Below are 72,089 nucleotides of genomic sequence, written 5' to 3'. Positions count from 1 at the left end.
AATGTATGTACATATGTATATATAGTATAAATGATCAGCAGGACATGCTGACTCGATGTAACCATGTATATAGTCGCCCATATTTCGAGTTATCGACCTGAAATTTTGCATACTTCCTTTTCTCTCTAAGCTGCTGCTCATTTGCCGGAATTGTCGATATCGGATGCCTATAGCATATAGCTGCCTTATAAACTGAATTATCAAAATCTGGTTCTTATATCGGAAACTTTTTCATTTGAATAGATATCTTCAAGAAATTTGGTGTAAATCATTGCTCAAGGCAACACTATAATTTTTGAAGAAATTGTTCTGATTGGACCACTAGAGCATGTAGTTGCCATACAAGTTGATTGTTCAAAATCAGGTCCTTGTATGGAAAACCTTTGCAATTGACGAGATATCTTCACGAAATTTGGCATTATTTATAATCTAAAGCAGAAAGCATTGCTACGGAGAAATAGTTTTGATCGGATGGCTTTAGCATATACTACATATGTAGCTGCCATACAAACTGATAATTCAAAATCCAGTTCTTGTATGAAAAACTTTTTAATTTGACGAGGTATCTTCAAGAAATTCGGCATGTATTATTGCTTAAAGCAACCCTTTAATCTATAAAGAAAGTATTCAGATCGGATTACTATAACATATTGCTGCCAAAGATGTTGACTGTTCAAAAACAGGTCCTTGTAGAGAAAACTTTTTCACCGGACGAGATATCTTTACGAAATTTGGCTTGAAGTATTCTTTGAAACAACAGTACAATCTCCGTAGAAATTGTTCAGATCGGATCAGCATAGCATATAGCTGCCATACAAGTTGACCGTTCAAAAACAGGTCCCTGTATGGAAATCTTTTTTTATTATGAATATATTTTGACGAAATTTGGCTCGAAGCATTCTTTGGCACAACAGTACAATCTCCGTAGAAATTGTTCAGATCGGATCAGCATAGCATATAGCTGCCATACAAGTTGACCGTTCAAAAACAGGTCCCTGTATGGAAATCTTTTTTTATTATGAATATATTTTGACGAAATTTGGCTCGAAGCATTCTTTGGCACAACAGTACAATCTCCGTAGAAATTGTTCAGACCGGATCAGTATAGCATATAGCTGCCATACAAATTGAACCTTCAAACTCAAGTTTTATAAGGAATCTTTAGTATGTGTGAAGGGTATTCCTGCTTGGGAGCAACCGAAGTTAACGTTTTTTTTTTTTGTTTTGACTGCTCGCAACAAACACTCGACTTGAACAAATTTAAAATCAACATGATCTTCTCAAGACTTACATACAATGTACACACGCATAGCAATGTACATATATCAGTATACACCATACATTCGATTATGTATACATATGTATATTTGTACATTGACTTGTAGTGCTTATTCACTGTCCAGTTATCAGCGAGTAACTGCCTTCGCCTCCAATCCAATCCGACAACTCCTCAACACACGCCACTTCACGCGCGCCGCTGTCAGCTTTACCGCTACACACAGCTTAATCTGCTTTATCTCTCAACTAAGTAAATACGTCACTGATTAACTCTTGAATTCTATATTTGTAAATGTCGCGATGCTTGACTGATTTAACTGTCAGCCACTTGAGCTAATCGCAGAAGCGAATGAAAAGCGTTGTCGCCGTCATACTTACATACGCACGCACACATGCTTGCTTACAGGCTTGAAAAAAACATGTTAATAATGTAATCACAAAGTAAGCCCAACAATACACACACACAAACATACATACAAACAATTGCGCTTACAGCTGTAAGAAGCAGCATTGCTGCCCACGTAACGAACATAAAGCCATAAATAAGGCAATAAAATTCATGAAGGCGGCTTCAAAGCGAAATAAAAGCAAACAAACAACAAAAAGAAAAAAAGTGAAATATAACTGTAAGAAAGTAAAAAAAAATCAACTTTGTAAAATTAACAACAATTGACATAAAATGGTCAATGGACTCGTTAAGCTTTGAAGGCAGGGACAGGGTCCGTAAGCGACTGTGTTAAGTGCACCGTCTAAAGACGGTAAAGTGTAGCAGTGCAGTATATGTATGTGTGCATACCGCTCATTAAATATGTTGTGGAGCTGATTGCTGGTCTTCAAGCCTTAACGGCACTTCATGGTGGTAGAGTTTGTGTACCAATGATTGACACATACGCTTTTCGAAGAAAAGAAGTCAGTGTCAGTGCGAACGAAATTATCACTGTAAAGCGAAATATTGTTGATGAGCCAACCTTTTACTATATTTATAATTTATGGACTTAATAAATGTGCACAGTACTAAGTAAGGTCGCATTAACGACGCATTTTGGTACCACTGAACGTGTAAAATAGAAAGTTGGTGCATTTGGCTTCGCAAACTTCGTCTCTCGAGTCAATAAAAGCAGTGCTGCTGATCTATGGTCTGCTTGAAGACCTTCTAAAACTTAACCTACTAAGCTAACGATTGTCTGAAATATAATTGACCACAAGGCACAAACAGTTTTCATGATAGACTAGTATTTCAGCTTCTTCGGTTTGTTAAGATTTACATACATCTCTCTCTCTCTCTCTATTTTTCTTATTGATGAGCTCAGCTTGCTTTGAATTAAGCCACAGCATAGTTTTTGTCAAATGTCATGGCTTGCCAAGTCGTCGAGTCAAGTCCTGGTCTCAATTCGACGAATGCATTGGAGAGAATGATTCATTGGGGGAGAAGTGCCCTGTCTGGAACTTTCCATCAGCTCCAGTTTTAGGAATCCAGCGTCTTCTAAACAGAGGTTGTTATAAGGTAGGGAGAGTTGTTGGAGGAGTACCCGGTCAGAAACTTTCAATCAGCTCCACTTTTAAAATTCCTGTGTCTTCTAAACAGAGGTTGCCATAAGATTTAGGATTCCAGCATCTTCCAGGCGGAGGTTATCATAAGGTAGGGAGCGTTGGTGGAGTAGTACTTTCCATCAACTCCAGTTTTAGAATTCCAGCGTCTTTAAAGCGGAGGTTGTCATAAGGTAGCAGTATTCCTTTTTCCCCGAAGAGCAGCCTCCTTCAGACTCTGATGGTAGAGCAGCCTGAAAGGATGTCTAGACTTATTATCTTTAGCATCGAGTTATATTATACTAGGACTGGTGTTGGTGCCTGGCCACAGCGATCACAGGAAACTGTACGGCTGATGACTAATAACTGCGGAATCGGAATAGGTTGGTTCCGTTGGCACCCTACAATAGTTGTAGGAGTTCAGTTCAAATTAGTCACTCTTCGAGCCATGCTTGTGTCCGTATTATGACCTGATTAAGCTTTATTCGCGCTTCTTCTGTGTCTCTTGCTGTAATTACTGCTGCAATGTCGTCCGTCTAGCCAATTAAGTGCGGTTCGTCAGCATTTCGAGTTTTAATATAGCGTCATAACTGATGTTCCACAAGTTTGTGCGTTTAATGGATCCTTATGCTGCTCTTGACGGGACCGCTATCTGTCGCGAAGCATCTCTAGTTTGGTACATCAGTTTTCTGTTGCTAAGGTAGCTTCGCACTACAGCGCGGAGGTATCCACCTATCTAGCGCTGTTGAAGGCGTTTCGGACATGTAAAGTAGCCAGCAAAACTATTTACTACTTTATAACCGAGTCCCCAGGGGTTTTTGTTAATATCCTCTCGTAGTTCCTCCCCTTTTCTCTTTTTGCTATCGACGATGGCGTGTTTCAGCTCCTCTGAGTCTGGATCTCATGTAGGATCTGCGAAGGCGGAAACATGTGCCTCTGAGTTGCGCGATATGTTTGTTGTAGGAAACCTGACCGTTCAAAATCAAGTTCTTGTAAGGAAAAGTTTTTTATTTGACCAGACTTCTTCACGAAATTTGGCACAGATTATTATATTAAGCATCCCTACGATAACTGAAAAAATTGTGCAGATCGGATCACTATAGCATAGAGCTGTCATACAAACGGACCGGTCTAACTCCAGTCCTTGTATGAAAAACTTTTTTATTTGACGAGATATCATTACAGAATTTGGCATGAACTGTTTTCTATAACAATCATACAATCTGCGAAGAAATTTTTCAGATCGGACGACTATTGCATATGGCTGCCATATAAACTGACCATTTGATATCAAGAGAAATATTTTTAAATACCCTTTATGATATAATAAATGCACATGTGACGGTTATTGCAGCTATAGTCAATGGTTTTCCTAGTTTTCTAACTCTCGGTGCACTATTTCAGGTCCAGCACACTCTTTTCTGGTTACTCTTCACAACTCTCACTTTGCCGCAAAGAGATCAACCGGCTGCTGGCTACCCAAAAATTCGTCTAAATAAACAAAATTGATTTTCTTGTTTGTTGTTGTTGCAGCTGCTTTTACCAATTTCGTTATTTATTCCATCTAACTTGGCGCATACCACCGCAGCATGCAATTGAAAGCAAGAGAAGCAGCGCAAGCAGCTCCTACTACTGAGCATATGTCCAGGCAGCCTGCAATATACTGGTATTTATCTATTATTCCATAGATTCTATGCCAGCCACCTACGCAGCGCTTCACACTCGCTTGAGTAGCAACTGCTGCGGCTGCCTTGCGGCATGTTTTGTTACAGCTTTCGTCTCGCTACTGGTTTTCTTGCGTTACGGTATTCATATTTGCAATACATTTTAATGCAACACACACACACATACAAAGAGACTTCTGAAAATAAATAAAATAAGCGTTGCTTGGAAGCGTCAGCGTCCACAAGGAGTTGCGCTGAGTTGATATTTTCATTGCAACACATGTTTGGTGTTGGCGTGCGGCAGTGTTGTTGCATGCAACAAACATATGTAGATATAATTATGTAGCTGGCGTTGCACACATGCTTGTAAGTGTGAATATTTTGGTTTGCTATGGCATAAATACATATATTTTTGTCCATATACATACATACATATACATGTGTGTGTATGTGTGTCTGCTTGTTCAGCATAACTGTGCGCTATGAAAGCATGTAAAATTCATGAAGAGATGAAAATCATAACACAAAACTTGTGATGGCATTGCACTAACGCTAGTTTAGTGTTGGCCGTGCCAAAGATGCGGGCACATGCGGCGTGCGGCATGCCACAGCGCATAGTTGCCGCGTCAGTGGAGCGCTCTGCGGCCAAGAAATCCAGCAAAGAATTCATTTACATCTGCTTAGTGGGTGATTTGCGGCAAGATACCACAGAGCCAGGCTACATATGCAACAACAACAATAACATATAGCAAACAACAACAACAACACATTAACATATGAGGCATTGCACATACATAAATACACACATATGTATGTGGCTGCCGGTTTGCTTGCTTGTTTGTTTGTGGCTGTGTTTGCGCTTGCGAGTGCCAAAGCACTCATACGCTCCGTCGTACCCGGCGAGTTGATGATGTTGAAAGCGTGAAACTATAAATTTTCGTTGGATCGCCGGATAAGCGGCAAATAGCGGATGGGGCGAGTGCGATGTGGGCAGGCATGAATGGATATGCGAATGCATGAAATATATACATAACACACACAGAGACAAGGGAATTATTATCCGCGCGCTTATGTGTGTGTGTTTGTGTTTGCGGTTAAGACGATAGTGCCGCTTGATAGTGCTGCTCACGCCCACATCGCCACTCAGCAGCAACGCCAACTGCGGTGACTGCGGTTGTGTAAGTGCTCATACATGTGTTTGTGTGTGTGGGTGTGCATTTGCCGGCTTCCTGCCTGCCAGCGCCCGATTTGTTGCTGCATGTGAAATTATGCCAAAAAAGTGCGCTGATGCGGCTAAATTGCGGCGCTGCCAGGTAGCCAACCAACTCAACTGGCAAAGAAGGAAGTAGCACCGCATCCCCTCCCGCGCCGCCACGGCTGGTATTATGTGCCGACGATGGGGCAACTTTCATGCCATGTTATTATTATGGCCATAGATGTTTGGTATAGTCAGACACTTGCCATCATAGTTGTAGTCGTCAGCTGTTTGCTGTTATTATACCCAGCACAGGGTATATTAAGTTTGTCATGCAACTTGCAACAACCAAAAACAGACGAACTGGTCCCAGAGTTTTCGAGATATCGATCTGAAAAATTTCACTCGGTCATATAACACCAAGAAGCTGCTCATTTGTCGGAATTGTCCTTATTGGACTACTACTAGGTATAGCTGTCATACAAAGTGACCGATCAAACTCAAGTCCTTGTATAGAAATTTTTTTTATTTAACGAGATATCTTCACGAAAGTCGGCACAGATAATTAATCATTTCTATAATATCTGAAAAAATTTTTTGGATCAGTTAACTATAGCATATAGCTGCCATACAAACTGACCGATCAAACTCAAGTCCTTGTATAGAAATTTTTTTTATTTAACGAGATATCTTCACGAAAGTCGTCACAGGTAATTATTTTAGGCATTTCTATAATATCTGAAGACATTTTTTTTGATCAGTTAACTATAGCATATAGCTGCCATATAAACTGACCGATCAAAATCAAGTTCTTGTATGGAAAACTTTTTTATTTGGTAACTTACCGGCACAAAAATTGGTACTCACAATTATTTTTGGCATTCCTATAATCTCCTAAGAAATTGTATAGATCGGACCACCATAGCATATAGCTGCCATACAAACTGACTTTTCAAAATCAAGGTAAAAATCTTTCCATACACTTTTCTGCTATAAAAATCACAACTATGAAAGGTATTATAGTAACGGTGCAGCCGACCTCAACGGTTTTGCTTTTGTTTGCGTATGTCTTCACACGTTGGCATCGCTACTTGTTTGCTGTTTGCTGCTTCTTGAATCTACAGCTCCATTGGGGATCTGCATATGTTAGTGATTGTTGTTCAAAATTTTCCGTTTACTTTGCGCCAGCACTGTGAGCGGTCTTGGCGCTCCATTCAAACTAAAACCATACATATTAGATGCAAGCGCCTGCCACACACAAACACCCGAGCATATTCCCAGCTCACGCTGCTTGAAGTGGGTCGCTCGATTTCTTTGCCATGTTTGCGTCCGTGTGTGTGTCTGCGTGTGTGACATGTGCATGTCAAGTGATTCATTTTCCGTTATGCCTGAACCCCAGTGCGCCGCTGTGCTGCCTTGCTGCGGTGCTGTGGTGCTGTCGGTGTGCTGGCACTTTTCAAAGTTCAAACAGCATAAAAAATATTCTTTAAACAACATACAAATTCGTGCAACTTTTCGCATCACTTTGTGCTATTTATTTGGCTAGCTTGGTAGCCCTGAGCTTCTCGCTTTGAATGTGTGTGAGATTGTGGTGATGAAGCGCGCCTGCGGTGCTCGTCCTGACTGCTTTTTATGTTCAAAAATGAATCCATCGCATTGCAGCGGCAGCAACATAAAGAGTCTTACCAAATGATCGACTGTCTTAAGGACAAATAACTAAGTCGGCTTGATGGCTTAAGGCAAGTGTACACGGTGAAAAGCGGGCGATTTTAAAAACATATGTATGTACATATGTATTAATTTTCAGCAGCTACATAAGTTTGAAGTTTCTTAAGAAATGAAGTGTCCTGTTTTACTGTAAACTATATTTAAGCCCCGGACTCAGCCTTTGGAAATACAAGAATCGATATTTATGTCAATATTCAGTGCTCAACTTCAACTTCGGCTTTAGGCTTAGGCGCTGCATATGGCTACACCACCTCCACAACTTCACAGTTAGTATAGAGATGCCAGGTTTGCTTCTAATTTCAGCCTTAATCACCGAATGAAATCAAATTTCAGGCTTAACCTCGGCTGAGGTCCGTTTAAATCGCTTCTTATGTAAGTTTCCTTTCAACGGAGACCTGTTCTGTTTCCTTTTCTGTCGTATTCCTAGTTAAAACTCCAGTTTCTTAGTCTTAGACTCAGTCACTCTGTCCTCGTTAACCATGCCCTTAGTTCCTGTTCCAATATGAGTCTGAGTTCTTTCCTGGAGCAATGTCCATTCTCAGATCGTAATGTTGGGCTCTACCTTTGTCGCAATACCAGTCTTAGTCTCCGTCATGGTAGGTCTTACACCTGAGGCGTAAAGTCAGTCTTGACAAAAGTTTTTGTTTCGGCCTCCGCTTTCTCCTAAATCTTAGTATCAGTCTCATCATTAGCCATGTCTATAGCTTCTGTTTTTCCCGGAGCAATGTTCACGCTCAGACCAGATTATCAGGCTCTACCTGCATCGCAGCAGAAGCTTTAGTCTTAATCATAGTATAGTTCCAACTTAGTCTTGATTTTGATGACCGTCTTAGACTCATACTGATTTAGCCTCTTATAGTTTCTGTTTCAATATGAGTTTCAATTCTTTCCCGCAGCATTGTCCAGTCTCAGATCGGATTTTCAGGCTTCACCTCTTTAGGCATAAATTCAGTCCTGACCAAAGTTTGAGTTATCTACTCTTTCTCCTAAATCTTAGTCTCAGTGTTTTCATCAGCCATGTTCATAGTTTCTGTTACAATATGAGTTTTAGTTCTTTCCCGGAGCATTGTCCAGTCTCAAACCGGATTGTCAGGCTCTACTTCTTTAATCGTAATTCCGTCCTCACCAAAGTTTTGGTTTCAGTCTCTGCTTTCTCTTAAATCTTGGTCTCAATGTCATCATAAGCCATGTTCGTAGTTTATAGTCTATTATGTGGCTCCCAGTCGTTTCCTGGAGCGCAATGACGAGTCTCAGATCGTAACATCAGGCTTTACTTGCGTCGCAGCACTAGTCTAGTCTAGGGTTAATCATAGTACAGTTCAATCTTTGCCTCCATTTTGCTGATCACCTTAGGCTCATACCGATTCGGCTTCTATTCGTTTTAGACTCAAACTCAACTCTTATATACCAAGCTATACATTTGTTCCTTGGATATAGGTTCATTTCTGCCGCAGCTTTAATATTAATTTGTTTTCGTCATTCCGGGACGTAAGTCCACTTAGCTTTATATCCGAAGCCTTAGTAAATTGGCGCTGTGTATTCGTTCACATCTCCTTTTCTATTTCCTACTATTTTATTTTTAGAGCGCTTAGTTTATTTTCCACTTTTTTCGCTACTTTGTTGTTAGCATTAGTTTTTTTGCTCGCAGGACAACAATTCATCTTAATTCAAAATGCCCAACCCATGTAAAACTCCCACTACTCGCTATCGTGCGACAGCGTGCTCTCGTGTGTAGGTTACTTTAATCTCAGCGGCACTTTGTTGCTTTACGAGCTCTGGTACTTCTTTTACTGTTATTTTTTATTTATTTTTTGATAAAGTGACGCGCTGTCACTATCGCTGGCTGCCTCGGAGGATTTAAGTTTCCGCAATAGATACATATGTACATATGTGTGTAGGCATGAGTGTGCGCTGGCGGCGGTGTGGGTGACCGTTTAACCTTACCTACTCTGTCCGATTTTACGCTCATTTCGGCAGGAAAATGCCAAGCAGCCTATGGCGTCCCATGGGTGGAGCACGGTTCGACGGCGCGACTAAAAGCGCTTAGTTTTCCCTGCCTCGTCGTTGTTGTGTTCGTCCATTTTTCTGCTCATTCATTTGCGCACCAAAGGAGTTTTACAAACATGACGTTGCATGTCAAGCTGGTTACACCAATATCCTCGTACATGTCTTCTCAAGTGACTGCTACAACATTCTTCCGAGGCAGAGGCGAAGCGGCGTACGGAAAAGCTCGCGTGCTATAGGCTCGGTAGACGGCCATCCAGCGCCGCGCTGGATTTACACATGTCACAACTGATGTTGTTTGATGGCGTTGTTTGTTGCCTCGGACATTGTTTGCGCAGCAATTCGTGCGCTGTATGTTGTTGTCTCATGTTTTTAGCAAATTCGCGTGAAGTCTTTCTGCCTGCTGTTTTCTTATTCATGTTCTTTGTTGTGCTTCGTTTTGCTTTACTTCGTGCTGGTAATACCAAAAAAAAATCGCCATTTAACAATGTTGCAATATTTATTTTGCAATTTTTGTTGTTTTCCTTGAAATAATTGTTGTGTTGTTTTAATGTTTCGCTTTAGTGGTTCTCGCGTACGAGGACCCGCTGGTTTGCTGTGTTTCATATACTTTGTTGGAGTTCCAGCAGCGCTCATCAGGACATGGCTAGCAAAATGACGCCACTCATAGAAAGTGCTGGAGGAAAATAGAGCTTTTTCAAGCGAGATGGAAATTATAGAGTTTACAAGCGAAGAGCTTGGAGAGCCAACGATTTGCTTTGGAAAAGATTTTCTTAAAATGAGTTTGTAATTGGATAAATCTGGAATAAATTGAATATTTCTTGTAAGGCACTTGAATTGGAAGTATCTTGCAAATGAATATTGTGGAGAAAGATATCAAAAGCCTCTAGATATACTATTGCAATAACAGATGTTTATACCAGCATATACTATCGCTGAGGGTTCTATAACAGACACGACTATAACAGAGACTCTAAGGAAACAAAAGATAGTCAACTACCTGTGCGCAAGGTTAGACTACAGGCTTACCTACTGGGCAGAAAACTAACACGCTGCGAAAAAATGTTATTGACTGAAGCTTTTGATGTCGACCGCACTGAATGCCTTGCTTTATGGATCACAGTTATGGGCGGACCCATTGAGAAAAAATAAGAGACAGAAAGCTCTCGGATAAGCTGCTCACAAGGTAGTATCGGCATATCATACAGTTACAGGCGAATCTCTATCCTCCATCGACTTACTATTATTTGAACGGAAGATTATGTGGCGGTTGAAGAAACAGGGAACAACTATCACCACCACAAAATAAGAAACAAAGAACGATACCAATGAGAATTCGTTGGGAGCTGAGACGTCATAATATATTGACGGGGAGACTAATCGAAAATATGAAAGAGTGGTCCAATACAGATATTAACCAGTCACGGATATTTTAGGAAATATCTACATATATAAAATGAGGCAAGTCGAAGAGCCGTCATATATATAAAACACGCGATTTTCAAATGGAAACGTTGGCAAAAAGAGCGAAATAGGCTGCACACTTTGGTCAGCCCCCTGAATGCGGACCGCGCCATAACTGTCACGCTTGTCTTCGAGGAAAACTGAAAGAATATGGAGAATTAGATAGAAAACGTACTACGGTTAAAAAAGGGGACCTGGCCGCAGGTAATGATATGTATGTCTTAAGAGAAGAAATATGTAATGCCAACCTCAAGAAATGTCCTACGCTACCTGGTCATTCCCCCGGCGGGTACTGCGTCGAAAACTTTCAGAAGAATGGAGGAAGGCGCAGAAGTTCTCACGCAAGTGAGGAAAGTGCTCTGAGTGCCATTCACTTGGGAGTGGCCAGAAATGATCCTGTACATATGGCCTAAGCAGCTAACGACTTCTGGTCGTAGACCGAGTATCCTCTGGGTAGCCAGAGAACATCCGTTTGAACGCGGAGTGAAGTGAGAAGGCGAATCAACCCTCCCCAGGACTGTGCGCTGGATTTGGGACCTACCACGTAAAAAGCGCCCCCCCATGAAAAGGAAATAACGGAAACGGTTGCATAGACGAGAGTTTTTTAGTGACTTCCGAGCTACATGTACCATTGCTGTGGCGCTGCCGAGGACATTTTTCTCAAATTCCGCCGAAAAAATGAGGGCGCAGATCTTCGTTACTTAACATTGTGATTTTTAAGAAAAGGAACAGTTTGCTGGACTCAAACTTTATGATACCTACATATGTATATCGGTCACAAGAATTAATTACGAACAGCTGGTTAAAGACAGTTTGGGTTCTATTAAGAATATGTCTTTGCAAGGAGGAACACATTTTGAGATACGAACACAGGAGATACAAGTAAGCAAGAAAGTTCATTGGAGTACTTTACTTAGCAATGGATGTGGCTCCCAAGAGCCAGGAGACATAGCCGAAACTAACAATGACCGACTCAACAAAGTTTTGATTTGCTCAAAGCGCTTTATAGATATTTGAGGGACTTTATAACTGAACGAACCGTCGTATAAGCTACCTTACCTAAATTTTTGGTGTCTGGCTCCGTTTTCTTGAAAATCTTAGTCTCAGTAACCCTGTCATCGTTAGTCATGCCCAAAGTTTGTGTTTCAATGTTAGTCCTAGTTCTTTCCCGGAGCAATGTTCATGTTCTTAGCAATGGATGTGGCTCCCACTGTGTGGTGTTTGGAGTCTACCTTAAATATAATATTTCTAGTAGTTAAAGATGGCTTAATCAGATAGAACGCTGAGTTTTTGTATTTACTTTGAGTTGAAGCTGTATGGAAGAAGATTAGGTGGACATGTATCAACATTTCCTTCTTGATTGTTAGTCGCATTTACGAGATCATGTCTTAAACACTTCGGAGCTCAACTTTCAGATGTCCTACCAAGCTGATGGCAATATAAACTAAATGCCTTGCAAATTTGTACTGGAACGAGTCGCCTTGCCTTGAATTATAAGATTGAATACAGACGTTCTACTTTTAGCGCTTCACAAAGAACTGCATAAAGTAGTCCAATTGCGAACCCTGGTTTAGCCATTGAACCTGGTCTAATTTAGAGAACTCAAGTACTCAGCTGAAAACTCATTGATGTGGACTGTTTGGAACGAACTCAAATCAAAAAACGACTGTTAGTTTTAATTTTTGTATAAATTGGGTAAAGAAGGACGCGCTCATGGAAAATTCAACTTCACAACGGCATTCGACAATATTCTGCACACGCAATCGTGAAATCGCCATGAGGGTGTCAAATAACGAGTGAGGATACATTAAAACAGCAGAAGAAGTTAAAGTGTTGACTCATGCCATTAACAAGCAACGGCAACAAATTGAACATCATTACCAACACTATACGTATATTACCGTTAGAATTACACATACACACACACATATTCTGCTGTAAAAAAGGCTCATAACCGCCGAGAGCAGTGTGTAGTGGGCCGCGCTATGTGTCTTGTGAATACTGACTGCTTGCGGCGATGAGTCACAGGCCATCCCTATGGAACACGTGCGCATCAATCACTCTCATCAGTGACACAAGTAATCTTAAATAAATAAAACATGTTTTGCGCCAGTTCACCAATAACTAATGAAAATAAAATGCTTCGCAAAATTCTAAAGTGACATGTACTGGTACTCGTAAAATCTAGGAAAAAAGTTAAAAAGAAGTAAGGCGAAATCTCCAAGCAAAAGGTGTGTTGTCAAAAAAAAATTAAGCTGGCAAAACAAATACATGAAAATCTGTAGCACATTTTCAAAGCGAAAATTCAATTTCGTGTCTGGCATAGTGATACCTTCCTCGCCTTGTCATGAAGACTATAGAATTTTTGACGGACTGGCGGTGGAGCGCTGGGCTGCGTAAACAGTAAATATTGCTGACTCCCTTTGATTTGTAATTAATAGTACTGTTATTGAGAGTGTCCGCTCATGTAGGCATTTAAGGACTCGTGTACGCTAAATTGGCCGAAGAACCTAAGAACCTGCTTGAAGAGAAATTAATGGAGACTTTTGTTTGATTTTGGGAAAAACGTACATAAGCAATTTGAAAAAAATATTATCAATTAAGTTGAGAGTCCTTTTAATGCTGGAATCATTGGTGATAAGTGAGTGTCCAGCAGGTTTCCAACTAGCCCGTAGGCAGTCTCCTTTGAAGTTGAACTAGAGCGTAAGTGTCGGTAGCGGCGTAGATAAGTCAAAATTCCCACTACAGTCGGGTTTATGTTATCTGAATTGACCTAGATTTCATTCAGCTAAGGGTTGTTATTGCGGATATTAAACCCTAACAAGTATACCTTTCACTAACAACCCTAGCTTGGGAATGAAAAGTACAATAACTCTTGCCAACAGATGTTACTTTGAGATTGGCAGACGATTGAGAAGCAGCTCCCTATCTCGACGAACAGAGATTGCGAGAAACTGAAGAACTGTTCTCTGCAAGGTTTCTGGAGTCGTCCGAGTGAGCCATGAATATGAGCTCCACAGAGACATAGCTGTAGTTAAGCGCATAAATATCTAACGATTCACAAACCATGGGACGACGACGGAAGCAAGGGCATCCACGCATTGATGGAAGGATCAAATGCAAACCTGCCTGCACTTGGGATATACCGCTGGATAATGACAACTGGCAAAGTTTTTTGTTATCTGTAGAGACCAACCCGCTGTTGAAGTTCCAAGAAGAAGAAGAAAGGTGCTTGTTTGATAAGGGGAGGTTGGTGAGCGCCAAACCGTGGCGGCCGCACTTAGGCCATCATAATGCAATTATGCTCCAGGCTAGTAACCAAATTAAGGTTTATACAAAAACTCATTTTAATTGGTAAAAACAGATTTTTTTCTACCCCAGCCGCCCAATGTGTCCTAAGTTGGAGCACAGGCAGCTGTGGAATATATCCCTTCTCATACGGTTGAAGGATGTTCATTCACTTTGAGAATGTGCCAGAGTCTCATCATTCTCCAAGCAAGCTCTGCTTTCCGCTGACTTTACTTTTATCATTTTCTGAAGGTAGGATCTTAAGGGTAGCTACTTTGTGATGGTTCCTACAATGTTACTAAAACTCTGTTTGCTTAGAGGTAGGAGCCGTTTGGTCTGTCCACCATCAACACCAACCCCCAAAAAGGATGTGGGTCTTCAGGAGTCTAAGGACCTTCTCGTCATGCATGAGGCGCAGCTTGGGGCTATCCCATAACTTCGACAGATGCTCTATCATGCATCATTTTATGCGGAGTTAATGGAAAACCGAAGTACTCCTCTTTCGAAGTGTGCCACACCGACCTGTTCGAGTTCGACTATAGTATTAGATATATTAAACCATCGCTGAACGCCACATCAAACAGGGACTGTTGCTTCGCTGACATGCTCCTTCCGGGTTTGCCAGTGATGATTATGGCATAGTTGAAGGGACAGGTCGCCTCCACATATCACCTCCTTTCATCTGTCTCGACACTGGTGTTTTTTTCTTAGCGATCCCTGCAATTGATGGAACAGGATCATTCGTCGTTCCCTTTTCTTCCTTTTCGTATGATATATATGTAGTGTGATGTCGTTATAAATGGCTTGAGCGAGGTGTTGTTGTACTGGTGTACGTATTGAGGCGTGTTGTAGTGATGGGAACCCAGACTCATTCAGCCTGGTATTGTTCGCTTCTTCTTCCCGATATGCTAAGAAAAGCTAATAGGGGACCTCATTCAACCCTCTCCTTTCACAACACGTGTTTGTGATCGGCTAATTGGCGGAGTTAGAAGAAGAAGTTGTTAATTAAAGTATGATAGGTTCGTAGTTCATTAGGCCTAAGGAGTATCGTTCAAAACTAATGTTGTTTATTAACAATTGCTGTATAGAGAAGTTATAATCCAAGTAGTTCTCGAAAAAGCTGCTGTGAGACCAGTACTTGATCAAAGCTTAACGCTGGTATTTCACCGATTTTCTTGATAACTAATTACTGGCTTGTGCAACAGCTCCTAAATGTAGGCCACGTTAACTAATTACTCGCTTATGCATCTACTCTCAAATGTAGGCAATGTTTTCAAATCAAGGGCTTTACTTCTCTACCCCTCTGAGGCTTTATGTTAAATTGTAAATATTTATGAACATCTACTCATTCATATTAAATATTTTTTGGAACATTATTATAGTATACGCTTCACAACCACAGCTACAATGCTAGTTTATTTTATTATGTGGTTTCGTGTTTTTTACTCGTTTCCGCAATCTCTTGGGAGGGTTTTCGGCATGTGTTCGGGCCTTTTTTGCTAAAAATAACCCAAAACATGTACGCACAACTTCATAATTTATTGTTAATAAATATCACAGGAAGTAATATACTCGTAGTGCATACCAGTGGGTCCATAGCCGACTCACACTTCGTGCCTGGCAGTTCGTTTAACTTTTTTTCATGAGCTTCCTTTTGGTATTTTTGGGTTTTTGTTCACTTTCCATACAAATACGGCGCTAACATAACTTAGAGCGGTAGCAAAGGAAGAAAATCCTGGTCAACGGCGTGTGTGGGTGGACCAGGCAGGGGATTTAAAGACGGGCAGTTGCGCGCCGATGGAACATGGTCGTGTTCACATTCATTTTGTTAGCATACGAATTAGTGTCACAATCTTACAACAGTAAACAAAAACAACCACAACAATACAATACAAAAAACGACAACTACTAAATAAAAAAAAACAACAAGTACAATACAAAAAACAACAAATACAATAATAAACAGAACAATTGGAAAAGATAAGCGATACAACGAATCGAGAAAAAAGTGAAATAAACACAAATAATAATAAATATAAGCGCAAGAACAGCAACAACAAAGCCTAACTCTGCCTTGGCTACGGCTGCGGCGGCAGATAAAAAACATTTCGATGTATATCTCAGCCTCTGTGCCGGGCCTAATATTTAATTTTTGTTTATTTAAGTAAGCATGTTCGCTGGCAAGGGCGTGTTGGCGGGTTTTTTCATTACTTCAAGTGAACTCTACGCGCGTTGGGGGTGTGGTGGGACAGCATCCTGGCCAACAACAGCTAGATATATATGTATGTGCGTGGCGTGTGTTCTGGGTGAGTGCAAAGGGCAGCGAGTAAAAATTGGGTGAAAAATGTGACAAACGCGTAAGCAATTTTCAGCTTTTTTCGCTCATTTCAACATTTTATTATTTTCATTCATTCAAGTTTTTGTTTGCTCGCTGCTTTTTAGAGGACTTTCTATTTACTTTGGCGCTTGTTTATAAGCGTATAAATTCAAAAGTCTATGAAACAAGCTTTTTGAAGGCGGAAAGAATGAATAAAGAGGAAAAACCAAGAGAAAACAATTTAATACCCGTTATAATACCCTACACAAAATACAAAAGATTCATTGCAAAAACTTGGTGCCGTTTGGTTAGTTTGTTTGGCAGCTATGTGAAATAGTCATCTGATCTGAAAAATGTTTTCGGATATTGTAGCGTTGTCTTAAAGATTAATTTGTGCCAAATTTGATGAAAATAACTCGTCAAATTAAAAAGTTTGCCATACAAGAACGTAAGTTGGATCGGTCATTTTGTATGGCAGCTATAAGCTATAGTGACTCGATCCGACCAATTTCTTCGGAAATTACATTATTACTTGAGATAATAATCCGTGCAAAAATTCGTGAGGATATCTTGTAAAATAAAAGAGTTTTCCATACAAGCACCTGCTTCCGAGTGTTCAGTTTGTATGGCCGCTATATGCTATAGTGGTCCGATTCAAACAATTTCTGCGGAGATTACACCATTGCTATAGATAGTAAGCCATACCAAAATTCGTGAAGATATCTTGTCAAAGAATAAACTTTTCCATACAAGCACTTACTACCGAGCGTGCAGTTTGTATGGCCGCTATACGCTATACTGGTCCGATTCAAACAATTTCTTTGGAGATTGCTCCGTTGCTTTAGACAATAATCTGTGCCAAATTTGCAGATGTCTTATTAAGTGAATAAGTTTTCTATATAAGCCCTTCCTTCCGAGCGCCGAGTTTGTATGGCAGCTATATGCTATAGTGGTCCGAAAGCGGCAGTTCCGGCAAATGAGCAGCTTTTGAAAGAGAAAAGAACGTGTGTAAAATTTCAAATCGATATCGCAAAAACTGAGGGACTTAAATAACTCAGCTCATCATGATCTCATACGTTTTTGCCTGAGTGTTACAGACAACGTTGCACTCTTAAACTACCCTGTGCGGGGTATAAAAAGCGGAAAAGTAACGAAAACTGGTATCCAGAGCAAATAATGAGTACATGTATTAGATAAATTGCTGGCAAAGCGGCTGAAGAGAGGGAGGAGGCTGGTTGAATATGAGTAACGCCGTAGCTGCTTCTAAATATATGACTAAGATCTTATTTATTAGAAAATAAGGCATAATGTGAGTTGACAAAAAAAAAAAAGAAACAACAACAGGCGAAGGTTGTAAGGGTAAGTGTTTTTGAATAATTTTTACGCCACCCAGGTAGGCGGGGTAGCTGAAGGTTCACAACTTTTGCTAAGCAGCTGTGAGGCGGTTGTAAAAATTATGCAAAATTTTCCGATTTTCTTTCAACCAGCAATTTGGGTGCGTTGTGGTTGGGTTTTTGTTTATGAAAATTTGACTTGAAAATATGCTAAAAGTTTGGCGAAATGTCAGCCGCAAATATGTTATGGTATTTATTGGCTGAATTATTTGCGAAGTGTGCCTGTTTTGTTTCTCCAAAAACCCTTTTGCCAAACAGAATTTCACATTTTGGGTTAGGCTGAGACAAATTTATTTTACGAGCGTTTATAAGTTTGTAATTGGAATTTTAGTTGGAAATGATAATGGCTGAAAGGTCTAAAAATTAAGTCATATTTAAAATGCATATATTATAACGGGGCATTAAACGCAGATGTGGGAAAGGAAGTTAAATTGGTTTGAAATTATAAATTATTTTTTGTGGAGTTAAGGAGAGTGAGCGTTTGTCAGAAAATTATTAGTTTTTTTTGTATGCGTTAGTATGTTTTTTGGTATTTCTGCAATTTTCATACAATAAACAAGAAAATACATTAACTGAGTTAGCAAACGCTGCACAAACAAATAAGTTTTCATGCAATAACTGGATTTTGATCGATGGGTTTGTATGGTAGCTATATGCTATAGATGTCCGATTTGTAAGATTTCTTCGAAGATTGTAGTATGGTTCAAGGCAATAATCTCAGTCAAATTTTGAGACATCTTTTCAAATAAAAAAGTTTCACATACAAGGACATGTTTTTGATCGTGTAGTTTGTATGGCAGCTATACGCTATAATGGTCGTATCAGAATAATTTCTTCGGAAATTACATGGGTGTCTTCCGCAATAATCCATGTCAAATTTAGTGATGATATCTTCTCAAATAAAAAAGTTTCCCATACAAGGACATGTTTTTAATCGTTCTATTTGTATGACAGCTATATGCTATAGTGATCCGATATCAGTGATTCCGACAACTGAGTAGCTTCTTGGGCAGAAAAGGGCGTGTGTAAAATTTCAGAACGATGTCTCGAAAACTTCAGGCTTAATCGACTCAGCTCGTCACGCTAATCGCTTATACATATACATACATACATATATATTTTGTAAGGTTTACGACGTCTTTTAGCAAATCAAAAATATAAGAAAATCCATATATAAATTATACCCACACCCTGCCACAACTATACGTTACATCATTCCAAATTCAGCTAAAAACTTTTGCAATTACATAATTTGTATATAGTTCACTCTTGATCTATTGTGTGTCGTAAATCTCAAGGTCGGTCATTAACCAAATTAAATTGCCAAATTGTATCCGTTAGACATAAAAAATACAATCAATGTTTTATAACAACATTTCATTGTATTTTTTCATACTTAAGCTTGTGCTGTCTTTATTTATGCGCCAATACAACTCTGCGTTTTTGTATCTGTAAAATGGCAAAATTTTATTTTCCGCCATAAACTCTTGAATTTATACATATTTCACTTTCGAATGGTTTAATATATCATTTTATGGTGGCCATTACATTGACGAATGCTTCGGCAATAAGCGCACATGATGAAATACATACAGCAGCAACCAACTTGCAGAACTAAAAACTTCAATCAAAAACATTTTCGATAAATCAGCAAAATCAAAAATGCTAAGCATTACTTTCGTGCGCGCAACGACGAAAAGACATTAAAAAGTAGTGAAATATTTGTGGCAGATAATGCGACTGGCTGACTGGAACGATTGTCTATTGAATGGCGATGCTTTGGCGAATTGCTTTACTTACTAGATGACAGTATATACCATATAGAAATATATACATACATATGTACATATACAAGAGCAAGTATAATATTTATTTTGCTATTTTCACTTATTTTTTATCGCTTTGTTTTTGTTTCGTATTGCTATGAATAATACAATAGCGTAGACATTGCTTTTCATAATCAAAAATTGTGGTTTTTTTTTATTTTTTTTTTATAGACGAGTATTGCTTTTCTTCATTGAAAATTGCTTTTAAGTAATTGTATTCAATTATTGCAATAATAAACAGGAAAACAGATTGCTGAAGCTTCAATTTCTCTTATATTTTTCATCAAATTATATTATTATAGGCACATATTGTTACGAGGCACGAAAAAATTAAATAAAATTTTCGGAAATTTAAAAAATGAATTTGAAAAATTTTCAGAAATTTTAAATACTTAATTAAATTAATTAAAAATTTTTCGGAAATTAAAAAATACTTAATTAAATTAATTTAAAAAAATTTCAGAAATTTGAAAATACTTAATGAAATTAATTAAAAAATTTTCAGAAGTTTTAAATACTTAATTAAATTAATCAAAAACATTTTTCAGAAATTTAAATCAATTAAAAAAAATCAGAAATTTAAAAATACTTAATTAAATTAATTTTAAAAGAATTTCAGAAATTTAAAAATATTTAATTAAATTAATTTTAAAAAAATTTCAGAAATTTTAAAATACTTAATTAAATTAATTAAAAAAATTTCCGAAATTAAAAAATACTTAATTAAATTAATTTAAAAAATGTATGTATGTGCATGCATGCAGAAGCTCAAACACACATCACACATAATTCGTTTGTTGATTGATTCGTTATTAGCTTTAACTGTATAGCCAGCGATCGTTACTTTTCGTACGCTGTGCTGCTACAGTTGGCGTTGCAATAACAGTTGGTTCTGTATTAACAGCAGCATGGAATGTCAAGTGCATACAATTAACACTCTTGAGGGCAGCGTTGTTATTTTGTATACAGGAGTGTTGTTATTTTTGCATACAAAATAATTTTTACTTGCTTACTGTTGTAAAGCGTTTACAGACCACATAATTCGTATGTTGATTGATTGGTAATTAGCGTTAATCGTGCAGCCAGCGATCTTTACTTTTCGTATGCTGTGCTGCTGCTTTTATTGCAATGCCAACAGCAGCAACGAATGTGAAGTGAATACAATTAACGTTTTTGAGCAGGAACGCCGTTATTATATTATACATACTTATGTAAATATAGTTATGTTGTTACTACTGCATATATAATAATTTTTACATGTTTAATGGTGTAATGCTTTTACAGACCAATGCTAGAAATATAACATAAAAGCATCTTAATATGCAAACATATTTTATACAGCGTGTTAGTGGTCAGATAAAATGTAAATGAGTATGTCAGTAATATATAATATATGAATTTTTTTTTTTTGCAGAAATATAAATACTTTTTTTTAAAAAAGTGTTAATATATGCTAAAAATACATTTTTCGTGAGATAAAGAATTAAAAAAAAATATTCAAAAAATTAAAATATTAAAGAAATATTAGTCAAACAGTTGTTTTGTAGCTGTTAATAAATTTTATTTATAAAAAAATAGTTTTTCGATTTTAAATGAAGATGAAGAAAATATTAGCCGAAAAGCTGGTTTTTAGCTATTAACAAATTTTTATAAAAATTATTTTTTTCGATTTTAAATGAAGATTTGAAGGTTTGTAGCCGTTAGTAAATATTTTCATTTATAAAAATGAATTTTTTGATTTCACACTACTAACATACAAATAAATTAATCAGTGAATTATACCTTAATTAATAAATCAAAAATAATTTAAGCCTATTTCAGTATATGTGAAATATAAGTTGAGTATTTCATATATGAATATGCATATTTAAATGTTATTATGCAGCATTGCCATATAAACTGTTGAAAATAAGTAGCAAATACTAGCAAAATTATATGAGCAAAGCTGATTTATAGCTGCTAATTAATTTTTGTTACATCAATTTATTAACTAAGACTCGTAAATTAATATCATAATCAATATTTTCAAGTAATTTGCATTTTTCCACTTGACTTCAAGCAATCAAGTAATAGCCACCATTTTTGCTTTGTGGCATTTCCAACAAACACTCAATCTATTGTTTGCTCCATAACGTCTGCAATGATTAAGCCATCAAATATAATAACTTCGTATGCCAAATATAATTGAATAGAGGAGTTGCGAGCGAGCTAAGAAAAATGGGCAATAAAAATGAAGACAGAAGAAAATTAATCAATCAAAAGTTCATTTTGGCGTACAAATAAATTACTAAATCAAACTGTTGGCAGAACTGCTTGATTGTTGTGTGTTATGCATGTTGCTGCTGCTTCTACTATTGTTGTTGTTTTATTGTAATTTATTTTTTCTATACCGCTGCTATGCTATGCAAATTGGTAGTACTCCAGCCACCGGGCGTGAGAGTCAGCACGCGCGTACATAAAGCTCAGCAAGCTTCCCGGTGCCCTCAGCACCCACTTACCGTTCTCTTTGACACATGCAAATTTTGTTGCAAGTACCCTGCAGGAAAGCGCATGTTAATGATTGAGCTGAGTTTTTCTTTAAGATGCTTATACGAAGTGTCTTATTTTGTTTCAAAGGGTCTTAGCAAATTGAAGCGTGTGCTTCAGTAGTTGGATTAGATTTTCCTACATGGCAAGGCATGATTAAGCGACTGTTGCCGTTTGTTGTCACAGTGGAAATATATACACGTGCGTAGTTATAATATACACACAAAAATATAAATGTGTTAGCCGAAAGATACACGGGATACATACATACATACATGAAGGAAGTATTCTGAGCCTAAATATGTCTTGCGTGTAGTGGTGTGCGCTTTAGCGAATAGGTCCTGAGGTAGTCATCTCGCACTCACAGCGCAAATGAGATGTCGTCGATAATGCATTATTTATGATGCCCCCGAACAACAGTCAGAAACTTTAGCAATTCACGCGACACACGCTAGAAACAGCAAGCATAAAAGCGACAAAAAGGAAGAAATTCTTTGAAAATTGTTGGCTCATGTTGTGTTGTGTTAAATTAAATGGTGAACGAAGAAGCAACAAGAAAAAACGCTAAATTCGGCGGCCTCAAAGCTATCATACCCTACACAGGTGTATTGCTTATAACATTGAAGGGTATAAAAACAGCTTTATCTACATTTTGCGACCAGTTTGTATGGCAGCTATATGCTATAGTAACCCGATCCAAATAATTTTTTCGGAGATTGTAGCGCTGCCTTTGGTATTAATTTACTTAAAATTTCGTGATGATATCTTGTAAAATAAAAAAGTTGTTCATACAAGGACTTGAGTTTGAAGGATTAGTTAATATGGCAGCTATATGATATAGTTATTTGATCTGAAGATTTTCTGGCAGATTATACAGTTGCTTTGTTGAATATTCTGTGTCGAATTTCGTGTTGCTATCACTTCAAATAAAAAAGTTGTTCATACAAAGACTTGAGTTTGAACGTTCACTTTGTATGACAGCCATAAGCTATAGTGATCCGATCTAAACAATTTCTTTGTAGATTACACAGTTGCTTTTGAGAACAAACTGTGCCAAATTTCCTGAAGATATCTCATCAAATAAAAAAGTTGTTCATACAAAGACTTGAGTTTGAACGTTCACTTTGTATGACAGCCATATGCTATAGTGATCCGATCTAAAGATTATCCTGGGAGATCGTACAGTTGCTTTGGAGAGCAAACTGTGCCAAATTTCGTGAAGATATCTCATCAAATAAAAAAGTTGTTCATACAAAGACTTGAGTTTGAACGTTCACTTTGTATGACAGCTATATGCCATAGTGGTCCGTTATAGCCAGTTCCGACAAATAAGTATCTCCTTTGGCCGCAAAGAATGTGTCAAAAAAATTAGAGCGATATCTCAGAAACTGGCGGACTCAGCGCATTTTTTTGTGGAGGGTCTCATCGTTTCCTTCTGAGTAGTTGTGAGACTTCGTTGCAAACTGATTATACTTATGTTGAGAAGGGTATGAAACGGTGAAGTGTGTAGGTGAAAATAACGCACAAGAATCGCAGCGCTTTGACATGAATGTGATTGCATTGCCTGGCACGCACAGTGTTTCGGTGCGCACGAATTCTGGCGCTTTCATTTAGCGAAAATGCTCAGCGCACTCACACATACATATATTTACATATTTTCAGGCTATAAAGGTAGCGCAAAACCAAAGGTGTTTTAATGCTAAATACTTTAAGCGCCCCGAAAGCCAAATGCATAAACTACTGCCCTGTAAATTCATAAAATACTTTTTTATATACCCTTTACCTAAGTACATATTTACTTTCCGGCGAAAGAGTTGCGCATTTGTTTGTTTACAATTTGTAAAAATTAGAACAGCTGCTGTTTGATTTATTTTCCTCCCTCCAATTGCGTAACGCACACATACATAGATGCATATCAACGCAATGAATTCATATTAGAAATTGTGTAAGTTTAAGTCGGAATAATCCCAAATTGATTAAAGGCAGCCTTTGTGGCATTAATATTTTCGCAGCTTGATGAATTAATTATCAAACATAAATTAGGCTGCGGCAGGGTTGTGTTTGTTGGTGTTGACTTTTTAGGCCTTCACAGCGCGCATTTTGTTTACATCTGTGCTGAGCAAAGTTGTTAATCAATTTAATAATTTATTTCCACTTTTTCCCAAGGTGAGCGAAACCATTAGGCGCCTTGTAGTGCTGACATGAAGCTAGAGCTGCAGAAAGTACTATTGTATCGACTTTTAGCCTAACAGGAAGCTGAGAAGTACGCAACGTTTTGAAGAAAACATTTTTTTATTTGGAAAATTTAGATAATTTAAGTTTCAACACAAGCTTTGTAGTTCTTTTGCTTCAAAGGAGCCCTCAACCTCAGTGCATATCTTTTCATTAAGCCGAAATTCCTTTCTTGTGAGCATTCTCTTGAGGAATGTGTATAGGCGCAAGTGGCTGGTGGCCAGATCTGTGGTACATTGGTTTGTAATTTGCTTCAAAAGAGGCCTCAAACTCAGTGCATACCTCTTCATTGAACCGAAATTATTTTACTGTGAGCTTTCTCTGGCGGTCTGAGTACAGAAACAAATAGCTGTTCGCCAGATCTGTGGTACATTGGTTTGTAATTTGCTTCAAAAGAGGCCTCAAACTCAGTGCATACCTCTTCATTGAACCGAAATTCTTTTACTGTGAGCATTTTCTTCAGGTCTGAATATAGTAATAAATAGCCGGTGACCAGATCTAGTATATTGATTTGTATTTTGCTTCAAAAGAGCCCACAACCGCAATTCATACTTCTTTAATAAACCGAAATTCTTTTCCCTCCTCCAGATCCGTTTTAAACGGTGGTTGCAAAAAAAAAAAAGGAAATTTTTCAAAGGATTTCATTGCCATTTCATATCACAGGAACATAATTGTCTTAAAGGAACTGAACGTTGTTCTTGTCTTAAATTCGATAGTTTTTTCACCTTTCACTGCTTTGAATTGTTTGTAATCAGTTCTCGTACAAAGGTACGAACCTTCTGACTTCTAAAAAGCATATTATTCTTGATATTGAAGTCTTAACTCAAGCGCCAAACGTTCTTCTCTATATCATATAATGTTCAGTAGTTCGAAAAAAGGATATATTTCAATAATGTGGACCAAAGCAATAGAGGATCGGAATTCGGTTAAATAGGGTTAGATCCTCGATATAACAGTCCATGGGCGGATAAGATCCGGGGCGATTCCGGTGTTGTGGAGCCGGCTGTTGTTGGTATTGAAGAACCGCTTCATTCCGCACATAACCGCAATTGTCGCTAGCCGGCAGCACTTCGGGCAAGGTCAAAGAGTAGCAACTGGCAACACACAAAGCAATCGGCCGGCTGCTCATTAACTACGTGACCTCAATATGGTCGCCTGGATGCAGCACCACGCAGATGAATAAGATACTGTCAGTACACCACTCTCCGCACTATAACAGAATGACTCTTGATGTCTCCCATCAATCATCTTCATAGTGAAGTGTGGAAATCATAACTTCCTGATCATTAACTATGTCGCCACAATAAGGTCGTCAGGATATAGAAGGACGCAGATGGAGCAGATATAGACCTGTCAGTACACCACTCTCCGGATTATAACGGAATGTCTCCAACTGTCTCCCATCAAAGGCTCGCCTAGAGGCTCGGAAGCTGCCTATAAAGAGGTATTTTTGTGAAAACCATAATTGTAGTCAACTGCTTGAAACGGAGTCGACTCCCAGGAACATACGGATAACATTCTTCCAAAACGTCGATCAACTTGAACTATGTATCGATCAAATTTTAGAAGCGACCTATTTTTATTTTTGTGAAGTGGAGTTTTTTCCATCTTTCAGTCACTTCACTTTCATTGATTCTCTTCTATTACTTAGAGTCCAAACGCCACCCAAAGCAAAAACAAAATTCGAGTTGCCGCGTTTAACCAGAGTGCCTAGCGCAAAGAGGTGATTAGTGTCATGTGGCTTTGAATGTCAGTATACCAGTATCTATTCTGGATAAGTAAAAGTTTAATCTGCTACAATCCTACATCCTCTACAATCCTAACTCCCTTCTTGCTATAGTTCGAACCCTTCGAAACAGCTAGTAGTTATAAGCCTACCGTTAAGTAACCTCGGAGTCAGTTGACTGATTTCTTTCCTCCCAAATTTGGTCTGTATAATCATTACAAGAACAACAACGTCGGAACTCATTGAAAATAGAAGAAAAATTGACAAGGTAAGGGTCAAATTTGGTTGTAAAAACAATATTTAGTACATTCCTAAACACAATAGTAAGGCCGTCTGCAAATTCTAGTACAAATACCTTATATGGTATGTTGTATGCTTAGTTCGTTAAACGTGGTTTTGAGGTGTGGAATCGCGTTGGGAAACTGCAGTGTTCTTACTACTAATGTTGCCTAGTCGCTGTTGGAGTTGAGTTCTTAAATATCTGTGAAAGGAGCTCTGGTTAAGGTCGTCAGCATACTCTATTAGAGAGGCATTGAGAGAGGCTTAATTCGGGAAAATACATTTTGGAGATCTTGGTTCGCGTTGGATGTCTGTAGAATTCTTACTACTAATGCCTAGTCGAGGATGGAGTTGAGTTGTAAAATATGTGTGCTAGGAGATCCATAAGTTCCAAAATATTTCGTAGTACTTTCTCTGTTTTTCTATATACCATACAAGCAGTTCTTCACTTATCAAACCCACTGTCTGCGACGACTACTACAGATTGCATCAAAAGTTTTTGGCGAAAGCTTAAGAAACTTTTCTCCGCATCATAAAGCCACATAAGGGGAACAATGATAAAGGAGTGTAAATAATACATACTAAAAACCGATTAAAGATATAGACAAAATGACAAAAGTTTTATAATATGCACAGAGCACGCATAGAACCGAGGCTAAACATTTGGCTGAGCACCAAAACTATCAAACAATAGACTCGGGCATGTGGACTGCGAGTAAAGAAGCACATAAAAAAAGAAAAACTAGAAAATTTCTGAAATAAAAAGAGGCAAACAATAAAATAACTGACTGACAGCAATTACCATTACGATACGCCAACTACGCAAACAACAAACAACAACAACACACTGTCGAAGTAAGTGAAGAATAGTGAGGCGGAACGCTGGAACAACAAAATCCATTTGTGAACCGCAATGCAATAATGAATTTCATAATGATGATGGCGACTGACGATTGACGACCGACGACTGACAATAGTGGAAATGGCAAAAACAACAAAAACAATAGCAAAGCCAAGCACATTATAGGCTGACGATTGACAACTGACGCCCTGCGACCGAGCCAGTGCCCGCACACATACACGCATATACATTTATGTGCTAAGTTATATGTATAAAATATATGGCAAGAGTACATATACTATAGGAAGACGACAACGATATGTGTGAACGATAACGCATAATATTGTAGACAAATGTTAATACTCAGCTATCGAAATGTCATTGTCAGTTTGTAAAAAATTCATGAAAACGGGCACGAAATTGCAAAATGAGGAAGAAGCAGCAGCACCAGCAAAAGAAAAGCGAAAGACGGGAAAAAAATAACTGCTGAAAAACGAAAACGATAAGAAAAAGCCATAAATGCATGGTTGGGGCGGAATTTATGCGATGGGCCGCGCAAACTGCACACACACAGCCACACAAACACGAAAAACGGCGAGTTGGGCTGGTTGCTTGCTTGGTCGGTTGGTTGGAGCATGCCAATCGGTAGCGCTGCTGACGCGGCAAGAGCGTGTGTGACAGCAAAATTGTGGCTAATACTCGTAAATTTCTTGGAATGACAACGTATATGAGGAGCATTGCTGTCATGGCCCTGGTATGGTAATAAGCCGTAGAACGTAGACGTTGCGCTGCTTTAGACAAGTCGTCGCTCGCTTGGTGATTATAATTCATGTGGTTATGAAAATGAAGACGTCAAACTACAATACACAATCATGAGCTGACTAATGATAATAACGGCAGTTAATGGCATTGTAACAGAGCAACTGCATTGTTCGTCGGCGCGTCTGTGTGTGTGTGTGTGTTGATGATGATGATGATTCGCCTTGCTTTTTATGTGAGTGTCGTTGTTGGCTGTTGTGCCGCTGATGAAGTCGACTCGTTGTTGGCTACAGATAATGCTCTGACGCTTAGCGCTCACTCAACGGCTGTCAATCGCACTGCAGGCGTTATTTGTATTCACTGAAGTGTCGCGTGTCTGAAGTTGCCACTTAATGCGAAACTTGTTTCGTCGCCTAAATGCCGACATTAACCTCCAGCCCAGGCTTAAATGGCAAACTTCTTGCATGGCTAAGCCAAGTCGGTACTTCTGTTGAAATTATTGTGATTTTTTTTTTGGTACGTGGGTAACTGATTACAACTAGTGCCGAACGGAGAGTATTTTCAATGAAAAACGGGTTTCAACTGAAAACGGCTTGAACTGCTTAACAAAATACATATTTGTTTAGGTTAAGCTTTCGGTCAGTACTTTCGAAGCACCTTTTTAACTGGTTTGTGTTCTCGAACGAGCGCACGAAATCGGTAAATCAAGATGAACGCCAAAGCTGGATCCTCCGGATTAATAACATCGACTGTGTTTTATGTGGATACCTGCCGTGGACGGTCTAACCTCACGGTTGCTCAAGATACCCATTGGCAGATGGAATCCACAGCACGGCCCAGGTTTTCGAGAAGCCTCGAACTCGACCAAGTTGGAATAGATGTTTAATTTCACCTTGGTCGTGTTCGAGGCCGTTCGAAAACCTCTGCTTTGCTGCGGATTCGACACCTGGCCTCAATGCGACTCCCTGCTGAATATAAAATTTCAATTCTCTACGCATTTAAGTTTAAACCACATCCACCATGAATCTTCTGAAAGAGCTAATTCCAATGAGGAGATTGGAGCGAATCTCCCCAAAGGCTTAATCCCAAATGAGCAGATTGGAGCGAACTCCAAGGGTTTACTGCACCCCGTGGTGACAGATTTAAGTTTCCGATCACATTTTGTAGCCGTAGCTAATACCAGTCGAGCACCCATTAAACTCAATGCCTTTGCATTAGGCATCTCATTCAAAATCTGTAATTTGAGTTCAAGCTGAGTTTCATAGCACTATTTTTGACAAGACAATGCTAATATTTCTAGGCAAACAAAGGACATAAAGCATTTTGTGGATTTTACTCCCCTCGTAGAACAGATATGTTTTACCGCGGGTAAATTATGTCTTCTGCCCGTTGTAGAAATGCTTCAGATCAATCGATCGTCTGTCGCCCTATACGCCTGTACACGAGGTTCGGTAGATGGCATGAGGCGGTTTTCTTTCAACTTAACATGTGCCATCCCACCAATGGTAATAAAAAAAAACGCTGGAAAATGGTGAAGTAGAAAAACATCTCGGGATAAAAGAAATCAGGGCCACTTTTTACAAGAGGTGGAGAGGGTATCCATGCAGTATTCCGGGAGCTGAGAAATAGCCAGAGGCCATGCTCATAATTTTAATGGCCTATTCTTAATTCCGATTGTGATGTGGGGCTTCTTTCCTGCTACTTTTCTTCCAATAATCACGGATTTTTGAAATACTTTAGAGTTTAATATAAATTCTATCTCCATTATTGACATTCCTTCCACAAAAGAGTGGGAAAGGTGCGATGTGGACTAGGGTACGGGGATAAGCAACTTTACGGATGGCTTGAATCTAGATAACCAAGTGAGAGGTGGGGTGTTCTTTGAAAAGTTAGTTACCAAAATTGTTTTCCGCCCACCAGATCACTGCCGTGTCTTTCAAGCGGAGATCATTGCAATTAAAGAAAGCCCTCCTGTTCTGTCTAAAAGAACCACTACCGGTCAAGGGTTTCTTGGCGACGTCTCGGAAATTTTGCAAATAAGACCTTTCGTGCTGATAAATTTTAACAGAAGCACGGGGTGGTTAAAGGAGAATATAATAGAGAGAGTAGACTTTAGTTCTAGCGGTATTCATGGGTGCGTCGTTAGGCAGCCACTCTATCTTCCCATCTACCAGTCTCTAATAAAAAATGGGTACCCTCGCATTCCTCAGTAGCTGTGATTATCATATACCTCGACTTCTACCTTCGTCTCACTTAACATGCTCTTTTTCCGCTCGCTTCGCTTTTGCCTTGATGACTTGATTGCTTTTAATAGATTATTTTCTTCTGTAGACATACACACATATATTTATATATAGATATATATGTATATATATTTATATAATATATATAAAGATACCTAAACAAGTGCCGGCTGTCGGTAATGAGCGTGGAAAAGCTTCTGTTTCTGTGTTTCAATTTCAATTTCGCCATGCGAACGCATTTTCATGTGCCACAACGCCATTTTTATACCCTTGCAACATTTTGCCACAGAGCATAATAGTTTTGTGAACCTAACGGTTGCATGTATCATCCAAGTAACCCGTAGTCTCTCTAACTCGAATGGTGTAGACCGCTAGTGACACCAAACGACGCCATATTTTTCCCGCTTTTCTGACATTTCTCCTCAATAAGGCTTGTCATTTTATCATGGAAAAATATACAACGAGGAGAAATTATTAAAATCTTCTACCGAAATGAAGTCAGTGGTCTCAACTTTAAGTGCTATAATTGCTTGCATTCGGATACTCTGTTTGACGGCTTTCACCTTAAGGTAATTCCTTGTCTTTGTTTCTTGCAAGTTGTAAGCGTATAAAATGTTCCGTTGCACCCGTAGTTAGCCCATCCTTTCTTGTTTTCTTTGTTGTTGTTGTTTTGTTTCGTTGCCTCAATTTCGTCATCGTTTGCGGCAGATATGTGTAGCAAATCGTCGTCGCAGACAAATTGTAGCCGGTAAAATTTCCAGCCGCTGAATGCCGCATGCGTTGTTCTGCAACATTAGCTGTGCCTGCTTTTTTGTGGAGGCTAAGAAGCCGTGCGCTTATTTTTTTGGAATGAATATTGACACATACGCACATACCGAGGTCTAACTGTGCTCTTGCCAAGGTGTTGGGTTCGGCGCGTTCGTCACTAGTCTGTCAAGCGCAGATAATGAGTATGAGGTTGTTTTATATTATAAATATTTTATCGAACATCAGCTAGTTGCTAGTCGCTGTCTACGTAGTGTGCCTTTGCGCCCCTAATCATGCCTTGGCGTCGCTCAGTTTACAGCTGCACACTTCCTACCGCTTGTGTTTATTTTATCATTAATATTTTTTAATCTGTTTGCGGCAATGATTGATTGACTGGCTGCGCCGTTGGCATGCCACGCCCGCACTCGCGTCGCTGTACGAGTGCAACGCCAGTGGGCAGTGGAGTCCACCCACCAGCAGTCGTGGTGTCTCATTCGCGCCACATTCGACGCCTATTTGGCGGCGTGCCGGTCGGTCTGCCACCTCAGCGTAGCCTTAATTTTTCTGCAATTCGGTTTAAGCAACCAGTTTTCGCAAACCGCCATTCCAACGGTGTGTTGCGTTGCTGCCAACACGGTTCGCGCTCATTTTTGCTGCTCATTATTCCCACTTCGTCGCGGTTAACTTGACATATTAAGTGTGTGCACTGCAATTTGTCAATCTTTGCACTGTATCCGCTGATTTTGTTGCCAAGTTATTTTCTTTTCACTTGCTTTGCTTTTCAGCACGCTGCTGCCGCAAGTTTCGTCTGCGTATTACTTATTATCTTGATGTGGTTTCAAGTTGCTTGCTCCAAAGTTTACGGCGTGTAAATTACCAACAACAGTGACGTTGTTGGCAAATTCAACGCTGCCAATGACTTTTGGTTGCCTTTGAGCATTCACATTTTTCCTTACGCTGGCTACAGACGATAAACTCGTTTGTCATAGTTGAAATGGCAACGCGGGTTGCTAAACTTTATTGCTGTTACGATTATGTGTTTAGGTAGGTAGGTAGAGCGGCTGAGTAATGACACTTCTAGGTCTTTGGGAGTGCAATTGTGTTACCATCTGGACTAAAATCCCGTCACTCTGTTGTCTCTTCTCTCGTGCTTCCAATGAAGTTCATCAATATAAAAAGTTTTATCTGGTGCCTCGACCGCCACTCTATTGTATGTTCTCTAAACCACCTCGAGCTTCTGTTGAAGTTCATTAGTACGATAAGTTTTATCTGTGAAAACCTTCAACCGATACATAGTAAAGTTGTCTTAGAAGCCCACAGCCCAACTTGTTGAGTATTAGGAACTGAAAACCGAGCATAAAAAAATCTGAAACATCAGAAACTTTTTTTTCGGGAACCTTTGATGTTCGAAAAGTATTATAATGGTAAGTTTTCCAGAGAACTGACTTTGAAAATCGGTTTAGAAAGCAAATTATTTCTTTGGAACACTATTTTTCTTTCCGGGTTTCGACAGATGGCAGTCAGGTATACTAAAATAGTCTTCTCTTCTTACCTTCCATACTACAACTTCGTAACTTCCTTAACGATTAAGCATAGTAAGGTTGTTTAGAAGCCCACATCCCCACTTTTTGAGTACTAAAATATGAAAACTGTAGAATGAAAAATTTAATTCTTAAAAGCTTTTGCTGTTCTGAAGTTGTTGTAATTTTTTAGAGAATTTGCTTGGAAAACCTGTTTATAAAGTAGCTTAGTTTTTTGTGCAATACTACTTACCGTTCCCGATTTCGACATATGTATGTAGAGTGACCCGTTATACTAAAATAGTCTACGCTTAACATACTTCAAAAACTGTTTCAGTCGACAACAAAGACGTCTCCACGTTTTACACGTGTCTTCTCAACTTCAAACAAGTTATCATGCCTTAGACGTGCGTCAGCTCAATATAATTTTTTGTGCTGAGTTCGTAAGAATTTCCTTTGGGATGTCTTCTCTACTTCAAACAAGTTATCATGCCTTAGACGTGCGTCAGATCAATAGAATTTCTTTGCTGAGTTGGCAGGATTTTACTCTGAGATTTCTACAAAACTGCTACCAGTAAGTTTAGACTTTTCGTGTTAAATGATGAAGCATCTTTTCGATCTCTGTAAGTACCTGCTACTGAAAGAAAATTTTTCATACCAAAGACTTTCTTTGAAAATTAAGCCTGTCGTATGTGGTTTGCACTAGCGCAATCTGTCAAGCCGAAGACGAAAATTGTATTATTCGTCATCCCCAACACAGAGTATAGTAAGTTTGCTATGATGCTATGATATGAGTTGATTTAACTATGACCGCCTGTCTATCTGTATATACGCGAACTAGTCTCTCCGTTTTTGAGATATCGGTATAAAACTTTACATAACAATACAATATTTTCTCTGCAGAAGCTGCTCATTTGCCGGTACCGCCGATATCGGATCACTGTAGCATATAATTGCCATACAAACTGAACGATCGGAATCGAGTGCTCGTATGGAAAACTTTTTTGTTTGATAAGATATCGGCACGAATATTGCCACAGATAATTATCTTGCGCATTCCTATAATCTTCGAAAAAATTGTTTAGATCAGATAACTGTAGCATATAGTTGCCATACAAACTGATCGAACTAACTACAGTCTTTGTATGGAAAACTTTTTTGTTTGACAATATATCATCGCAAAATTTGTCACACTTTATTATTCAAAGCTTCTCTATAATCTGCGAATATATTATTCAGATCGGACTACTATAGCTTATAGCTGCTATATAAACTGACCGATAAAACTGAAGTCCTTGTATGGAAAGCTTTCTTATTTGACGATATGTCGTCTCGAAATTTGACAAAACTTAGTACCTAAGGCTTCGCCATAATCTCCTAAGAAACTGTTCAGATCGGATATATAGCTGCCATACACACTGACCGAACACATTCAAGTCCTAGTATGAGAAACTTTTTTATTTGATAGCGTATCGTCATGACATTTGACATAACTTACTACTTAAGACTTCGCTATAAGCTCCCAAGAAACTATTCAGATCGAACTACTATAGCTTATAGCTGCCATACAAACTGACAGAATTAACTGAAGTCCTTATATGGAAAACTTTTTTATTTGATAACGTATCGTCACGAAATTTGACATAATATACCAACCAAGACTTCGCTATAATCTCCTAAGAAATTCTTCAGTTTAGAATGTAAAGCTTATAGCTGCCATACAAACTGGCGAAATAAACTGAAGTCCTTCTATGGAAAACTATGTTATTTGACAATATATCATCTTGAAATTTGACATAACTTATTACCTAAGACTTCGCTATAACCTCCCAAGAAACTGTTCAGATCGGCCTACTATAGCATATAATTGCCATACAAACTGACCGAATAAACTGAAGGCCTTGTGAGGAAAAGTTTTTTATTTGACAATGAATGGTCAAAAAATTTGACATAGACATCGCTAGAATCTCCGAATATACAAGTATGTGTAGGCTGTTATAGTTTCCTTTAACGTTTTTGTATTTTGTTTAGTATTGCTCTGTCGTTATTCTGCTCAATGCCAAAGGTAAACTCCAAGTAACTGTAACTGCATGTTTGCATTCGCTTGCTCATTACCGCACGTCGCTTGTTTTTTCTGCTCGCTATATGTATTTAGATGCCTTGGCGTCTACATCTGCGGTCGCGCTTGGGTCTCGCTTGGGTATTCATCACGCTGTAGATTCAGCTGCTCATTACTCTAATTATTGTCGCTGTTAAAATGCGCTTAGTTACGCCACGGCAGTGCTGGGTGCATGACATCGCAATGAAAATTTCTTGTTTGCTGAGGCCTGTTGTTGCTGCAAAGCTCGCGAAGTCAAACTGGCAACAAGCAACAAAGTGTTCGTAACAACATAAGTACCCGTATTTAACTTGTTAGAGGCGTTCAATCATTATTGCTGTACCACTTACTTGCATTTATTTAGTCGGTATGCCGTTCATTATAAGTTACGCAGTTCACTAACTTTAATAAATTTTTCGCCTTTCTTTGTTGTTTTTTTGTTGTACTTGCAACCGACTACTTTGTGCCTTAATAGGCGGCACATAAACTTTATCAGATCGTTGACAGCTGTGAAATAAACATTAGATAAGCCTAATTTGTACATTTTACTGATTATTTTCTGTTTCGCTGTTTCGCTGGGCGGCGCTGATTTGTACACAGCGTTGAGTCATCGATTTACACAAGAAAAGTAAATATATTATAGATGTGTGTAAGTGTCGGTAATAACGCCTGGCCAACGTGCAACTGAAAATTATTTGCTTTTTTTCGCCGTTAATTCCACACTTGTAGTCCTCGACCGGCTACTATTATTTTAACCATTGTTATTACCATAACTAGCAGCGCTAACGGTTAATTTTCAGGAGCGAAATTTAAGCTCTTGAGGGGGCGTGCCCGCTTTCCGATGTACTTGTATTTCCTTTTGGCAAGGCGAATCTGTTTTGCCTAACGCATTTATTATGATTAAAATGCAACACTGTTAGCCTTTCTCACTAAACCCTCAATTTTGCTGCGCTCATTTATATTTTATTAATGCCTTTATAATGGGTTGGGTGTTTCTCCGGATCGTGCCTGACAATTGGCTTCACAGCGTCGTCCTATTCCTTCAATCATTTAGTCGCACTCGCTGCTTCGTTTCCAGTGCACCGTTTCCTTTGGCTGCACTTCGTTCCTTGATCCGGTTTAAAAATCTCCAATCCGTGGATGTGAATGGCCGCCTCGACGCATAATACGCTCCCCCATTTTTGGCGCAGCCCAAGCTAACCTTTCCTCTTTTTCCTTCGTTCGGTTGGACTTGCAGCTAAGCCTTCCCTGGAATTCACCGCCGGTTTTGTTTTCAACTTTTCCTTACTGGGTTCTGCCATCAGCCTTATTTTTATCGCCGACAGAGCATCTTTGGCATCCCTCGGAAAGCATAGCAAAGTTTCCTCTTCCCAAGAGTTCACGTTTTCAAAGCTTTCGAGATCTGAGTCTTTATGGGCTGTAGCACTGTAGCACAGTAGACCTCTGTGAACTGCACCCTTCACAGCAGTGGTATGGTCGCAGGCGATACTGAAAGTAAACTCACTGTGTATCTAGAAGTGCTCAAAAAGGTTCAATTGTGGTCCAACACTAGCGTTTTGCATGCGTTTGGTTCAAAGTTTCGAAACAAAAGTTATCTAATAAGACGGTATGTTAGCATTTTGAAAGGAAATTGGCAGAACTTAATCACCTGTAAAGTTTGTCCAAGTTTGAAATAATCCAGTGATTTAACATTATATATTATTGCAGCCGAACCCACGAGTTTCCGGTAGGTAATCTCATACTATACTCACTTGCTTCTTCTCTGCTTAATATTTCCTATCAATCCTTAGAGTTTGGAACGAAATGCGAATAACCCAAAGTTAGTAACTTTTGTTGTAAGCCTTATTGACTATTGTTGAAAGCGCAAAGCCGGTAGCATCCGCCTATCTACAATGAGTTTTAATCTGACATCTGACGTTGTCATTGACTTTTAAGAACTTCTATTGATATTTACTTACACATAATGATGGATTTGTTTGGAAACTGTCAGTCGGTGTTTAGGCTTTGGGGTAAGAGCAGCGATATCAATGATTTTCCTTTGCCGCACCTCAGGTAGTTTCAGCTGGTCTACAACACATACGATAACCTCATGTCAAAAAAAAAAATATATAAATAAATAAAAATATGTAAAGAAACCTAAAAATAATAAAATAAAAACAAGAAACAAGTAAGGAAGGGCTAATTCGGGTGTAACCATACATTTAATACTCTCGTATCTTACAAAATACCTTAAAGTGCTGGAAAACTTTATAATAAACTAGGGGAAGTATTGCCCTGATTTTATATATTTTAAGCAGGGCGATACACTGTTATTAGAAAGAGATGATTCCTCAATTTCTTTAATATTTTTTGCATATTAACAGACAAATGGGGTATTGATTCAACCAAAAGTTCGAAAATATTTATATAAGATATATTTGGACTAAAAGCAATATCGACCCGAATTTACCCAATTTTTTTGGCAAGTCGGAGAGGTTGTTGTTTACGGTCCTCAATTACGCAGTCGCCTGACCTGTCAGAATACTGCATTCCGGACCACGACGCCATGCTTCTTGAAGTCTCCCATGGAACACTTACATAGTGAGACGCTTATGCTCCCAGTTAGGGAGTTCCTGCTGGGATGTTTTCGTAGAAATCACCCTGGAGCGGAACCGCCTCCTAGGAACGTCAACAGGTCTTTTCTTGACTACGTCGACGACATCGTACAATACGTCGACCGGACTTCGGACGCAACTGACTTCCGACAGGTACCGCCATTCACAGTGGAGCCATCAGCACCCTCATCGGCTCCCTTCCCATGAATGGCGTTCTTGTAGTCAAACAACCACCCATCGCAAACGAAGAGCTCGAGTTGCCGCGTGAAACGCGAGTGACCCTTTCGCAACTTCGTTCAGGATATTGTAGCAAACTCCTACTTATCCAGAATAGACCCCGACATACCCTACTCATCTAACACCCTTTTCCCTTTGGTCCAACCCCGTCGAAACAGCACGTTTCCCTAGGCCTCCCGTTAGATGACGTCGACGAGAACACAGATAACCCTTACCATCCTAACGGAGATTAAGAAACCGTTAAAACAACAACGACATTAAACGGTTAGATTCAGGAAAAAAAATTTAAATAGACCTTTATTGAAGAGCATTAAATTTCCTACAAAATCTGTAAAATATTATTTCAAGTAGTTGGAGGCCAGATATGAATCTTGCTATCCCACAATAAGAAAAACTAGATAACTGTAAGCCGGGGAAGCTTCTCGTTTAAATTATGAGCTCATACTTGGAGAGGTTCTTTTAATAGTGCCTCCTAACCAACTTTTTTAGAGTACCAGGCGAAGAAAAATTTTGTTATTTTTGATCCACCCTAATATGGAGCATATTTCAGCAAAATTCTTATCAAACTATCACAATTCCAGACGGAAAACAATTTAGTTATTTTTGACCCGCCCTAAAAAATGTTGTTATTTTTTTCCCGTCCTAATATGTAGAATGTTTCATCAAAATATCTCAATTCCAGTCGAAAAAAATTGGCTATTTTTGACCCATATGTAGCTTATTTCAACAAAATTCCTCAATTCTAGGCGAAAACAAAATTAGTTATTTCTGACCCACCCTAATATTTAGCAGGTTTCATCAACAAATATCTACATTCCAGGCAAAAAAAAATTGGTATTTTTGACCCACCCTAATATGTAGTAAGTTTCATCAAAATATCTCAATTCCAGTCGAAAATTTTTTTGGATATTTTTGACTCACCCTAAAAAATGAGTTATTTTTTTCCCGTCCTAATATGTAGAATGTTTCATCAAAATATCTCAATTCCAGTCGAAAAAATTGGCTATTTTTGACGCATATGTAGCTTATTTCAACAAAATTCCTCAATTCTAGGCGAAAAAAATTAGTTATTTCTGACCCACCCTAATATTTAGCAGGTTTCATCAAAATATCTAAATTCCAGGCGAAAAAATTTGGAAATTTTTGGCCCACCCTAATACCTTGAAAATTTCATAAAATTATCTCAATTCCAGTCGTAAAAATTTAGTTATTTTTGGTCCACCCTAATATGTAGCAAATTTCAACAAAATATTTCAATTTTTGCGCAAATTATCGCTTCCACAGATGGACAGCCACTCGAATTTGAACTCATTTCGCCAATGTGACCAGTTATATATGTATACCTAACACTATATCTAACTCGATCATTTTTAGGTGATAGAAACAACCGTTAAAGAAAAATCCTATTATACTCTTTAGCAACATGTTGCGCGAGCATAATAAAGTAAAATATCCAATCGTATTCAATGATAGGGAATTTTCCATAACTACCTTCCAATTATTTATTTACATGTAGCTTTCACCTTTTTCTAAACCACTGCAAGCAACCTAAATACACACACATATAAAACTGAAAGGTAGAAAAATAACAAAAATCAGTGGAGAAGTGGGGCTTACCGAAACACATATAGCCGAAACGCAAATATACACATGACTATGCCAGCTGAAAGGCGGTGTATGTACTATGTATGTACGTTAGAGGGCGGTGGGCTGCGTGGCTAAAGGCCTTTTCCATTTTGTTGCCATCTTTCGTATATGTATATACGGTTTACAAGAGTTATCTGTGAATTTTAATCTGGAGTTTAGTGCGGAGCGCGTAGGCCAAACAACATTTGCCCCACAAAAGGGCGCTACAACTACAAATCACATACAGAAAAAAATAATAAAACGCGGCTATGACAATTTGTGATAAATTGGAGTATAGAAGACACGTGTGCAGCGACGTCTTTATGTATGAGAGAGTGTGTGTGCGTTCGTGTGTGAGTGTATGTATTCGCTTGTGAGTTGTCTGTGGGACCGGTGAATGCACGGCTAGTCGATTGTCGTTTGATATTCGACAGTTAGGGCGACCGTTTGATAAGCAGCTTGCGCCAACAACAATAACAAACATAAATATTACCCAACGAGATATAAGAAATGCAGTATTAGCACAAGTCATAAGCGGGGAATACACTTACAAAGCGAGTAGATTAAAAATTTCCGATGTGGCGGAGACAAAGTCGGCAGCCAAACACTCATACAACTAAACAAAAGTGCAGCCCTCTGGTAAAGCTTATAACGCACCAAAGTAACGAAGGTTTTTAGGCAGCTTACAACAACAATAACAGCCATAACAACTGTGTAAATACGCAACGAAATAAAGTGGTCGTCAGTTCAAAAAGGTTGCGGCGACCTCAATATCGACAGTTTGGCTGGGGTTTTACAGCGCATCGAGTGGCAGATGAGCAGCGCTCGAGGCGTAGTACACTAAAGGCCCAACGTAGAGCACCATGTATTTAGACGTAGGTGCGTCAAAGCCGGGATAAATGCCGTAGATATCCACTTAGTGTTGGGCAAATACCAAAAGGTGGCTGCAGCGTTGCTTAACAACAACAAAATATGCAAAAAACGGAGAAAAACGGAGAAAATCGCTAAAAATCTTTGTATTGGGAAGATTTAGCTAAGACATGGGCGCACAAATATTTTTCCAACCCCGGAAAGGTTACTAATTTTACAGCAAAAATAGCATAAATGCGCTGCTGTTGTTGTAAGGCAGCAATTTGCCGACTTATTTTGCCGGGTTAAGTGCAGTAATCCAATAGGATTGATTGGACCGATTACTTTAGTAGATTTCCTTACTACACGCAGTCGCTAACAGTAGAGAGAAAGTGAGGAGAGCAAGGATCGCAATAAAATAGCAAGCAGTGGTAAAAAACTATTACAAATTGAAATGTATGGCAAATGGTAATGAAGCTGCTATCTTGTGGCCATTTGTTTCCGTAGCAACTATTGACTGCTGTAATATTTTTAAAAATTAAATTTATTTCTATTTATTTATTGACAAATGCCTGCGCTGCATATCGATCCGTGTTGCCTGTAATGTTAATTGAGTTTGCAATTGCTGAGGTGATTTGTGCGCAGCACGCCTTTTAAATGTCAAAATGCCGCAGCAAACGTCCGAAGTGTTTTCGAACTCATGCCAAGCTTTAGGCGTACAAACCCACAATGCGGCAGCGACGCTTAGCAAGCGGTAAATAAAATTAATGACAATGAAATGTGGCAAAACGGATGAGCTAGAAAAGGCAGACGAACGTAATTGAACGAAATAAGAGCAAAAAAAAACTATAATACCCTGCACAAAAAAAGTGAAGTTTGTATGACAGCTACATACATATACGCTATAGTGGACTTATCTGAACATTTTTTTGGGAGATTGTACCATCGCTTTTAGTAACAATTCCTGCCAAATTTCGTGCAGATATCTCGACAAATGATGAAGTTTTTCTTACCAGAAACTGATTTTTATTGTCCAGTTTGTATGACAGCTATATGCTATAGTGGCCCGATCTGAAATATTTCTGCGGAGATTGTAAGGTTGCTGTTAGCAATAATTCATGCCAAATTTCGCGCAGTTAACTCAAGAAATAAAGAAGTTTTTCTTACAAGGAACTAATTTTGATTGACCAGTTTGCATGGCAGCTATATGCTATAGTAATCCAATCTGAACAATTTCTTCGAAAATTATACCGTTGCATTAACTAGTAATCCATGCAAAATTTCGTGCAGATATCTCGACAAATAAAGAAGTTTTCCATATAAAGATATGGTTTCCATCGTTCAGTTTGTACTATAGCTATATGCTATAGTAGTCCCAATTGTAAAATTTCTTCGATAATTGCACCTTTGCCTTATTAAATAATCTGTACAGAATTTTGAGCAAATATCTCTTCAAATAAAAAAGTTTTCCTCAGAAGGAAATTATTTTGATTGGCCAGTTTGTATGGACGCTATATGCTAGAGTAGTCCGATCTGAACCATTTCTTCGAAGATTATACCTTTGTTTTAAGCAATAATGCGTACCAAGTTTTGAAAGAAATCTCAACAAATATAGAAGTTTTCCATATAAAAACATGATTTCGACATACATCCCGACCGTTGGACACGGCTAAATCGACTCATTTCGACATCTGATCACTTATACGTATATATATATATTATTTAAAGGATCTCCGACATTTCCTTCTAGTTGTTACAAATCTCGTGACAACCTTAATATACTCGGTGTTGAGGGTATAAAACAAGCATTCCACAAAAAGTTGCAAGAAAAATGTGCACTACCAACAAGAAAAGTGCGGACGTTGCAATTTCATTGCGAAAAAAGTGAAAAATAACTGTAAACCTCGTAGACGTACCTGTGAAACTGGCAACTGAGCAAATAGCAGATAGCTACGTTTGAAACGCGCCGTCTCTGCGCGTCACTGTGACCGGTGGTGTGCCCTCAAGCCCGCCACATGCTATCTCAATACATGGTTAGTCATTTAACTTGGCCGGTATTACAATTAAGCGTTTTAGTTTGTTTTCGCGTGGAAGTGGAAAAACTGTTAATGTGCATTTTTAGTCTGTCTGTCTTTTAGCAATTTTATTTGCTTGCCATTTCGCCATTTGACGAATTGATAAGGTTTCACCACGTACTAAATACACTGCACGCCATAAGAAAAACAGTAAAATACCTAGCTTGCACTTAAATAAGCGCTGTAGTTATGGAAGAAGCGCTGATAGGGAAGCGATAAGCGAGGCTAACCGAGTTTCAGGTGGGTCTGCTTAGAAGTCTATGGTAAATACCGCATATTATGATCGAGAAGTGGTATGTTATGGTTTGCTGAGCAAATTTAGTGCAAAGGATCCAGTTATGATATGGTTCAGAGGAAACTGATCATCGTGAAGAATTATGAGAGCTCTTGAGGTCATTGATTTCAATACTTTTCTTGAATATCTAACTCTTTACTTGTTGTCGGAGAGGGATTCTTCAAAAGGTACCGATATAATCTGATCTTCGTGAAGACGCTTGAGAGCTTGTGAGGTGATGGATTTCAATACTTTTCTTAAATATCTAACCTGTTTTTGTTGTTGGAGACGGATTCTTCAAGAGACACCGTCATATTGCAGATGGTATGCATTAATAATTTTATATAGTGTTTGTGGGACTTGTGAAGTAGATCGCCTGCGTACTTAACCCTTAGCTCCGTCTCTTATATCTCTTTTGAATTTCCTACGTAACCACCGTCAGGCATCTCTTTGCAAGCAAAAGCTTTAGCCGGTTGGCTCTACATCTCAAATGTTTCCTACTCCTCGTGCATCATCTCTCTCCTGGTCTTTCTCTGCTTTCTCTGTCTATTATGGTAGTCACGCTCCTTTCCCTAACCCGGTTCTACCAGTTGGGAACGGATCTTGTGCGGTACTATGTTTTCAGAGGTCAGGCGCTCTTCCAAGAGTTTCTCTACATCCTCTCACACATCTTTATAACGTGAACACAGAAATAAAGTTTAACGTTTGTTTTCACAAAAAGAGCTGAATCATCATCACGCTCATATTTGTGTAAATACTCGCTAAAGCATCCGTGCTCAGTCAAGTAATAATCAGTTTCATCGTGGTTCGTCTCCATCCACATTTCCACGTTTCTGATTAGCGGGTGTATCCATTTACCTTTTGTCTTTTGTCCCATCGTTTATGCCACTCATTTCGGCTAGTTTGTGTTTCTTGCTTCCTATTTTCATTAGAAGGTCGTCTGCCAGTTATTTTTGTTATTTTGAAAATTCTTTTGCGCTCCATCGCCAATATGCTTATAGCGCCGACTGTGCGGCATGTAGTGCGAACTCGCTGGAACCATAGGTCGTCCACATCAACAACCTGAAACTCAGGCTCGAAAAACTCGGTATTCATGGATCTATAGCATTACACACTGACTGTAATATTATAACCGGCTTGAGTTTTGAAGAAATATGGATTAGATTCCTTCTGGAATGGATTATCATCACGCTAAATGCAACAGTTTTGTTTATTAACGGACCCATTCAACCAAAAGAGGATTTCATGCTGAACAAAATTTTCTTTTGAAAACCGAGACCGGTGGCTATCTCGATTTGGGTCCATTCACCGAACCTGCAATGCGTTCAATGGTCATACGGTTTCATCTGATGGCGGATGTATTCATTCGGATTTTCTTTGATACTCTGTTCAACAGTAGCAATAACGTCTTCGATGTGTACTGTATGGCGTCTCTAAGGAACCTCATGATCCTCATGCTTGTCCAAATTACCAATTGAATATTGGACGTCCTGTGTCGCGGACCGAACCATTATTTTGGTAACAAATTTGAAGGATTTACAAATGTTGTCCGGGAGCAAGTCTGTTCAATATGAAATTACAAACCAAACTTATTTGCTTTATAGTGCCTTCAAGCAGACCAACTTGAAGACCAATTGAAGATTTTTGCTTTATTGAAACTCACACGTCCAAAAATACACTCTCCGTTACTAACATATCGCTTCCCCTTCGGTACAAAACTCCTTTGGCAGTGTAAATATTGGTTATAGAAAATATTAATTACCACATTAAAATGAAACGAAATCGCTACTCCAGACAAATAGGCTTAGCTAAACTATTATACACACATACACATACACATTCATGGGTTTTGATGAACTCACTGCAAAATTAGGGAAGCCCAAACGTTTTTCGTTATTATCCAATCAACAAAATCAACGAACCAAAGTTGAGGCAGCCATTGAACCTGGCGACCTCACATGTTTGTCTGTCTGTTTGCTCACCTCGGCATAGCATCTTTCGCTCCCTCCGCGCACTTACTCGACACCAACATCTGACAAGCAACTTTGCCACTGTTTGTATGAGTGCTGAAGGATCCCGTAAACTCAAAGCATAACTAACCGATTCGCTACACAAGACCGCAAGTGAGTCGATACCAACCGACAAAGAGCACATGTCGTTGCATTATGGAGCTGGATGCGGGATGCGGGACGGCCTGAGAAAAGCAGTTTTTGTGTGTTTTGGTTGATGATTTTATTGCTTACGCAATTAGCACGCGGTCGGTCGCCTTCGTGGGTAAAGTAACATGCGAGAAGCCGCCAGCACAGCGCTCACACACATATACACATGAATATGTCCTTCATACATGTATTTATACATACATATGTATGTGTCCATACCAGTACATATGTATGTGTGTCTATCTGTTCTTTGCAGCGCACATCCTTATTGCTCTGCTACAGCAAATTGGTAAATTCACTTTCAAAAGGCAACAACAACAACTAGCATGCAACCAGCTTTGAACCATCTACGCTGCTACTTTGCAACATATGTTTCACTTATGCGTTTTACCTTGTGCGGCCGGACGGACACTTTAATTACAGGATGAAATTTTTCAAGCAACTGTGAAGGACCTCACTTTAATGTAAATTCGTGTACTTGTTTGTCTCTGTGTGTGTGTGCGCGCTCAAAGTGTAGCGCTCTTCACATCTCTGCGCTGTGGTGTTGGCGAGCGTTTTCTTTGATGTTTCCTCTTACCGAATTTGAAGTGAATGAGATTTCGGTGGTTGAAAAAAATTGTGAAGGCAATCTGGGGATTTATTATACTGACTTTGAATTAGCACAATAAGTTAAGCTGTTAAGTAAGTAAAAAATAAGGATATTATTATAAGACTGCGAGAAAAATTTATCGATTTAAAATTATTTTTGTCCTTCTGAAAACCCGATCTCTGGAGGCGATAGTAGGCGTTGCTGTTACGTGAAAACCCCAACGCAAATAATAATATCAGATACACATTTCTGGATTTCGCAGCTTTGTGAGGTCTTTTGAAGAGTGATTGTTGCCTTGAAAGGATTTATCTACCTTGACTTGATGACGAGATACCGGACACTGTACCATGAAAACCAACCAACAAGGATTGACATGCCAAGTTTAGACGTGGGGAAATGAGCTCCAAAGACGGTGAACGCAGTGGACAAAAAGTCAAAAGAGTTTGTTGCCGTCGAAAACATCAAAAAAGTTAACAAAATAATTTCGGATGACCGAAAAGTGAAGTTGGTTGAGATAGCAGGCACTCTAAAGATATCAACTGAAAGTGTACAATATATCATTTACGAATATTTGGATATGAGCGAGCTCTGTGCAAAGTGGAAACAAAGAAACAAAGACGAGTTGACGATTCGGAGCAGTGTTTGGAGATGTTCAAGCATAATAAACCCGACTTTTTGCACCGATATGTGTTACTGAATGAAACGTGGCTCTAACGTTTCACTTTGAAGTACAATTGATAGTCATCCAAGTGGACTGCACACGATGAATTGGCTCCAAAGCGTGGGAAAACGCAACAATTGGCTGGCTAGGTTATGGCGTCTGTAGTTTGGGATGCGCGTGGAATTATTTATATTGACTAGCTTGAGAAAGAAAGAAAGGGCATGCATTTGAAGGATGCAACCGGTGGTTTCATCATGTAAGTGAAAACGGTGAATAAAATCCTTGGCTAGGCTTCGATTTACTTCCACAACCATCGTATTCTCTTGATCTGGCCCCAACGATTATTTTCTGTTATCAAATCTCATAAGAATGCTCGCTGGGGGGAAATTTTCGTCGAATGAAGAAGTGTTCTCCAAAATTTAAGCCTATTTTGAAGCAAAGGACAAATCGTCCTTCCAAAATATTATTGAAAAGTTGTAAGGTCTCTATAATCAGTGTATAACCTTTGAAGGGAACTACATCTGTTGAATAAAAAAAAGAATTTCGCCAAAAAAATGTTTTTTACTACGTATGTTCGGGACTTTTTAATTGACGCCTTATGACAAGATATTTCGTTCTCTCCGCGTTCATCGCTAGATTCGGTTAATTCTGAACGAATTCCGACTCCAGCATTCTATTATAGAAGTGTTCCCAGTTTTATAAAAGCGGGATTGAAGGTTTATACAAAATCATGGCAGTTTTCTAGCTGTCAGGGAACCAGAAACAATAAAATATTAACTGGTTATTAAAGATTATCAAAAGTAACCTTATTCTTCATTATTGGCTTCTCCTTTATTGTGAAAATAGCTTTAGTGCTGGCAATTGTAATATATTGGATCTGGTTTTATCTAGTCTTCAATGAACGCTAATTACCAACACTGATCACTTATGGCCTATCTAAAACTTGTCTGTTTTAGCTTTCTTAAGTTTGTCACGAAGTTTATAATATGTATATAACTCAGTATACAACGTCGTAGATTCTATAAAATATACATACATACTTATATCCCATAAAATATATTTCCTATACCATGAAGTGTGAATAGCTGCCTCGAGTCATCATCTCCGTCTGACCGCTTGTATATACGCAAACTAGTCCCTTGGTTTTTGAGATATGGATGTAAAAATTTTCACTAGCTCTTGTATGAAAAACTCTTTTATTTATCGAGATATCTTCACGAAAATTGGTACGGATTATTGTCGAAAGTAATGCTACGACATGCTGAGAATTTTTATAGATCGGACTACTTTAGCATATAGCTACCATACAAACTGGACCATTAAAAATTTGTGCTTGTATAGCAAACTCTTTCATGTGGCGAGATATCGTCACGAAATTTGGCACCGATTATTCTCTAAAACAACGCTATAAATTCTCTGAAAATCTTCTACATCGGACTACTGTAGCATATAGCTACCATACAAACTGAGGTATCAAAATCAAGTCCTGGTATCGAAAACTTTTTTATTTGGCGAAATATCTGCAAACATTTTAGATTAACATCAAATGCTAAATTTTCGTCTTTCCATAGTGCATAAAATTTGTAATAAAACATGCCACAGCGTTTCAGTACAACACGCTAGGTAGCGAGAGCGTAAGTCCACTTCAGCTAAATTGTTTGAATATACACTTTTAATCCAGAAATGTACAATTCAACTAAAGTTTTTGCATTATTTTCTTTACTCTTAGTGCTAGTGTGCTAGCATAATACAATTTCAGCACAAATACCAACAGTTATTACCGAAAATTAATTTAATCAAAAGTTCACTTTTTGGCATAACTTCGGCTCATCCATATTTGAAATGAAATTTATATTAAAAGCAGCACTCTACAAATTGTGCGGCAACTTTTATTTGTTTCAAGCATTTAGTAAACATGAAATTGTGAAATAAATTTTCATGTATTATTTACACAAAACCGGAAACCCCAAAAAACAAAGAGAAATTGCAAATAAAGTGAAACAACACACACACGCACACCAAGAAGCACGCACACAGCATTTCGAGCAAAAAAAAAAAAGGATTTCCAGCAAAAAGAAAAAATCGAGTGAAATCCTCATCATCAAAATAGCAAAACAAATATTGAATAAAATTTGATATTTTCCTAGCTTTTGCATAAAAGACAATAGTAAATATAAATAAACACCAAACAAACACACACACAGATAAACAAGCAAAAGAACGTAGTGGCAACGGTATAAAATTTTATATGAACAACAACAACAACAGCGCCATAGTCGAGATTGAAAACTGAGAAACCGTTACGTCTATGCTGACAATAATATCGAAAACAGCAACGCAACAACACCACAACAACAACAATACAAGTTGGTAAAGCAGCAGCAGCTCGGCACGCATTTGCTGAAGCAGTTGGTGATGACCAGTAGCCATTTGCGAATGAAAAACAAACAATGCCGTCGAATAAAAGATGAATTGTGAGTGCTGACAAAACATATCCGTAAAATTTCACAATCCCATAATACGAGTGAGTGGCGCACGCTGCTTAGAGTGTTGCCGCTGCCAGTGCATGCGGTGTGTATGGAGTATGTGGTGGATCGGTGGCGGTGGGAGCAAATGGAAAATTTCATGTATTTCGTTTATTTATTTATAAATCTAGTTGATGATGAGTGATTGTGGATATGTGTTGGATATGCGTGTGTGTGTGTGTTTGTTGGTGTCTGGAAGCTCATGTGTGTTGATATATCCTCTTATGGCATATATTTCATATATTTTGATGAAGTGTGGTATAGGTGCTCCGCAAGCAAAAATTTAGTGTTTATACTTATAAATATGTATAATTAAGATACCTATTTATTAATCAGTTCGACAGCAATCGTTGGTTACCACATTGTTGGCTGCTAATAATTTAACTGATGCTGGTTTCATTGATATGAAACTGGTTATCGAACTGAAATTTCGCAAACCTTCTTTTCTCCCCAAAAAAGCTGTTTATTTGTGGGAATCATTATAAGCTATAGCTGCCATACAAGCAGATGAAAAAAATTAAGTCTTTGTATGGAAAGCTTTCTTATTTGACGAGATATCGAACTGCAATTTCGCACACCTTATTTTTTCCTAACCAAGCATTTTATATGTCGAAATCTCCGATATCGGATGAGTATAACAAATAGCTGCCATACAAGCCGATAAAAAAAGTCCATGCCTTGTATGTAAAGCTCTCTTATTTGACGAGATATCGAAAGAACAGAGGGTGTTCTCTCAAAGACACACTTTATTTGTAGAAATCACCGATATCGGATCATTATAAGTTATAGCTGTCATACAAACAGATGGAGAAAAATGCGGTTCTTTTATGGAAACCTCTCTTATTTGAGGAGATATCAACAAGAAATTGGACTCAAACCTTGCTATAACTGTTGCAAAAATTATTCAGATTGGACCACTATATCACGTAATTGCCATACAAACTGATCTATAAGAATCCAATCCTGATATGGAGAACTTTCTTATCTGATGAGATATCTTCACACAACTTTCCACAAACTTTAACACAAGATAGCGCTACCATCATCGTAGAAATTACATAGATCGGCCAAAAATAGCATATAGCTGCCATACAAACTGAACAATTAAACTGAAGTGCTTATATGAAAAACTATTTTATTTGGACAGACATCTTCGCACAATTTGGTACACATTATTGCTTAAAGTAGCGCTATAATATCTGGAGAAATTTTAAAGATCGGACCACTATAGCATATAGCTGCCATACAATCTGAACGCTCAAAATCAAGTACTGGTATGGAAAACTCTTTAATTTCGCAAGTTAGCTTCATTAATTGTGACACAGATTATTGTTGGAACTAACGCTCTAATATCTGAAGAAATTTTGTACATCGAATAACTATAGCATATGGCTGCCATACAAACTGACCTATACAATCAAGTACTTGTATGGAAAACTCTTTCAATTGGCAAGTTAGCTTCACCAAATTTTGCACAGAATATTGTTTAAAGCAACGGTATGAGCTCCCAAGAAATTGTTCAGATCGGACCACTATAGCATATAGCTGCCATACAAACTGAACGTTCAAAATCAAGAAAAATAACTTTTATACCCTTTTTTGCCGTAATTAATGCAAATCTGCAGGGTATTATGGCTTCAGTGTAACCGAAATTAACGTGTTTTTCTGCTTAAAGTTTTTGTATTTTGTTTAAAATGTTTTATACACTTCTTATTGCTTCTTTAATACACGCAACTTTTGTGGCATTGAAAAATCTGTCACTCATTTAAATTATTTAGTTTTACCGAATAATTTTTTTTAATTTATTTTTTTATTTTTTTTTTTATAATTTTTCTTTTAATATTTCTATTTCACGATTTTAATTTCCATTTATTTAAAAAGTTTATATGAAAAAATATATATTTTTTATATTTATTTATTTTTTAAATTTGCGCCATTAGCAACATGAGCTATGCACACTTAATACCTTTTAATGCTATTAATTAATGGCAAAGATATTTGTCTGCTATTTAATTAAATATCTATGCCATTATTATGAATTTATCACATTCGTTTGTTTTTACAAAGAAAAATCATCCAATTACACGCTTTTTATGATTGTTGCTCAGCTTTTTTTATTTGCCGACATTTGTTGCTTAAATTGTCGCTATGCACATAAAACATTATCTAGATAAGCTTTTAATTAAAATCAGACATTTAACACCACAGCACACACATACACACATATACACATAAATGGATAGATAGTTAATCCGAATGGTAAATATTTCAATTTGTTTGCTTGCAGCTGATTGCAAATAGATAAGCAACGAATGAAAGCAATAATAATAAACAACTATGGCGTTTGTCACATAGACATAGTGTACATACATACTATATGCATATACTAATATCTATGCAATTATGTATATAAATATGCAGATACACACGTATATAAGCAAAAACTTGTATATATCGTTGGCACATAATTTGTAAAATGGGTTTAAACAAATATATTTGCATATACATAAGTACATTAGAGCGGGTCGATTTTTTATATAAAATCTGAACAACTTCGTCTAAGGTCCCCTGTCTCAGTGACAAGGCAAAGGCGGGCGTTGACGTACACCCTTATGAGTCAGTACTTTCACAGCCGACCAGCGCAAAGAAGGAAACTCAACTTACGCCTATCAAGCCAACTTAGCGATCAGGCAGGGACGTACTCTGCGGCCTGCCAGGGTTTTAACGAGACGGGAGTGATTGCGACATTAGCCCGTCAGCCATTTCTGATGAGTGTCACCTCATCAAATTCAGGTGCCAGACTGCCGCAGCCACCAGCCACTTGGCCAAATCCAAATCGAATCGAGCTAATCCTACTCAAAAATCAGTTCCAAAGCCAAAGTCGTTCAGGAGTTGTAAGACCGTTAAAGCTACCATCTTCCTGGTTGTGGAGCTTTCAACTATTATCGTCCATGGTTGTGAATCTTACCAGACGCCGTTTGCAGAAGCTGTTTGGAAGAAATTGAGGTGGGAACAACACAACATTTCCCTCTTGACTGTCCCGCGTTTGAATGGTCAAGACTTAAACACTTGGGAGCACATACCTTCAGACATCTCACCAAACTGGCGGGAGTTGAAATTAGGCGTTTTGCCAAACTGTAAATCCGAATACAGAAGTTCTTATTACATATCTATGGCATCACAAAGAACTATATATACCAGTCCACTTGCTATCATCGATTAGCCATCTAACTTAAGGACCTATGGCTCTAAAACTTGTTACGAGCCAAAAAAAATCTGAATAATCGCTCGGCATACCGGCTCTTCGACTTCTCTTAATTTTTCCTTGAAGTATTTGTAGCCGGATAGCAAAAGTCGGCTTCTTCGAATTTACGACTTGTTCAAAGGTTGAGGTCTTTTATTAGTCTAGCCGTCCATCAGCCGCGACTCTCATTCTCCTATCTTCGTGGTCATGTTGTTATTGTATCTTTCTCTATTTGTTCTATTGCGCTCTGGTTATTTTCGGATGTTTTCTTTAGCTCCCACAGCTTTTTCCTTATGTATGCAAGAAGGTCACTTGAGACATTACCGCTTATTGCCAATACTGCATCCCCTGACACTGTTCGATATGCTGATGGAACTCTGAGGACTGCTGTTTGATACACTCTGGCCACTAACTTACGGCGGTATTCCTTCTTAAGTACATCTGCACAGACCTCAGCTCTGTATAATAAGAGACTGTTTGTCATCGACAGTAGAAGCTTTCTCTTTCCTTGCCTGAGGCCACCTATATTGGCCATTAGTCTATTAAGTTGGGATGTGATTTTCGCTGCCTTTCCTGTGGCGTGCTGGATTTGTACACAAAAGGTTAGTCTGGAGTCCAGTCTTACGCCTAGGTTCTTTACTGCTTCTTGTATCCTAAAAATATTCGTAGTCTTTTGCATACTTACTTATTATATGCTTATTTGTTAGCAGTACTAGCCCTGTTTTTTTCCGTAGCTAGCTGGAGTTTGTGTGAGTCTAGCCATGCTTGCGTCCGTATCATAACCTGACTAAGCTTTCTTCGCTTTTCCTCTGTGTCTCGTGTTGTAATTACTGCTGCAATGTGTTCTGCGGCTTCTACACTTTCAATGACGCATTGTATAGCACCTAAAGTTGATCTGCCGAGTCTATAGCCGTACGGACAACCCTAGGAACACGCTTATAAATGAAATTGTGCTTAGAAATTATCAGGCTCAGATTAGATATATGTTCACTGGAGTACTGATTTGAACCTTATAACTATATGAAAATTGATAAAAGTCGGCTAATCGGAGACTGATATGTATAGTATATGAAAGGAACCACTACTGATTTTACAAGCTCGGTTACTTTAGATTAAGAAGTTAGCGAAAACATTCGAGACTTTAAGTGAGAAATTTTCTTTACTCTTCGATCTTTAAGATGTTTAAAGTACATACTCACAATAGAACAATCCGTATTCACAATTGTACAGTCCTTAAGCTTGGCAAAACTATATGTGACCTGGTCTACGAAAAGGGAGCTAACGTGCGAAAACTTGTTTTCTGGGAAAAGCTGTTAAAAATAATCGTCAGTTTCTCGTTATCTCATTAATTGTTCTCCTTTTTTTTGACACCTAAGTCCCCTTTCCGTACACCAGGTCACATATTTGTTTTTTATGTTTGAGGTCGCTTTTTAACCAGTATTAACAATTTAATAGTAGACTTATACATACATATATAGCTAATTTTGATATTTTAGTGCTCCTCACTCCTAACCATCCAATAGTAGACTTATACATATATAGCTCATTTTGATGCTTTAGTGCGTGTTCGTTTGCTACTCGTTTATTTCAGTGTAACACTGTTAACATCTGCTCTACTCCAACCTAAACTTTATAGCTTACCAGCTATTGGCATACCCTGTGTTTGCGTATGTTAATCCACAGCTTTTATGAGTTCATGAAAATACATACAATTTGTGTGAATGACTTAATTAGAATGCTGAAAATTTTAGTGTAATAAAATGTTTGTTGTTAGATAACCATTAATATTAGTTAATTACATTGTTTGTTATAAATTTTGTGGGCAAACGCATGCACTTACATACACACACATGTATGCAGAGGTATATGGACATAAAATTGCAGATACATATGTATGAATGTATGTGAGGGGTAAGCAATGGAAGAGCTATCAAAGTGGAATTAAGTGTAGTTGCAGTGTTTAAAATAGGAATTTGAGTGAAATATTAATTCAAATAATGACAGCGGTGGCGTCGGGGGTGGGTGAAAGTGCGTTTAGTAAGAGCCTGGCTGCGTTGTAAACTATAATGAACACAAACTCATATATGTACATATGTAGATATGTATGTATAATAGCAGGAAGATTAATTATATAACTTGATTTATACTGTACATATATGCTTACATATATTCGTGTGTGTAATATTAAATGATTATAAATTCCCGCACGCTGTCAAATGCTAAATAGACGAATTAATCACAATAATTGCACATTAATAATTGTGAAATTTACACATTCCACAAAATCAAAAAAATAAATTACAACAACTAATGTGGCAACAACAGCCAACCTTGCTACGATAACGTCAACGTTCGAAAACAAAATCAAGCAAAAAGTATGGCAGTTGAAAGCAATAAAGAAAATAATGACACGATTTGTAATTTGTAATTGACGATAAGTGAAATAAAGGCGCTTACGTGTGATTTAGGATGATGGCGTGCTAAAGCAGCCTCTATTGGAAATTTGAAGAAAAAACGCTAATCGAAGCTATAATACCCCTCACATTTGCATAATATTCCTTACTCACTGATTGGTTGATCGGTTAGTTTGTATGGCAGCTATGTATATGCCATAGTAACCTGATCTGAAAAATTTCTGCGGAGATTGCAACATTGGCCTGGAAAATTATACTTGCCGAGTTTTGTGGGTTTAGCTCGTTAAATACAAAACTTTTCCATACAAGTACTGTATTTTGATCGGTTAGTTTGCTTGGCAGCTACATATATGCTATATCTGTTCGATCAGAACTATTTCTTCGATGTTTGTAGTATTACCTTGGAAAATAATAATTCCTAAATTTCGTGAAGATATATCCACAAATACAAAAGGTTTCCATACAAGGTCTTGATTCCGACCATTCAGTTTGTATGACAGCTACATATATGCTATATCCGTCCGATTAGAATTATTTCTTTGGAATTTGTACTATTGCTTTCGACAATAATATTTGCCAAATTTCGTGAAGATAGCTCCTCAAATAATAAAGTTTTTTATAGGAGGACTTGACTCCGATTGTCCAGTTTGTATGGCAGCTAAGTGTTATAATGATCTGATATCGGCGATTCCGACAAATAGGTAGCCTCTTCGAGAGAAACGAACGTGTGCAAATTTCTGATAAATATCTCAAAAACTAAGGGACTAGTTTGCATATATACAGACAAGGCTAAATCGACTAAGCTCATCATGATGAACATTTATATACTATATAAACTTACATAATAAGTATTGTATAAGATCTCCCAATTTTCTTTCAAACTTCGTGTGAAATAAAACCTGTTCTGGTTATAAATACCATACAAGCGATACAAACCACTAGCGCTGAAATCTTTAGGTTAGTGCTCGGTTTTGGAGTTTGCAGTCACGAAAAGTTGGCACATAAAGCATTGGAGGCCACTAGTTGGAATTATCGTGTCACCATGTGGTCTTGTAAGTCATCTAGAGGATATTAGGACCTGTTGCAATTATAAAATAATAATATCAGCACAAGCTTTCACAGAAAACGATTCAAAATTAGCTCTGGAGATCACCAGTTTTAGCTATCGACACTTTGTGATCTTGTAAGACATGCGTGGGAGATATTATAAGCATCTATTTTTAATAATAAAATAAAAGGTTCAGCACGATCTATTACATAATATGATCCAAAATGATCTCTGGAGATCATTAGTAGTAACTACAGAGTCACCACGTGGACGCATATGATATGTGTAGAAAATATGAGTATCTTATTTAATTTTAAAGTGGAAATATCAACACGACCTTTTACAGAAAAATATCCAAAAGCAGTTCTAGAGTTCACCACTTTGAACTACCGAGTCACCAAGAAGACAAGTATTACAGATACAAGGTTCTGATTAAAAAATCAAAGTAGAAAAATCAGCACGATCTTTTAAAGCAAAGGATCTAAACGGAACTCTGGAGATCACTGATTGGAACTGCCGGAACCATGTAAATGAGTTCATGTTGCGTTGTTAAACATACATATGTATATCACGGAAATATGGAGGTAAAACCATTTCTTTTAATTATACGTAGAACGCACGCTCTTTGACGGAAAACTGTACAAAAGGGGTTCAGGAGATCACTAGCTTGAACCACAGAGTCCATTTGTTCTTATAAGAAATATAATGATATAACTACGAAGCAAACGACCAAAAAGGAACTCTAGATATGACTTATTGAAACTATCAATTTCATATGGTCTTATAAGATATGCATAGGAAATATCTTTCCTAATTATAAAATAGAAATACCAACATGATCTTTGACGGAAAGCAATCCAAATGAAGCTCTGGAGAGGTCTTATAAGACATGTTCAGGAAATATAAGAATATTTTTTTAATATTAAAGAGGAAAGATAAGTGCGAACTTTTCCAGAAAACGATGCAGAATCCAGAATCCGGTTTTATTAGACGTTAGATCGAAACATTAATGTTGAAACATTTTAAGTACCCCCGAACTAAGCTTGACGCCTGATGTATTGAATACAAAATTACCTTATTGCGAAAAACTTGTTTTTAAAAATCTATAATTTTAAAGGCTCTTCAAACGGCTCTTCAACATGCGGTACTGTTCATCATTTTCTTTTCTTCTTCTTCTTCAAGTTTGGCATATCATTGATTTCGCTCAATCTTCTTTACCTCTCAAAAGCAGCAAAACGTTTGTTATGCCGTTTTCTATGATGAAGTGTATAAAAATAGCAAAACCTCTTCTTATATCATTTAGTTTAGTGTATAAAAACACGAATGTGCGCACACACACATTCAAGCAAATACAAATTGGCATTGTGATTGTAACAAATGTATTTGTAATTTTGTGTAATCACTTGAAATGACATGACAGATGGGCCGTGTGCAATTATGACACGCTGACAGCGCTAAGCGCTGATGGCTGACATTTAAATTGTTTGATAGCATAATTATTTTACAAGTGTATATGTGAGTTGGAGTACTTATGAAGATGAGTGGCGGTAGAAAAACAAATTACAAAAAATAAAATTACAAAGAAAAAATATATAAAAAAATATACAATAAAAAATTAACAAAAATAAATCCAAAAACCAAAACAAGGAAAAAGTAAACTTCAACTGAACTGAAGCTGAAATACCCTTCCTAGGTTTATTTTTCATAATTTCTTATAGCATAAAATGGTATAAAAAGATTTTTAGCTTGATTTTGATCACTCCGTTTGCAAGGCAGCTATATGCTATAGTGATCTGATCTGAACAATAGCTTAGGAGATTGTACCATTACTTCGAGAAATAGTCAGTACCAAGTTAAGTGAAGATATCTCGTTAAGTAAACAAGTTTTTTATACAAAAACTTAATTTTAACTGGCCATTTTTTACGTTAGTTACTTATATGCTGTAGAGGTTAGATCTAGAAAATTTCTTCATATATTATAGCGTTGTCTTCGCTAATAATCTCTGCCATGAACTACACGTCGGGTTCTTATAGGACGTCTTCGCAAAGTGTTCAGTTTCTCCACACTTGTCACAGCACTGCCTCCTGTCATATGGATTGTTGCATGTTTTCGCCGGTTGTTCGTTTTCAAGACACCTGAAATAGCTCCTTATTGCTTCGCCCTTACTCTGCACACTATCCAACCTATTAAGACTTTGTGCAAATCAAGAAGTATCCTTGCCTCCAGCGCGCCTGGGCTTACTACAGCGGTTTGGATCCCTAAGTATGCTGCTCTGATGCTCTTAATGGAATTTTCATCAAAATTGCTCAACTCATTTACTCTCAGCACTTTGTCTATTTTAGTCTTAAAGATGCCCGTGTTCTTCATCTGTGCCTCTTTCAACTGTAACAGAATTTACCTTTGGCCAAAGTGTTGGTTTATGTAGTGTTTTCTTTGGTGGCTTACGTTTGGCCACGATCCAACCATCTCTCCTTTCTCAATTTCTTTCCCATTACCTCTGACGGGGTTATCACACTTTGCTTCCTTGTTCAGGGGAACTTCAGTTTTGCTCGGTCATTCATTATGAGTAATTTTATTGTTCGTCGGTGGTGTTCCTCGTTGCCTCACGAGGCCTTTTTGGTGTATTCTCTGCAAAGTGTAATTTTTCTAACATACCGAGAAGATCTCTCATGGTGTTGTTGATAGACCGCTGGGTTTGGCGCATTGATTCGATCAGCTTCTTAATCGCATCCCCTAGTTCAGTCATACAGTCTCCACAAGGTTGTATCGCTCTTGCCAGTGGACTGCTGTCGCTGGTGGTGATGATCGTGCTCTCAAAGGTTTGGCAACACCATGCTTTTTGATCAGGGACCTACCCAGTTTTGGTGCCCTCTTAAAGGGCTTAAAGCGGTCTGTTTACGCAATCGCCGTCTTTCGGGAAGAGTTTTGCACTTTATTATCACTATTGCTGCTACTTCCTACGATCCCAAAAATGTTGCTGCTGTTGTTGTTATTATATTTGTTTCTTTTGTTAATCCCCATAGCGCATCGTGTGCAGGGGGGCGGGCCGAAATAGAAAATAATCTGAAACTAACCAAGTTTCCTGAGTTTCGCTTTACTAGTTGCGGAAAACACGGACGGATCGTCGCTTGCCCGGTCAAATAAACAGTCCTTGATAAAGGCCCGCCTGGTTCCTGATACACACCGTAGCGAACATATCGGCAGAGCATGCTCACATCGCGCTCTTCAAACCGACAGCAGAGAAGTCGCTGTCGAGACATTGAGGGGCTCCCGGTGCGCCGCGCTGTATAACGGTCAATTCTTGGTGACAGCCGCACCTAACATGGTTAACAAGCGCTGGCCAGGAAGCCGCTCATTGTGAGTGCGACGCGTATGGATTTTTATTGTTCATCATGTCCCTGCATGATAATGAGGGGACACATATTTCTATGAGGCGGTGTCGATTTGCCACAGTCACAAGAGCTTCAGCGGATCTGCTAGCTTTTATGCCGCATCCTCCACTCCTGCCGCTCATCGTCGGTGATTGCTTATTCGTTTAAACTTATGTATTTCGCTGATGACTTGCTACTACAGGCCCAGAACCCTGCTAGAGAGCTCAAATTCGATAGAACCGAACACTCCGTTCGAGAACAGAACGCTACACTGTTCAAGGTATACATATGTATATATACATATATGTATATACATATACGCGTATAAAAGCCTATACTAAACGCGCATGCGCAACAGATCAGCGCGCCAACTGACCAATAGACAACTATTTGTTAATATATACTTAAATATACTGCCCCCCCTGTCGACAGGCTGTCTAAAGAGCGGCTCCATGCTACCTACCTCCACAGCTAGCACTAACACTAACTATATATGTACATATGTATGTATGTATGTATATATGTATGAAAAGTGTTTTGATAAATGCTCAATTAATTGCATTTAAATTTGTTGTTGTTGTTGTTGCCGTTGCTGTAACGATGTGGCTAATTTTTAATCGTCACTCGTTTTTTCACGGCAATTAAGTTCAAGACTTTTAATATGTATAAATTACACTCTTTGTGCATATTTGTTTTAATAACTGTTATGAATGCAATTCAAAGCGCGCTTTTGTTGTTTTTGCAAATTTGTTTTGCAAGCGAGTGACATATACACATACATACAACTGCTAATACACTTAATTTTCCATAAAAAGAAAATCGCTTTTACACCTCGCCTTTAGTCGTGGAGTCCGCTTTTTGTTCGTGGGCCGCATTGACGTCAGCGTAACGCTCATTTAAGCGCACACACACACCCGCACTGTTGTGTTGTTGTGCTTATTTTTAGCCAATTTTCATATAAGTTGCACATTTATTGTTGTTTTTTATTTGTTTGGCTGTTTATATGCACTTGTTGGCGCTCGCCATTTACGGGTTTGGCCTTAGGTGCAGTTTTTTTTCACGCCGCCAATTTATTCCACGTACGTAACGCGGCCTATAGAGTGCAGTTATAATTATGGTGTTATATGCACAATTTATACCTATTTATAAATATATTATTTTATTATGTTATTGCGCGCGGCTGTGCGAAAATTGTAGCGCTTGCTTATGTGAAGAGCGTGAGCTATAGATAAATTGGTTTTATGATCATATTTTGATTTGAACACGGCACGGTCAGATTACATAAACCTGATAAGGCTACCAAAGGGGTATCATAAATAATTTATATTGCTATAAAGAAATTATATTGAACAAATGGCCGCAAAGCTTGATAAAAGCGGTTGTAATAAGAGACAATAGGCAGTACCGAAGCTGTAGTACCTTTTAAAGTTGCATTTTTATATGTACTCTTGCAATTTGTTGTTACAGAGCATGATAGCCTCAAAATTGAGGTCACTGACTTCGAATTTAGAAATAAATTTTAATAACTTCGACTCGTTGTTGGAGTTACATTATGAAATGGCAAACCTTACTGAAGAAAAATGTTAACAGATCGGCAAAAAATCGGGCGTCATTTGCTGTCCGTATGGTCAACTTTTGTACCGTCTCTATTGAAAACCCGGTTAGTTTTGTGCACCTAACGATTATAAGTATCACCTAAAACTATGACATATATGGGGTTTTATATATTATATAAAAAAGATCAGTATGACGAGATGAGTTGAAATCAGGGTGACTGTTTGTCCGTCCGTCCATCCGTTCGCCCGTGCAAGCTGTAACTTGTGTAAAAATTGCGATATCTTTATGAAACTTGGTGCGCGGGTTCCCTAGTACCAAAATAAAAACGAGTTCGTAGATGGATAATCGGACCACTACCACGCCCACAATATGCCATTAACCGAAAACCTATAAAGTGCCATAACTAAGCACTAAATTAAGATATAAAACTTTAACTTGACACAGGAGATAAGAGTAGCAAGGGGCAACTGTCGGCGAAAACGGTTCTCTAAAAAGTTTAAAGCGCCTATCTCCTAAATTAATAAATCTACAATAACGAAATTGGTCCAGCATAAATACTATAGGAATTTCTATCAACAGTGTGCGTATGGTTGAAGTCGGTGGATAAGCCCGCCCACTGCCTATATAACAGTACTGTTAAAAACTCCTAGAAGCGCAATAATTCAATAATTAAATACGCCAGAGACATTTAATTTTACCACCGAGATGGTATGAGACAGCTTTATGGGAGTCAATGGGAAAATTTGACAATGATCGTGGCACCGCCTACACTTTGGTGAAATCCCATATTTCGAGACTCGTCAAACCGATTTCGACAAACTTAAGTACGTGGCATACTTCTTACATTTTTATGTATATCGCATTGTGAAAAATGGGCGAAATTCGTTTACAACCACGCCTACTTCCCTTATAACATAATTTAAAATACTATTTGATTCTTTTACTTTCCAGTACACAAATGAAGAAGTAATTAATATTAACAGGTTAAAACTTTGCACGAATAATGTCGTTAGTATGTGCCACCTTATGATCAAAAACTGATCAGATCCTAAAAAACTGTTCAAGCCCTTAGGGACCGCAGACATATCTGTCTACCCTAGTGCCTACAGTTGATTTTATACATCAAATATCGGTCAATTTATGGTGTATATTATGAAAATTCAGTGATAATGCTTTTCTGAAAATAGTATATCTGTATGTCAAAAAATTGAGTTGAATCGGGTCAATGCTTCCCTAAGCTCCTATACACAATATATAGATTTTCGAACTTCCGTGCGACTTTATACCGCATATATCGGCCAATATTTGAGCTATCCCAAGGAAAATAAGAGAGCGTGTTTTATTCATAACAGTGTATCTTTGTGCCTAAAATAGATACGTTTGAGCGAAAACTTGGTCTAGCGTCTATATAACAAATATCAGGACTTTCGAACATTCTGCTGACTTTACTCTATATGATCATAGTCCAGTCATTATAGTAAGTTCACCTCGGATTCGATATACCCATTTAAGCTTGAATGACTGGACTCTTAGTGAAAAACCCAGGCTCCATGTTTGCGACGCTATAACTCACGAACTACTTAAAAGAAACGACAATAAATCAAACACGTGTTAGCGCGTGAAATGAGCTTTCCAAAAAGGTATAGCATGACCCGATGCGACGAATAAAACTAGAACGACACGCTTTCAGCGCCAACTAGCGAAAATACCGCAAGACTTTTTTGACAACCCATTATGTGGCGTGACAATAGTTAAAAGATAAAAATGGATCGATACTATGTAGTCTACTCCCATATTCTGCGTATAATTATTTTTGTTTTTCTAAAAATTGTTTAAATAATCAATTTTTTATTAACATTTAATTTTTTTTTAAGTTTTTTACCTTTTTTAATTTTTAATATTTCTTTTTTAATTATAATTTTTTTGTAAGCTTTTTGTTATTTTCTCCCCTGTATTTCCAATATTAATGCCATACATCTATATTTAATCAACACAACATACATACATATATACATATTTTTCCTTTTTTAAGTTTATTTCTCTTTTTTTATTTTATTTAATAGATCTCTTAACACTTCTTCCCAAGACGCTAGATGAATTTGCCCTCTCACCAACACTTAAAGCATCCTTTCGTTTACATAATTTCATTTGCGCTATCAAAGTTCTCTCCATCAGTTATGCGCTCTTACTTCTAATAGCTACACTTGCATATCAATGCTGCGCAAAGCGCTCGTATACACACACACACACTAATATGTACCTATATGCGTGACATAAGCTGTGTGCTCATCATTGGAAAAATGGTAATGAGTGACCCTATGATTGTTGCATTTTTTAATGTTCGGAGTTGACTTTCAAAATCAAGAGTTCTGAGAGATTTTAGAGGAGTTTCGAATTTCGAATGTTTTTAGAATCATGGAATGCGAAAATAAGGGGAAATCAGCTGAATTATTCCAATTGAGGAATGCAATGTAACAGTAAAAATATGTATTTACAAGTGGTAATGAGAGTGAGTAGACGTAATTCTTGACTGATGTCGCGAATATTTGCTAAAATTAATGAAAAGTATTTGTTTAAAGTGTTAAATTGTGTTTTTGTTTAGTTTAAAGTTAAAATCGTTAGTAAATGCGAAAAAGTAGTGTCGTGAAAGCCGTAGTGCGTTAAATTAATCGAAATTACGAGTGCCTGTATTGTGCAAACTCCTTAAGTGCGTGTTCGGGTTTGTGCGTGGGTGTGTATATGCGTGTAGATATGAATGTAATCAGCTTCATGCGTTTCTCGGTTGGCTTACGTCGCGTGTGTCGGGTATTATCCTACTTAAGTGTTGTTATAAAAAACAGAGGGTGCTGTAATATTGGCAAGGAAAGTTTATTAAAAGGGTGAGTTTGTAACCAAATTGATTGAAATTTATAAATATAATTTAGATCTGTATTATTATTTATATTAGTTTATAATACATTTTAGTCTATATGTAAATGACATTGAGTCGATTAGTTTACTAAAAGCTTACTTTATGTCTGAAAGTTCTACAAGTCGTTCTGAATGACTTCGCCTAAGAGACTATGGATTTAAAACGGGATTCGAGCCTGCGAGTTGTAAGGCGAGGTGTTTTAGGTATTAAAATAACGTATCTGTATGTAGATGACTTTGACCGAAAATCTTGGTCAATGCATGGAATATATAATTGAAATTCTTACTCTGTGTACCAAAAATGGGTTGAATCGGATCAATACTTTCCTGAGTCCCCTAATATAACGATTATCGAACTTCAGGGTGACTTTATGACTTTTAATTATATCGGCCAGTATGTGAGTTAGCTCAATGAAAATGAGAGAACGTGTTTTACTCATAATAGACTGTGTTTTTCTGTTTAAAATAGATAAAATAGTGCGAAAACTTGATTTAGACCCCATAAAACCAATATTAGGATTTTTGAACACTCGGCTGACTTTGCTCCATATTATTAGTGGATGTTTGTGAGATACCTTAGTGAAACCCAGGGAATATTTTTTTTTTTGTATATGGCATGATAATAGTTAATAGCTGAATTCGGGTCGATACTATTCCAACTCCCATAAACTATGATTTTCGTTTTTTTTAAGTCTTCTGCCGAAAATGTTGGTCAGTGTATGAGTTATATATTATATATGATATATACATAATTGCTTGGATTTTGTTCCTCTGGTTGGCGTTTTACATCTCAAGATTTTTTCGTGTCTTTGGTTCTTGCAAGAGTATAAAATGTTCGGTTGTTTATATTATAAGAGGGTAAAAAAGATCTTTATCTTGATTTTGATAGGTCCGAATTGAAACATATGTTCGGAGATTGTACCGTTGTCTTAGGTTAGAATCTGTGTCGAATTTCGTGCAGATATCTTTTCAAATAAAAGAGTTTTCCATAGAAGAACTTGTGTTTGATCGGCCGGTTTGTATCGTCGGATATTGTAGCGATGCTCTGTATAATAAAAAGTTGTCTAAACAAGGACTTGAGTTTGATCGGTCAGTTTGTATGGAAGCTATAGTATATATGTATGTACATACGTAAAAGTATAAAAAGTACGATACCACGTTCAGTTAAGCTCATAGAAATAGAAGGATAAAATAATTGTGGCTAGCTTCATTATTATTTTGAATTTGAAAGTTGCTTACATTTTCACTTTTGGATAATATTCAACGAATTTGCAATTAAAATTCAATATAACGTTATTCTAGCCTCATTAATTTGACTTTTGTTCGTAGATATAATAATTTTGTAATTCTCATCAGGTTTTTGTAAATTCTTACGTATGGATTTTACTTGGCTTGAATATTTATCTTAAAAAATTTATTGTTCGCAGAATGCTTCCCTCTATTTAAAATACCTACCTTACATCAATTCAAGCTGTTTGTCTATTTGTTTCTCTCCCACAATGGTAATCGGAGAAGAAGCAATTATTAAGGTGTTAAGTCAGAATAGGTATATTTATGTTATTTGTGCTATGTATTCTTCTGCAAAGTTCCCGCAGATTACTAATGTCCAGGGTAAGCTTTCTAGTTATGTGGCGTTCTCGACTACGTTAAATCATAACGACAACACACACTTCAGCCATGTACTAAAATATATCAGTTCATTTCTACTATTACCGCCATTTTGAGGCATCCGCTTTTAGCTTAATTTAAAGCCTTTGCATCAATTTAAACTTTAAGCTGTAAAAATGGTTGGCGCGCTCATAAAATAGTATCAGTTTGCACACAGTGAGGCGTAACCCGCAGCTATTTAGGTGGAAAATATTGTGGGGAGCAAATAAATTTCACGAAAACCAATATGATAAAACTGGATGTGAGTGTTGTTGCTGGCGCACACTTTGCCGCCATACCCGCCAATAATTTTATGAAATATCATAAATAAAGTATTTAACGGTGCAACATTTATCTCGCGTGCGCAACAGTCAACCCAAAAGCTTTCGCTGTAAAAATTTCATAATTTGTTTTTGTTTTATTTTGTGCGCGCAGGATATGGCGCCTGTTAAGCGAGTTGAGGCAGCGAGTTGGCAAAATAATGTGGAAAATATGGCGAACTGTGGCCTAACACATTTTCGCGTATTTCGTAGGTATATATAACGAATCACAAAAATATTCGATGTTTTAACGAAAAAAATTTGAAGGCGAAGCATTTCGCTGGTGTTTAGTGCAAGGATAATAGAGAAAGTCAAAGTAGAAGTAGCAAACTTATGATTTGTAGGGAGTGCAGAGGTGACAGCTCTACAGCGGCACACATAGTGGTGAGCGGTGAGGAGAAAAGTAGGAGTTAGGTAAGTTTGGCTCACAAGAAAGCCATTATGCCTTAGCTTACATAAAGGCTGCGTGTGCTTACAATTAAGGCTGGCTGTTCATGCGTAAAGTAGCGATTTGCTTGTATACATGCATATGTGGATATACATTTATGTATGCTTGCGTGTTTTCTAGAAGATTATGGGTTTCGAGAATAAGCTTAAATAGTGCCCAGTCTAAAACTTCTTACAAAAACTTGCTTTTGATCGGCCAGTTTGTATGACAGCTGTAAGCTATAGTGGTCCGATACTAACAATTTCTGCTGAGATTGTATTGTTTTCTTGTAGAATGATCCATGCCAAATTGTGTGAAGATATCTTGTCAAATAAAAAGGTTTTCCCTACAAGAACTTGTTTTTGAAAGTTTACTTTGTATGGTAGATATATGCTATAGTTAACCGATATTAACAATTTCTTCTGAGGTTATATTGTGGTCTTGGAGAGTGATCCATGCCAAATTGTGTGTAGATAACTTTTGAAATAAAAAAGTTTTCGATACAAGAACTTGTTTTCGAAAGTTAAGTTTGTATGGCAGCTATATGTTATAGCTGTACGATATTAAAAATTTCTTCTGAGATTATATTGCTATCTCCATGAATGCTTCATGCCAAATAGCATGAAGATATTGTGTCAAATAAAAAAGTTTTCGATACAAGAACTTGTTTTCGAAAGCACACTTTGTATAGCAGCTATATGTTAGAGTGGTCCGATATTGACAATTTACTCTGTGGTTATATTGTTGCTGCAGATAATGCCCCATGCCAAATTTGATGAAGATATCTTGTTAAATAAAAAACTTTTCCTTACAAGAACCTGTTTCCGATCGTTTAATTTGTATGACAGCTACATGCTATAGTAGTCCGATATCAGCGATTTCGGCAAATTAGCAGCTTCTTGAAGAGAGAGGCATATGTGAAAACTTTCAGATCAAAATCTTAAAAACTAAGCGAGTAAAGCGCTCAAGAATTTATTTTCTTAAACAATGTACCTTATCTCTTCAACCACAAAACCCCTTAATTACCACTATAACTGATATACTGATATATAATATTACGTGCACGTGTGTGGCGCGCATAAAACGTCAGCTCTTTGAACAGTTATGTGCATTTGCCGATTTGCGATACGATTTGTTGCGGTAATTCAGCGCACGTTTGCCAAATAAAATTATAGCTTGACCAAAAAGCAACAATAACAGCAGCAAGAAAAACATGCTTTAACTGTAACATAACGTGAAGTGCACTCGCTCAGCAAGCGACGCCACTCAATCGCCCAACGAGCATGTTGAACCATAACCAACAGCAGATCAAACCAACGACTGCCTTGTGCTTACTAGCCGCCATTATGCACTGCTTGCTGCTAGCCAAGCGCCTCTATCCGTGTGCCTTATATGCGATTCCACAGGGCCTTTTTCGCCACAGTCACACTCACATTCGCATGCTCATTCTCATCAATTCTCATTTAACTTTTTGTTTTTCGGTTACACTTGCTTGCCTGCTGCACCTACGACCCGCATTCATTTCCTCACACACACACACACACGCGCACCCACACTCGTGCCACTTATTTGCAATTTAAGTTTTTCTTGCGATTTTTTGGTTTTTTTCGCTTTTTAGGTTTCCTTTGCCGCCGACATTTTCGCAGCAGCAATCTCGCACAATCGCCGATTTTCGTATGATTTTCTTATACGATTCATTGGCTCATTGCGCCAGTCAGCCGACCGCTCAGCGCATACCAATACATGCACACGAACCTCATTCATTCGTTCGCCCGTTTATTCATACCCTGCGAGGTAGCACTCAGCCTTCTTTCGCTGCTTTTTTCGTTTATTGATTTGCACTTGATGTTGCTTGCTGGCGTTCCTTTTGCTCCTCGTCTCGCACTCATAACTTCTTCTGGGGAAAGTCATGCTTTGCGCCGCTATGTCCTTCGACATCCGTCGTCCGTCCGCACATGCTCGCACTTCCTGTAATAGAGTTTTATGTGCGTCGTGTAAAATATGCTCACACCGCTTGTATGTGTGTGTATATGCCCCACATCATGCATAGTGCCCTTGCTGGGGTGCAGCAGCTGCTCATCGGTTACGCTTCCGTACCGCCCTCGGCGTGTAGTTATGCTATTTTTGCCTTAAACAAGGATCACTCGCCGGGTTATCGCACGCTCATAACTTACTTTATGGATTTTGCTTATTTCTACTTTATAGCACTCGTGTGTGTAGTAGAGCCCAGCAGCCGCACAGCGACGAGCGGAGCGCACTGGCGTTTACTGCACGTTCGCTGATAAAGCCAGCCATCGGACCATACGTTTCAATTTTTTATTCGCCGTCGCGCTGTGGCGCTTTTTTCATCTTCGCTGTTCATCTTTTACATTTCGAAATGGCTAAGGCGTGGCTGCAATATATTTCTTCTTTTCACAGGAATTTATGTTTCAACGGTCCCCACGAGCTGTGTGAGTGTGCGTGCGTGTGTGTTGAGCTGCAATTGATAGGGTTACAAATATCCGCAGATATATGGCAAGTTGTCTTACAACTCTATGCCGGCGCAATAACGGTAAGTGGGTGTATGTGTGTGTGTGTGTGTGAACTTGAGTGCTTCTTGTGCACGCTTCCGCTTTGTGACTGCGCTCACCTATGCAACTCGCACGCGGAGTCGGTATTTCTTATGGCGCAGCTTAACTTCTAGATGTCCATTAAGATTACATTGAGTTATGCGAAAAGTAATATACAAGCATCTAAATCTTGTTTAAAATATGCGCTGAAGTTCTATAATTGAAGTTTAGTTTTTGGAGTTAGAGGTCTGAAAAGAAGTATGTCAAATATAATTAGTTCTGTCTTTAGCTCGTAGTTGGATAGTCTCGTGACAATCTCTTCGATAACTGTTGAGAATACCTTGGACAGCCTGCTTTATTCCAACTAAAGTGGGATCCATTTCGAGATTCCCTACTTCTTCTTAGAAAAAACAATAAAACTTCAAATGTAATGAGAAATATTATCATTCAAGGCCTGAATCGAAGCGGGGTTGTCCGCACAGACTTTAGACTTTACATGTCCCCACAGGAAAATGTCTAACGGTGTGATATTATACGATCTAGGTGGCCAATCAACCGGCTCAAAATATGAAATTATCTCCCCACCTTGCTGAAACCAAATATCGCCGAGATTACCAACTTCACCAGCATAATTTTTCAAGATATACATAAGGACCGATGATTCCATCGGGACACGGTTTCTTCTTACTAAACTATTCCATAGAGAACTCTTCGACATTCTTTTGAATTTGTTGAAAGCCTTTGAGCTAAACTTACCATGATCTTTTGCAACATGGAGACGCCAAACTAAAAACTGGCGGTTTTTTCTTTGTCCACATATCTCTGAGTGAGTTGCGATAATTTATGCCTAGGTCAAAGCTTGAGGGAAAGGTTAGTAGATAAGTACATTGTAGAAACTGTCTGTCACTTCGGCTCCAGGCTCCTTGACAATCAAAGTGTTTTCCAATTCGAAGTGGTTATGGGGAAGAGGTGAAGACTTTCACCAAATTTGGTATTTTGGTCAAACCAATAATGGTTTATTCGTGTGTTGGACCGCGCTCGAAAATGCTAAACTCACTAAGAAACTTGAAGGTGTCCAAAGGGCGGCTCGTATCGCCTGCAATCTTTAACCACTGCGTAGAAGCCAATCCTGGAGACTGTGTCTCTGCTCACATACCGGCAAGGGCTATGTCAGCAGAGAAAAGTCGATTGGGAAGAGATGCAGTAGTTAGGAGGGAAGAATGGAGCGAGAGTCTTCCCCGCTCACATCGGGATGAAAACGAGCTGGATCTCCGTTATAAGCTTTAGTTCTAGTACTTGACTAATGGAACTTGTACGCGTTTAGCAGGCGTTAGTCGACGATCAGCTCTTAGGCAACTGCGAGATCCGTCTGGATTAGAGAAGAACGTAGGAGGATTAACTAAACTGTTTGTCCTTAGGAAAGTTCTTCCCTATGCAATCGTAGGAGTTCTTACTAGGCACTGTTTAATAGCCTTTCATGCTGTATTGATGAAAAAGTTGTATGGAAGGAGGTGTAGTGGAAATATTCAAGCGTTTAACCCGCCATTTTCCAGTATTTCGAACAATGAGGTTGAAACATATATGACACTTTCGGCGAACCGCGAGACATAGCCGAAACTGTTATTGGCCGCTTCAATAAGCTTGTAATCGGCTCAAAGCCATTTCTCAGTTCCTGAGGATCTTCATAATCATTTTGTAGGAGTTCTATGTGCACAAAGGCTAGCGTTATAAACTGTCGAAGTGAGATCCCTAATAGGATCGACCTTAACTAATCGACTTAACCTAATCTATACGACGGTGATAAATTCTGTCTTCATGTGATCTTTTAGTGATTTCAGATAGACAAAACGAGCGTTTACCCTATGGTGACCATAATGGTCACACAATAAGTTTCCTGAAAACTTAGGTGTGTCGGCAGACATCCACTCTAATTACCTTCCTACCTATAAATAATTCTCTTGACGCGTCATTTTTAAGATATTTTGGGTGAAAAAAGAGCTGTTATCCTCTTAGTGGTGAATTGTATCAAGCTAATTACCTACTTCCTGGAGTACGTAAATTTCGCAAAATAGTAGTTTTTATCTCATAAGTAGAGCCTTTATCAAACCGATTTTTGTTGAGAAAGAGTTCATTTATTGGTGTCTATTTCAATATCTCCAATCAGCCTACACTTTCGCTGTCAAATTTACTTTCTCTACTCGAGAATAAGCCACAGAAACACTTTCATGTCTAAGCATGCGTAATTTATAAACTAACGGTGTGCTTATACGCCTCCATTATTGGGTTAATCAAAGTAATATGTGTAGCATGAAGTTGGCTGCGGTTGCAAATGTTACATTGCACATTGCCATTTCATATGTTGGCAAAATTTCTAATAAAGCCATAATTGCACGCACAGCTAGAGGGAAAGGCAAGATAATTGTGTATCTAATATATAAGAGGTTAATTGAAAAGCCCCCGGCTTGACACATAACTGGCGCTACTAGAATTAAATCCAATTGTTTTTTATGAAAATCAACCATCAACGAGTGTTATGCTAAGTCGGGACGTCGGGAAATGAGCACCGATGACGATGAAGGCTGTGGATGTCCTAATGACGTTGTTACGGACGAAAATACCAAAAAAGTCTACAAAATAATTTTGAATGACCGCTTAAGTAAAGTTGTTCGAGATAGCAGACACTCTAAAGATGTCAATTGAACGTGTATATCATATCATTCAGGAATGTTTGAGTATCAGAGAGCTCTGTGCAACGTGTGTGTTGCTCGAGCTCACTTCTAACCAAAAGCAACGACAAATTGATGATACGGAGCAGTGTTTGGAGATGTTCCAATGTAATAAACCCAAGTTTTTGCATCGATATGTGACAATGGATGAAACGTGTCTCCATTTTTTCAGTCCGAGGTCCAATCGCCAGCCATCCGCGTGGACTGAACACAATGAACACGCTTCAAAGTGTTTAAAAATGTAACAGTAGGCTACCAAAGTTATGGCAAAAGAGAGTATTTTGAGAAGCGCCTGGAATTATTTTTATTGACTAACTTGAAAAAGGAAGCACTATCAACACCGACCATAACATAGCGTTATTGGACCGTTTGAGGGTCCGAAAAACGTTCGAATTTGAAGAAAAAGAAAGTGCGGTTGCATCAAGTTATTGAAAACGATGGCAAAAATCCATAAATTGGGACTCGCTTAACTTTCGCATCCACCGTATTCTCTAGATCTGGTCCCCAGCGACTATTTTATATTCTCAATCCTCAAAAGAACGCTCCTCTGGGAAAAATTTTCATTGAGTGAAGAGGTGATAGCCAAAACTGAAGCCTATTTTGAAGCAAAGTACAAGTCGTACCACAAAAATTATATCGAAAAGTTGAAGTGTCGCTATAATCATCTATACTCGTATATATACATATCTTCTTTGAATACAAAAAAAGGAATTTTGACAAAAAAATGTCTGTTACTATGGTAGGCCGAGGACTTTTCAATTGACCTGTTAGGTGCAAACATATGTACATCTTCTTCCTCTTAATACCTAGCGTTTATTCAGATGTCATATATACAGTCATCAGATATACAGAAATTCATTCAAACATGCAGCAACCGCTTTGGCTGTTGATTTGCAAATGATGGGCGACAATGTTGCCAACTATGTGTATGTGTGTATGTTTGTGCGCATCTACAAGCATAATTTGCGGTCATAACCGTATTGACTGGCGGCATTATTGGCGTTGATTGCTCAGCTTGTCTGTATGGCAGGCAACGGCAACGGCAACGACAATCGTTACCAAGTGTCATTTGTTGCTGGCAACAATTGTTGCCGTTGCGCTTGCCGGCTTCGTTTTAGTCGTTTGTAAGTAGTAGATATGCGTATTCGGTTGCATATGGCTGGCCGACGTAGCAATTTCAGCTGATGTTGAAGCTAGATGGTGAACTGTACACTCACACATGGTTACAGTAATACAAACATACATACATATTTAAATACTTACATATGTGCTTACAAATGTGCCTAGAACCTACCACTATATAACCACGCCCTTCCTTCATACCTCCTAATATGTTTGCTAACATTTGCGTGTACATGTGTGTGTGTGGTTCTATAACCTTTACTTTGCGGCTGCCGCGTGTAACCCAACCAAGCGCCGGTGTAAATACTCATTTCTGAAAACACAATATTAAAAATATTTTTTTTTTGTTTTTGTCTACAAAACCTTTAACAAAAAGCAAACACAAGTTCGCAAACAAACAGAAACAGCCCAGCCGCGTATGGAAAACAGCAACAAAAAGGCAGTAATAATAGGTAAACAACCAAAAGCGAATAGCTGTAATAAACGAAAAAGCATGTAACAACGCGTA

The sequence above is a fragment of the Bactrocera tryoni genome, chromosome 5, assembly GCF_016617805.1.
Source record: "Bactrocera tryoni isolate S06 chromosome 5, CSIRO_BtryS06_freeze2, whole genome shotgun sequence".
NCBI classification, from domain to species: Eukaryota; Metazoa; Arthropoda; class Insecta; order Diptera; family Tephritidae; genus Bactrocera; species Bactrocera tryoni.
This window is presented reverse-complemented; position numbering follows the sequence as displayed.